This window comes from Trachypithecus francoisi, unplaced genomic scaffold (assembly GCF_009764315.1).
Source record: "Trachypithecus francoisi isolate TF-2019V2 unplaced genomic scaffold, Tfra_2.0 Lachesis_group10, whole genome shotgun sequence".
Taxonomy (NCBI): domain Eukaryota; kingdom Metazoa; phylum Chordata; class Mammalia; order Primates; family Cercopithecidae; genus Trachypithecus; species Trachypithecus francoisi.
In genome coordinates this window covers 47,914,277-47,986,365 of record NW_022681455.1, presented here as the reverse complement: position 1 = coordinate 47,986,365, position 72,089 = coordinate 47,914,277, and the positions used below count along the sequence as shown (strand labels likewise).

At 39.3% G+C, this 72,089-nt stretch overlaps 1 protein-coding gene and 1 non-coding gene across 2 annotated transcripts; both read right to left on the bottom strand.

Moving 5' to 3' along the window:
* Positions 1-28,472: 28,472 nt before the first annotated feature.
* OPN5 (opsin 5) lies at positions 28,473-71,435 on the bottom strand. Its single transcript, XM_033219894.1, has 7 exons — positions 71,284-71,435; positions 66,894-67,013; positions 61,594-61,764; positions 57,959-58,293; positions 44,879-45,120; positions 41,560-41,617; positions 28,473-29,359 (listed from the first exon to the last, which is right to left on the bottom strand). The coding sequence occupies exons 1-7, from the start codon at positions 71,411-71,413 to the stop codon at positions 29,351-29,353; spliced, it is 1,065 nt and encodes a 354-aa protein (XP_033075785.1). The 5' UTR covers positions 71,414-71,435; the 3' UTR covers positions 28,473-29,350.
* Positions 29,794-29,957, bottom strand: LOC117088942. The gene has a single exon (XR_004439444.1). It is a non-coding gene; the product is annotated as a U1 spliceosomal RNA (small nuclear RNA).
* Positions 71,436-72,089: the final 654 nt, after the last annotated feature.

Here is a 72,089-nt window from a genome sequence, read left to right as displayed (position 1 = left end):
CTTTTTGTCTTGCGGGAAAGAAGGCCATTGGAGGTGGGAACAACTAGAAGAGTGGGAAGAGATGAAAAGGTGAAAAAGAGAGGACTGTGAGGAAGTCATGAGGACTGAAAGGAACACAGAAGAGGGGAGTGTGGAGATTCATACAAGACACCCTCCAAGGACCTACTTAACAAGGTCCTGTATACTTGTGTGGGGGAAAAACAAGGTATAAGATAGCTATACCAGGCACCATCCCCAGGCTTTTGATTTTGCAGTGTTTCAAAGCACTGGTTGAGCATCCCTAATCCAGAAATTCAAAATCTGAAATGCTTCAAAGTCCTAGACTTTCTGAGCACCAATGTGATGCTCAAAGAAATGTTCATTGGAACATTTTGGATTTGAGATCTTCTAATTAGGATACTCAACTGGTAAGTATAATGCAAATATTCCAAAATTTGAAAAAATCCAAAATCTTAAACACTTCTTCTCCCAAGCATTTTGTTTTGTTTTGTTTTTTTTTTTTTTTTTTTTGAGGCGGAGTCTCGCTCTGTCGCCCGGACTGGAGTGCAGTGGCCAGATCTCAGCTCACTGCAAGCTCCGCCTCCTGGGTTTCCGCCATTCTCCTGCCTCAGCCTCCCAAGTAGCTGGGACTACAGGCGCCCGCCACCTCGCCCGGCTAGTTTTTGTATTTTTAGTAGAGACGGGGTTTCACCGTATTAGCCAGGATGGTCTCGATCTCCTGACCTCGTGATCCGCCCGTCTCGGCCTCCCAAAGTGCTGGGATTACAGGCTTGAGCCACCGCGCCCGGCCCTCCCAAGCATTTTGAATAAGGGATATGCAACCTGTATTAGCTTGAACCACATGGTAAAATAATATATTAAACCTCCACTGGGTCCGGAGATAAACTGTCTTTGGTAGATGGAAGCAGCTCACTAACCCCAAACTCTGTAGTTGCCACACTGACCCTGGCCCACCCCATTACAAAGTGGAAGAAAAGGAATAGCACTAAAGAGCAAACAACTACAAGTTCAAAACCTTGAGTTCAGTTCTTTTGACAAATCCCCAGGTTGCTAACATCTTCCCCTGCAGATCAGAAAGAAAAGTCTCTGATCCAATAATTGTACTATTAAGTTACATAGTACAAAGTTATGATAGTGGAGTAGTTAAATACAAACACAGAGATTGGAATCCCTAAACATGGTTTTAATCTCCCCCGATACTACCTAGTTATTCATTTATTTACCCAGCAAATATTTAATGAGCATCTATTATGTGGCAAGCATTGTTCTAGGCACTCAGAATGCATCAGTGAAAAGATAGACAAGGTTCTTGCTCTCATCAAGCTTACATTCAAAGAGAGACAATTAATGAGGAAATATATTTTGAAGAAAAAGACAGTCCTAATTATCGTTAGAATGGAAATAGAGTAGTGTGAAAGAGAAACTTAGAAACAAGCCAGAAAAGTTCTCTTTGTGAGGATAACAATTGACCTGACCCCTGAGGAAGCCAGTCACACAAAATATCTGAGAAGAGAAGAGAATGGCAAGAAGAGACAATAGCAGGAGCAAAGGCTGTGATGCAGGAAAATCACGAGGAAGGCCAGCATTGCTAGGGTCCAGTGAGCAAAAGAAAAGTGGTATGAGAAATATTGGAGAACAAGGTAACTGAAGAACTTGAATATTGTTCTAAATAGAGTGAAAGTCCATTAAGGGTCTTATGTTCATGGTTGACATGCTCTTTAAAAAAAAAAAAATCAAATGATTTTTTAAAATATCAATTGGTTAAAGAAGGAGTTGCCAGCAAAGGAAAATAAAAAGAAATGAACAGTGAGATGCATGGAAAACTTGGAGAGTCAGGTGTCAAAAGACAAAGCCAAGAGAAGAAAGGAAAAAAAAATGACTCTCTTGGTATAATGCAAATTAAAATCTTGAATGGAATGAGAAAAGAAACATATGCATTAAATTTTGAAAGATGGGAGTCATTGGCAAATACGAAAATAGCATCTTGAGTGGAGTGGGAGAAAGCAGCCAGACTGCGGGGGCTTGAAGTGAGCTTGAAGAATGACTGGGAAATGAGGAAGTGGAGACAATGAGGGGAGACAACCCTTTCAAAATGTTTTGCCTTGGCCAAGAGCCAAGAGATGAGGTGGTAGCTCAAGGCGCTGTAGAATCCTGGAGGGAGGAAAAAGAATGTCAAGTTGTTTGCTAGTGGGAACTTCAGTTGAGAGGGAGAGGCTGATGATGCTCAAGAAGAGATGTAGACCTTAAAAATATGCAGTAAAAAATAAGAAAAAGAATGGAAGAGGGTGTATGACTGCAGCTGCACATTGTTGAGAAGAGAATGGACTCAGCGTATTTCATACATTGTAAAGGTGGGGGGAATGACTGAGAACATGTATATATGTGCATATATAAATATGTAAGTGTGAATCTGGCTCAAAATATAAGGAAGTTTTTCTCTATTCCTTTACATTTCTCAATTAAGCATGTACAAAAGGAGATGGGAGAGGGGAAAGTTTGAGGAGAGAGAAGAAACGATTAAGTAGACTTTTTTAAAAGTGGGGAAGTGCATAAGGCAGGTACCAATCTTATCTCACAACATCATTGTACAGCAAATGTAACTTTCTATAATCTTTTATAATGGAGCATAATCTGCAAAACTCCACTTCACTAGGTGATGGAAGCTTAATGTTAGCCAATTTGGGAGCTTACTCTTTTCTTAAAGATTATATTTGATTTCTAGTGTTGGCTGGGGGCTTAAATAGTGCCTGGGCATGAGGGTTGTGATGTAGTGGTTATCAAAACCACTCTGGCATCCACCAAGATGGCTTTGTTCCTATTCTGTCTTGACTCTTGAACTCACAGAGGTCATCTTAAAGTTGTCCCTGGTCTCCAGTTACAAAGCTCTTTCAAAGCCAGTTTACCCTTAGCTAACTTTGTTCCATTATGAAACATGAGATTATTCCACTGCCAGAAGTAAGGATTTTAGAAGTATTAATGTCAGGGATTGGGAAAAGGGACAGACAAAAGGTCATCTGATGTGTGGATATTAAAGAACTGATAGTTTAGGCTGTTAACTGGCTCATTTATATGGATATTATAGTTATCATAAGTGATGACAGAACTAGAGATAGAGAGGAAGACAAAATGTCAGGAGTCAAAGTCTTAAAGGAAAGAATGCAGGACAGGAGGCCAGTAGTCAGCAGCAAGGTTAAGAAAAAATGATAAAAGAGTTGAAAGCACCAAGTTTCAAAGGACCTGCATTTTTGCTTTGGGGTTTTTGTTTATTTATTTGTTCTGAGACAGGAAAGAAGAGACATGGTTTGGAAGCAACAGTTGAGAGCCAGGGATATGCCTACACCATTTTCTGGCCTTGAAGTTTATGAGATGTGAGAAAAAAACAGGGACTTTATTTGAGAGAGTCGTGAGAGAAGCCTCATCATCAAAGGAAATCCAGGTTAGAGAAAAGGCAAAGATGTAGAGGGAGCATTCAGAGAGCCATTCGAAGATACAGAGAAATCAGCAAATTGCAGTGGAGAGAGGAGGATAGAGGTTGGATAAATCTACAAGTTGCACAGAGTAGGGGAAGATGAGCATCAGGTGTTCTATGGTTTGAATGTTCATGCCCCTCCAAAAGGCATTTGTTGAAACCTAGCCCTCAAGGTGGTAGAATTAAGAGTTGGGACTTTTGAAAGGCTACTAGGTCATGAGAGCTCCTACTCAAAAGGGATTAGTGCTTTTATAAAAGAAGCTTATTGTCTCCTTGCACCATGTGAGGACACAGTGAGAAGATGCCATCTATGAGGAAGAAGGTCCTCACCACACACTGAGTCTGCCAGTGCCTTTATCTTGGACTTTCCAGCCTCCAGAACTGTGAGCAATAAATTTCTGTTGCTTATAAGCTGCAACGTCTAAGATATTCTGTGACAGTAGCCCAAATGGACAAAGACACAGTTGATAAAAGATGACAGGAAAGGCATGGATATATGACCATCCCAGAATTCTTCAACTCCCTGATCCTGAATTACTTCTGTGTAAATTACTCTACTATGGAAATTACTTCTGTACATATACTTTTCATTACACATAGAGTAATAAAATGTATATGTACGTAGAGTAGATGTAAAAATTAAAGTACTGGGGAATATTTATATGCTCAAGCCTGTGAAGAGGGGCATAGAATCAAATATGGACACCCCAATCACCAAAATCAGAACAATCTAAGAAAAATGTCAAGATGGAATAAATGTTAAATCTCAGATGTCCAAGGATGTGGACTTTCAGTGGGAAGAGTGGACAGGAAGAGCTTTGATGTATACTGCCCGAAGGCTCCTGAAAGGTGGAAACTTACCTGGGTCTAGAAGCCTAGGTGGAATTAATACAGCGAGAAGAGAGAATATTCCAGGTACACCAATGTTTAATTTTTTTTTAATTCCTTTGTCGCTCCCTTTTGAGGAATAATGCTAAGCCTGCAGGTTCTCTTACATGTGGTTCTTTCCCCTGAGTATCTTGGAATGATGCTCCCTTTTATCATCCCCACATTTTCTCAAGATCTACTCTCCAGATCTACTTAGTTCAACACTTTAAAGCCAAAGAGGCTTCTCTTCATGACCTTTCAATATCCTAACATCTACAAGAAGAGTTATCTTTCACATATCATCTTTTCAACATACCCCTCATTTTATTTTTTATTTTTTCTCTTTAGATAAGCATTTTCTATTAATGCTTTCATAGAGTTTGATACTGTATTTATTATGAAAGGCAGGTGGTACCAAGTTATAAAACAACAGGGGCTATACAGGAAGAAATAAAAATCTTTGAATATTCTTTTCAGAACTTGAGAGTCTTTTCATTTTTCTCTTTTTATAGCATGCAATTAAAAATAACTGCCTCCTGTTTAGAGCTCACTATGTGCCAACCACTTACCTAAATACTTTCTATATCTTATCTCACTTAATCTGCTCATAAACTCCAATGAGGCAAATATTACCTGTATCCCTATGTCCCTGATAAGAAATTGAGGTTAGGTTCAGAGAGGTTAACTAACTTGCCCAAGATCACAAACCTAGGGAAGGGTGGAGCTGATGCTTCAATCAAGAGCTTAACCATGATCATTTAGTGTCACTACCTGTTGTGAAATATGAACCCCTCTTTGACACCTATGAGTTAAGTGAATCTAGGCACAGGCTCTTGAATCTATAGACAATCAACATCAGTTTTCCAGATCTTCAAGGCTCTGTACTGCAGGCCACAAAAGATGACTAGAATGATTGAAGGATTCATTGAGGAAAGTTCATGGAGAAGCCACTAGTCTTATGAATACAAGGGGCAATACGTCACTCAAACAATTGCCATGAAGATAAAAAGCATTGGCCCCTCTCATAATTTTTCTAACTCTGAAGCTAGTTGGAAGGAAACACCTAAAATTAAAATTACCAACAAAATTTTAGGAGGAACATTTGGGCTCGGCATCTGAACTCACGCTTTCAAAGGCATTGCTGTTATAGCATTAGACTCATTCTTATTAGCAGAATTTTTTTAAAAATCTAGCTATAACAGGCCCCAAAACTTTTGGATCTCCTCTCTGGCAGGCAGTTTTGCTTTCTTAAGCATTTTGATAGGTCAACTTTGCTCTTCTGCCAAAAAGCCTCTGCTGAGAACACCCCGTTATTAGTACAAATCTAAGGAGCTATCACCCTGTCCTATTTTCAATTGAACTTGACCTTGGAGAAATATTAAAAATGACTTGTTTAGAAAAGAGAAGAAGAGAATTACTTCATTCTCCTGCCTCTGTCAGCTCTTCCTAATCAGAGAAATTTCACACCAAGAGGAACCTGTAACATAATGAATTACTAAAGTGTGAAATCTACCAGAGGAGGTGTGCTGCTGCTCCACCATGATGGGGCTGAAAATGTACTACTGTAAATAGATTTTTATAAGACATCCCCTGTCATTTTGCCAAGTGAGATGAAGTAATTTCCCCACCACTGAATCTTTAGATTTGGACTTAGGAGGAAAGCAAGAAAATGCTTGGTTCTATTTTTAAGAAAAATGTGTTATTATAGTTCACCTTCAATTTGATCTTCAAACTTTATAAATATTACTTATATTTTACAATAAAAGAACAAGAAGGTATCAATTTTACTAGCCAGATATCATTTTAAATTTAACAAGAACTAATATTTTGTATTTGGGATTCTTCAAAGCGTGTTCAGGTTCCCTCTGGGGAGAGCTAGATGTTTCTGTTTATCTATTGGGATCCTCCACATTTTACATGTATCAGCTTCAATTCAAACTCATTTTCTTTTGCTTTGTCACCAAGGGCAATGTCTCATAGTCACAGACTCTATTTTCTTCTTTATTTAGCACATCTAGTCAGTCCTCTGCTCCCCTCAATTATTTTAAAGATGTCTCATTCTGTTTTAGTCCATTTGTGCTGCTATAACAGAATGCCACAGACTGGGTAATTTATAAAGAATGGAGATTTATTTTTCCACTGTTCTAGAAGTTAGGAAGTCCAAGATCAAGGCACCAGCAGGTTCAGTTGTCTGGTGAGGGTTCTGCTTTCAAGATGGCACCTCGTTGTTGCTTCCTCAAGAGGGGAGGAACACTGTGTCCTCACACAGGGGAAGGCAGAGGGTAAGCTAGCCAAATGCTGTGAGAAGCCTCTTTCATAAGAGCCTTAATCCCATTTATGAGGAAGGAGCTCTCATGGTCTAATCATATCTTAAAGACCTCACTCTCATCACATTGGCCAGTAAGTTTCAACACCTGAATTTTGGAAGGGACAGTCAAATCATAGTACACACCTACCCTTTCACTGCCATTTCCAGTACTACCACCCTTCTGGAACTGGTCTTCGCAATGATCTTTATATGAGGGAAATCTGGCTCTTCCAGTCTGCAGTGGGTTCCTGTTACCACCAGAATAAAGTGTCAATGCCTCAAAATCACTTATAAAGCCCATGGTCTGGCCAAAAGTTCCATCCTCAGCTTGATCTCCTAACTTCCGCTTCTCCCGAATTCTGTCCCCATCTTCAACAGTTGTGAACTGCTTTTAGTTATTTTTCCTTGCCAAGTGGCCAATCACTATGTTCTGTCTCACTGCTGCATCCCCCCTTTCACCCCACTCCTCCATCCCTTGCCTAGTTTCCCCAGTTGCTGTCACCCCATAGGTCTGGTTCAAAGCTACTCCTGTAGCCTCTGTACTCCCCCATTATGGGACGTTTCCATGTTATCCTATTGCAGACTTGCTTATTTCTCCACACAGAGGAAAAGAAATGAATTTTTGTGATGTTTGTTTGTTTTTTCATTACATTTATTCCTAAATTCTGGCTCAGTGCCAGATTAATGGCAAGCACACAATATGTCAAATAAATAAATAGATTAAAATTCATTATCTAACATTTACCTAAAATGGTATTACTTGCCAGTTTTCTCTCCACATTGCTTGGTGTTTGTTTTAGGCAAAATAATGGTCTCAAATATCTCCATGTCTCAACCTCCAGAACCTATGAATAACTAACATTGCAGATGGAATTAAGGTTGATAATCAGCTGACCTTAAAATAATACTATTCTAGATTATCCAGGTGGGCCCAATTTAATCACAAGGGAATTGAATGGGAAAGAGGGAGACAAGAGGATCAGAATGAGAGATGTGACATCACGAAAAAGACTCCACCAGCCATTGCTGGCTTTGAAAAATGGAGGAAAGGAACGATGAGTCAAGAACTGCGATCAGCCTCTAAAGCTGGAAAGTCAAGAAAATGAATTTTCTCCTAGAGCCTCTAAAAAGGAATGCATCCCTGCTGGCACCTTGATTTTAGCCAAGTGACTATTGACCATTTCAGATTATTGACCTCCAGAACTGTAGGTTGAAAAAAAAATGTATTGTTTTAAGCTACTATGAAAGTTGCCAGCATTAAATGGAGTCACTAATATTAAGAAAATGGTGACAGGCTGAGCGCAGTGGCTCATGCCTATAATCCTAGCACTTTGGGATGCCGAAACAGACAGATTGTCTGAGCTCAGGAGTTCAAGACCAGTCTGGGCAATATGGCAAAACCCCCTCTCTACTAAAAACACACACACACACACACACACACACACACACAAAATAGCTGGGCATTGTGGCACACGCATGTAGTCCCAGCTACTCAGGAGGCTGGGGTGGGAGAATCACCTGAGCCTGGGAGGCAGAGGTTGCAGTGAGCCGGGATCATGCCACTGCACTCCAGCCTGGGTAGCAGAGTGAGATTCTGTCTCAAACAAACAAAAAAAAGAAAATAGTGACAAATAAAGCTGAGGAAGGCCATGAAGAGAGGCTTCTTATGCCTGTATATCTGATTAAAAAAAAAAAAATCAAGCACTACCAAAACTAACGACCTTGCATAAAGGCCTTCCACAGAAAAGTACTTCTGCAAAAATATCTGCCCAGTAACTCCCTGTCCAGCCTTGGAATGGCATCACCTTTGTTATTGATTTTTGTAGACAATGATAATTGCTTCAAAACAATTATGTAAGTTTTCTCATTTTTAATTTTAAAAACTATCAGGTAGGTGCATTGGCTCACACCTGTAATCCCAGCACTTTGAGAGGCCAAGATGAACAGATCACTTGAGGTGAGGAGTTCAATACCAGCCTGGCCAACATGGTGAAACCCCATTTTTACCAAAAAATAGAAAAATTAGCCAGGCATGGTGGCACATGCCTGTAATCCCAGCTACTAGAGAGGCTGAGGCAGGAGAATAGCTTGAGCCTAACAGGCAGAGGTTGCAGTGAGCGGGGATCATGCCACTGCACTCTAGCTTGGGAGATAGAGTGAGACTTCATCTCAATAAATCAATAAACAAATAAATAAAGAAAATAGATAAAGTAAAAACTTTCATCTTCCTTTACCTCCCTGAATATGCTCACAGTTTACTACAACATGTGTATTCTCGTTGCAATGCTCTATTCCCAAACAAATATATTTTATTTTAGAGATTCTCTCTCTGTTATTTAGGTTGACACTAAGTTTGTGGCGATTTGCTACAGCACCAATGAGAACCTAACACAGTCTTCCATCAAATTTTCACCTTAGCTTAAATTCTTTTTATGTAGAAATGTTTAGCAACTTCCCCAATCCGGGGTAATGCTTCTTAATGGGTGTGTGTGTGTGTGTGTGTGTGTGCGCGCGCGTGTGTAGGAGTGGGGCATAGGAGGTGAATAGACATCAGATGCACCCCAAAAGTTCTTCCAAAATCTATCATTTTAAATAAAGCAGTGATAGAATAGTGTATCAGAAAAGATTTGGAGGATATTTTTCAAAATACTCAAGTCTCCCTCTACACACAAACATACACAAAGAGGACCACTGCTCTAGAATCTGTGACTGTTGACCTTGTAGTCCTTGAACTGCTACAGTTTCCTCTATTCAGAGAAGAAAATGTCTTACAGTTCTCACAAGGATACTCAGGAATGAAGCCCAAAGCCAGGATGGGAAAGAAAGGAGTCCTATTTCCAGGTTTGGGGGTGGGGGTAAAGAGCACAGTGAACTAAAATGGCACAAACTACTTTGGAAAATGGTTGGAGAATGCAAGCGATCATGTGCTCTTTCTATTTTAATCAACTACATTTCACCAACAAGAGATTTAAAAAGACTTAAAGGCTGACGGAAATTCAAACATTCCTAGAAATGGCAACTGCTTACTCACCTCAAAAGCCGGCTGTCAGGACTGAACTGGTCGGGGCCCTCAGAGACCAGAGTTCAAAACACTCATTTTGTAGATGAGGAAATCAACATTGAGAGGGGGACTTGTCCTAGTCACACGTTTGTGGCAATGACAATTTTAACTCCAGTTTCAGTGCCTTCTGTCTCTATCCTCACTTTCTCTCGAATCACAGGTGTGGGGCAACACACGCAAGCCTCACCTTCAAATGATGTGATTTTGATCCCTAAAATAAACCCTGAACTTCCAAACCTGCACCATCAGAAAGCCAACTGAGAACCCTCTGCAGCTTTCAGGAAGTGCACTCTCTCCAGTGACTACTTCAGTAGTAGTAGACAATAAAGAGCCAAAAAGGATTTCTTAAAAGACACCACCGGAGGCCAAAGAAGCTAAATGATAAGGGATTCCTTCCATTTGGAAGAACCAGCACTACCAGATGGAGCTGATTAAGGAATTTACTTCCCTGCTTGGGTTGGGAAGTATCAAAACACCTGCTAGAGTTGGATTTGCTAGATGCCATAGCTCTCGGTGATTCAGTACGTCCCTTACTGCACTTTTCTGAGGGAAAGTCTTTATGGTAATTACCCAGTTCCTACCCTCACCATTGCCTATTGTGTGGAGTTGGGGATGAGGGGTAACAGACCATAGGATGACTCACCCAAACCTGATAGAAATGACTCACATCACCCTGACCTTCTGGGCCCTCCTAATGCAATTTACCAGATGGGACTTTGTAGTTGTCTTTCTTGATGGGAATGGAGCAGGTGACGAAGTATGTTCTATCAGTGAGAAGAAGGGTGCACATAGGTATTTGGCAGGAAGAGAGATAAGCCATGGCAGAGACTGCTATATGTCTCTCGTTCTCTCCTTCTCTCTCATAATAATTAAATTTCATGTTTTCACTATGGGGTAACATGCCCCTCAACAGAATAAAGAAAACTTTTCTTAATCTTTGTCATAATTAGACATGGCCATGTGACTAAGTTCTAGCTATAGAACTGTGAAATAAAATGATATATGAGACAATGAGACCTCCAAGTTGTGTCCTTAGAATGGACATGCTTTTTATCCTTTCCACCCTCCTGCTGTCTGGATTGTGGAAATAATGGGAGGAGCTGGAGAAAACCACCTTCATCATTGAGATGGATGCTACACATTGAGAATGGCAGAGCAACAGGTGGAAAGAGCCTGGATCCATGATGAGTGAATACATTCATCATGATCGCACTAGACCACTTACCAGGCAAATAAACTTCTGACTTATTCCAACCACTATTATTTGCAGTTCTATTTTATATATTGTGAGGAGATTGTGAAACAAGTTGATGACTGTACCTGCAGGCCTGTGATGTTGGTTTATAATTAAGAGTTAAGCAAAATAACAAAAACTATAATATGATTGAGTTCCAAAATATCATGTAAACTGGATCCATAAACCTTTTATTTAGAGTCATGCCCCCTTCTAACAGTGTTAAAACAAGTAGAAATACAGTCATTATTTAGCTATGTAGATCAAGAAAGTGGAAAAAGAACAAGCCAAACACTAAATAATGATGGACCTACAATCAGAATTTTTAGAATTTAGTGCTACTGATCGCAACCTCATTTCTTCTAATAGCAGCTTCATCCTGAGATGGTCAAGAAGACATTAGATACTTTTTACCTTTACTGTGATATTTGCAGTTGTACAGTACAATGACTAATACCAAATTCAATCATTAAATGCAATGATATTAATTTAAATGTTAGCTTTAACTTCTTATGGCATCAATTCTAAAAATTTGTCATACAAATCGTCACATATGAAAAATTGCAAAAACATTATAAACAACTTAAATGTCCATCAATGGTAAACTAGTTGATATAGTCTGGCTCTGTGTCCCCACCCAAATCTCACCTTGAATTGACCTTGAATGATTATCTGAATTGTAATCCCCATATGTGATGGGTGGGACCAGGTGGAGATAATTGAGTCATGGAGGCAGTTACCCCCATGCCACTGTTCTCGTGATAGTCAGTGAGTTCTCATAACATCTGATGGTTTTATAAGGGGCTCTACTCCCTTCACTCTGTACTTCTCTCTCCTGCCTGTTTGTGAAGAAGGATGTATTTGCTTCCCCTTCTGCCATGACTGTAAGTTTCCTGAGACCCCCCCACCAGCCAGGCAGAACTGTGAGTCAAACCTCTGAGTTCTTTACAAAGAAATAGCCAATTTCAAGAAATTTCTTTATAGCAGTGTGAAAATGGACTAATACACTGGTTGAACAAATTATAATATATTCTTATAATTAACAACTATACAATGGATAGAAAGAATGAGGATATTGTATGTATGAATATAATCACCAGGCTAAAATGTTAATTGCAAAAAAAAAAAGCGAGAGTTGTTTTAGAAATTTAATCTATTTACCAAAGGGTAAACAAATTATATAAATGAATTATACATATCAGTCTAGTAATATGGATTGCCTTTGTGCTGGGAAAATGAGTGGAGAAGGGACAGAAGTGGCTGGGAGAGTTTTCACTCTAGATCCTGATGTACCTTTGGGAAATCTCAACCATGTGAATATATTACATATTCAAAAAGTAAATCACATTTAAATCATAAGGATATTGTGCAGCCTGTATTGGATGGAATTTAATGTACTTCACAGTGATTATCCCATTTGGTTTGAAATACCAAGGGAGTAGGAGGTATTTTTGTCCCTCCTTTGTAGATTATGAAGATCAGGCATGGAAGGGCGGAGCACTTAGTTCTGAATCAAGACCAAGAGTGAACCCAAACAAATACATATGGGACTCAGTGTTTGGTAAAACAATATGGCTCAGTAAGTAAAATCCAGGCCCTGACAGCAAATGGCTGGATGGAAACACAGCTCTGTCAATTGCAAAACAAGTTCTTAATTAAATCTCATTTTTTTCATCTATAAAATGAGTGATAACAATAGTATCTACTTCATACACATAGGGTCTGTAAAGATTGGATTAAATAAGTATTGTTGCACTTCTAGCATGTACTAAGAACTTAATAAATAACATATTTATCCCCCTCATTTCATATGTGTGTATATATATATATATATATTTTTTTTTTTTTTTGAGACGGAGTCTCGCTCTGTCACCCAAGCTGGAGTGCAGTGGCCAGATCTCAGCTCACTGCAAGCTCCGCCTCCTGGGTTCACGCCATTCTCCTGCCTCAGCCTCCCGAGTAGCTGGGACTACAGGCGCCCGCCACCTCGCCCGGCTAGTTTTTTGTATTTTTTAGTAGAGACGGGGTTTCACCGTGTTAGCCAGGATGGTCTCGATCTCCTGACCTTGTGATCCGCCCGCCTCAGCCTCCCAAAGTGCTGGGATTACAGGCTTGAGCCACCGTGCCCGGCCCCCCTCATTATATTTTAACAACGACTTAAAAAGTCTTGCACTAGTATTAAGAGTTAATATTTTCACGGGTGCCAACAAATAAAATAAACAAAAGAACAATCACTGTGTCATGTGTTCAACAAAATCATCTCATTTTCCACTTGGCCACACAGGAAGACTCATTTTTCCATACCTTGTTATGGTTGGGCTGGGATATATGGCAGTTCTGTCCAATGGAGAGTGGGTGGAAGTGACAGATAAAACATTCTGGCATGACTTACAAAATCTCACCGCTTGAGTCTCCATTGTCACTTCCCCTTCATAGCAGTCTTGGAGATTGCATGCAGAAGATGAAGATGTCACAAAATGGAAGGAGCCCGACCCTGTAGGACTGTGTGCACAGAGTCCCTCTGCCCACTGGCATTGGATTGCGATGCAAGCAAGCAATAAACTTCTTTTTTTTTTTTTTTTTTTTCAGTAGAGATGAGGTCTTGCTATGTTGCCCAGGCTTGTCTTGAATTCCCAGGTTCAAGTGATCCTCTGGTCTTGGTCCTCCAAAGTGCTGGGAAGCACCTCTAGCAATAAATCTTGAAGCAACTCAGATTAAGGGTTGACTTGGAGTTTTTCATTTGATTGATTGATGGTACTGGTAGAGCAGAGCAGAGTCTTTGTTTTACATACCTTTGTGAAATAGCGCTACTTGTCAATAACAAAATGTTAAAAGGTTTCAAATCTTTTCACCTCATGAGAGTGAAGAGACACTCATACTCTCGTGAGTAACTCTCTTCCATGTTTTCTGTTTTGTTTTGTTTCTTTCTCAAATGGCCATAATATGGGATTGAGATGTTTGCTATGGTGCTGGACTTATAGGACAGTGTGTCCCTCTAAATTTCTGGGGCCTTTGTTGCAATATGCACAGATTGCCTTAAATACTTAGAGCCAGTAGGGAAAACTAGCTCTTCTAACTAGAAAATGTTACCTCCTAAGATGAAGGCATAAAGATAACAATAGAATATTTATTGGTTATTCCAGTTTTTAGAGTGTGAACTTCAGATATTTCCTCTTGCTTAGACAAGGAAATAAGTAACATGCTTCATAGAGATATCCTGAGTTTCTTGGATAGCTCCCAGTGCTGCCAAATGTTTAGAAATATTCCCAACCACTGAGCATTTTTACCTAAACCTTGTGGTTTTAGAAAAGTCCACACAAATCACAGTTGTGGGCAAATGGAGAATTATGAATTGTGTAATTTGGCTGATCCCTTTAACGTAAGGTACCCTTATTTTAGTTCTGTCAAAGCTTCTCATTTATTACCCACTGTGTTGCTGAATCTTTAAATTTAAAATAAACAATGCCAACAAAACCAGAATGACTCAGAATGTCAATGCAGTATATTTTCTTTATTGAAAAAAAAGTGCACTTGAATAACACAGCTGTGACTTAAAAAGAAAAGAGAGAAATTCTTTTAAATGTGTGGATAAAGAGAAACTGACAGAGATAAAAAGAACCTAACCCATTTTTTCCTAGTGCAGTAGTCAAATGTGTCCTTCAGTTTAACACACAACTGGGCTAGAGAGAATGAGTCAGAAACTGTAACATTTTCTGAGTGTTCTCATAGAGAGTACTTACAAATGCTGTGTACAGGTTGACTTGACAGTTTATGCTTCTAGAAGTTTCCCAGACAATATTAAAAGTTCTAACCATCTACAGGAAGAAATAATTGGTGGTTTCAAGGACATTTTTACAACAATAAATACATCAAGAAGTTCAGTTGCTATCACAATGAATGAAAAGCTTAAGCGATTCTTTGCCTTCCCATTGCTTAGAATGTCCTTTCCATCTTGGGTCACTATTTTACACAAATCTCTAAAGACTGAAGAGGGAGTAGCTGATGTATGTTACATACTCATGATTAAACTTCGATAACACTTCAGTTGGCATTGGCCATGTATTTTCTCAAGTTTAAAAGGCAAATACAAATAATACACTAAATTCTTTTCTGCATTTCAAAAAATATATTGGAGTTTGCCATTCATTTCTGAAGCCCTGATGAACAGGTAACAGGTTTCTTGGCCTCAGAATATAGGTTCATATTTCTTGCCACAGTCACCATCATTACTATGACTGTCTGCATCCAGATTATTGGAACTAGCAGATTTGTTCCTGCCCTCTTTAAAAGAACAACATTTTTGAGGTGCAACATATCCACTGATTTTTAGCATCTATTCAACAGGTTTTTATACCCATTCATAGAGAGCAGAACAATGTAGATACTCTATATACTCTATAAACTCTGAACCATACTCTCTGAGGCCAGATTCATCTGTCTATTTATTTACTAATACTGGGGTGGGGATGGGGGGTTGTTCTATGTTTTTCCAAGCAGCAAGTTGAATGCTTGCTTTAGGGAACTTCAGTTAGATCTTAGAGATGGAAGCCCAATGGGAAGGAAAGAGTTCCAGGAGTAGTATCCAAACCCTGTTGAACTTGTAACTAGAATTGCTCACTGTAACATACCCTACTAGGAAATGATAAAAGCAGTTTACTTCTGACCTTTCTGTAAATAAAACTGCTTATCACAAGAGAAAGAAATACCTAATTTTCCCATTTGAGAGAACTCCAAAAATAATGCAATAACTCACCACATGTGTTTCAAATTTGTTTGGTATTGTATCTATGCATACACATGTGCACATAAAGATATACATACATATATATGTTATATAAATGAATGAATGAAGAAAAAAGAAAGAGAAAGAAGAAGGAAGCAAGGAAGGAAGGAAGGAAAGAAAGAGAGAAAGAGAAAGAAAGAAAAAGAAAGAAGGAAAGAAAAGAAAGAAAGAAAGAAGAAGAAAGAAAGAAAGAAAGAAGAAAGAAAGAAGAAAGAAAGAAAGAAAGAAAGAAAGAAAGAAAGAAAGAAAGAAAGAAAGAAAGAAAGGAAGGAAGGAACTACACAAGATGGCTGAATAGGAACAGCTCCAGTCTCCAACTCCCAGTGCGAGTGACACAGAAGACCGGTGATTTCTGCATTTTCAACTGAGGTACTGGGGTCATCCCACTAGGGAGTGCCGGACAATCAGTGCTGGTCAGCTGCTGCAGCCCGACCAGTGAGAGCTGAAGCAGGGCGAGGCATTGCCTCACCTGGGAAGCACAAGGGGGAAGGGAATCCCTTTTCCTAGCCAGGGGAACTGAGACACACAACACCTGGAAAATCGGGTAACTCCCACCCCAATACTGTGCTTTAAGCAAACGGGCACACCAGGAGAATATATCCCACACCTGGCCGGGAGGGTCCCACGCCCACGGAGCCTCCCTCATTACTAACACAGCAGTCTGCACTCTAACTGCAAGACAGCAGCGAGGCTGGGGGAGGGGCGCCTGCCATTGCTGAGGCTTAAGTAGGTAAACAAAGGCGCTGGGAAGCTCGAACTGGGTGGAGCTCACAGCAGCTCAAGGAAACCTGCCTGTCTCTGTAGACTCCACCTCTGGGGACAGGGCACAGAAAAATAACAACAAAAAAGCAGCAGAACCTCTGCAGACGCAAACAACTCTGTCTGACAGCTTTGAAGAGAGCAGTGGACCTCCCAACACGGAGGTTGAGATCTAAGAAGGGACAGACTGCCTGCTCAAGTGGGTCCCTGACCCCTGAGTAGCCTAACTGGGAGACATCCCCCACTAGGGGCAGTCTGACACCCCATACCTCACAGGGTGGAGTACACCCCTGAGAGGAAGCTTCCAAAGTAAGAATCAGACAGGTACACTCGCTGTTCAGCAATATTCTATCTTCCGCAACCTCTACTGCTGATACCCAGGTAAACAGGGTCTGGAGTGGACCTCAAGCAATCTCCAACAGACCCTCAGCTGAGGGTCCTGACTGTCAGAAGGAAAACTATCAAACAGGAAGGACACCTATACTGAAACCCCATCAGTACATCACCATCATCAAAGACCAGAGGCAGATAAAACCACAAAGATGGGGAAAAAGCAGGGCAGAAAAGCTGGAAATTCAAAAAATAAGAGCGCATCTCCCCCTGCAAAGGAGCGCAGCCCATCGCCAGCAATGGACCAAAGCTGATCAGAGAATGACTTTGACGAGATGAGAGAAGAAGGCTTCAGTCCATCAAACTTCTCAGAGCTAAAGGAGGAATTACGTACCCAGTGCAAAGAAACTAAAAATCTTGAAAAAAGAGTGGAAGAATTGACAGCTAGACTAATTAATGCAGAGAAGGTCATAAACGAAATGACAGAGATGAAAACCATGACACGAGAAATACGTGACAAATGCACAAGCTTCAGTAACCGACTCGATCAACTGGAAGAAAGAGTATCAGAGATGAGGATCAAATGAATGAAATGAAGCGAGAAGAGAAACCAAAAGAAAAAAGAAGAAAAAGAAATGAACAAAGCCTGCAAGAAGTATGGGATTATGTAAAAAGACCAAATCTACGTCTGATTGGGGTGCCTGAAAGTGAGGGGGGAAATGGAACCAAGTTGGAAAACACTCTTCAGGTTATCATCCAGGAGAACTTCCCCAACCTAGTAGGGCAGGCCAACATTCAAATTCAGGAAATACAGAGAACACAACAAAGATACTCCTCCAGAAGAGCAACTCCAAGACACATAATTGCCAGATTCACCAAAGTTGAAATGAAGGAAAAAATCTTAAGGGCAGCCAGAGAGAAAGGTCGGGTTACTCACAGAGGGAAGCCCATCAGACTAACAGCAGATCTCTCGGCAGAAACTCTACAAGCCAGAAGAGAGTGGGGGCCAATATTCAACGTTCTTAAAGAAAAGAATTTTAAACCCAGAATTTCATATCCAGCCAAACTAAGTTTCATCAGTGAAGGAGAAATAAAATCCTTTACAGATAAGCAAATGCTTAGAGATTTTGTCACCACCAGGCCTGCCTTACAAGAGACCCTGAAGGAAGCCCTAAATATGGAAAGGAACAACCGGTACCAGCCATTGCAAAAACATGCCAAAATGTAAAGACCATCGAGGCTAGGAAGAAACTGCATCAACTAATGAGCAAAATAACCAGTTAATATCATAATGGCTGGATCAAGTTCACACATAACAATATTAACCTTAAATGTAAATGGACTAAATGGTCCAATTAAAAGACACAGACTGGCAAACTGGATAAAGAGTCAAGACCCATCAGTCTGCTGTATTCAGGAGACCCATCTCACATGCAGAGACATACATAGGCTCAAAATAAAGGAATGGAGGAAGATCTACCAAGCAAATGGAGAACAAAAAAAAGCAGGGGTTGCAATCCTAGTCTCTGATAAAACAGACTTTAAACCATCAAAGATCAAAAGAGACAAAGAAGGCCATTACATAATGGTAAAGGGATCAATTCAACAGGAAGAGCTAACTCTCCTAAATATATATGCACCCAATACAGGAGCACCCAGATTCATAAAGCAAGTCCTTAGAGACTTACAAAGAGACTTAGACTCCCATACAATAATAATGGGAGACTTCAACACTCCACTGTCAACATTACACAGATCAACGAGACAGAAAGTTAACAAGGATATCCAGGAATTGAACTCATCTCTGCACCAAGCGGACCTAATAGACATCTATAGAACTCTCCACCCCAAATCAACAGAATATACATTCTTCTCAGCACCACATCACACTTATTCCAAAATTGACCACATAATTGGAAGTAAAGCACTCCTCAGCAAATGTACAAGAACAGAAATTATAACAAACTGTCTCTCAGACCACAGTGCAATCAAACTAGAACTCAGGACTAAGAAACTCAATCCAAACTGCTCAACTACATGGAAACTGAACAACCTGCTCCTGAATGACTACTGGGTACATAACGAAATGAAGACAGAAATAAAGATGTTCTTTGAAACCAATGAGAACAAAGATACAACATACCAGAATCTCTGGGACACATTTAAAGCAGTGTGTAGAGGGAAATTTATAGCACTAAATGCCCACAAGAGAAAGCAGGAAAGATCTAAAATTGACACCCTAACATCACAATTAAAAGAACTAGAGAAGCAAGAGCAAACACATTCAAAAATAGTAGAAGGCAAGAAATAACTAAGATCAGAGCAGAACTGAAGGAGATAGAGACACAAAAAACCCTCCAAAAAATCAATGAATCCAGGAGTTGGTTTTTTGAAAAGATCAACAAAATTGACAGACCGCTAGCAAGACTAATAAAGAAGAAAAGAGAGAGGAATCAAATAGACGCAATAAAAAATGATAAAGGGGATATCACCACCGACCCCACAGAAATACAAACTACCATCAGAGCATACTATAAACACCTCTATGCAAATCAACTAGAAAATCCAGAAGAAATGGATAATTTCCTGGACACTTACACTCTTCCAAGACTAAACAGGAAGAAGTTGAATCCCTGAATAGACCAATAGCAGGCTCTGAAATTGAGGCAATAATTAATAGCCTACCCACCAAAAAAGTCCAGGACCAGATGGATTCACAGCTGAATTCTACCAGAGGTACAAGGAGGAGCTGGTACCATTCCTTTTGAAACTATTCCAATCAATAGAAAAAGAGGGAATCCTCCCTAACTCTTTTTATGAGGCCAACATCATCCTGCTACCAAAGCCTGGCAGAGACACAACAAAAAAAGAGAATTTTAGACCAATACCCCTGATGAACATCGATGCAAAAATCCTCAATAAAATACTGGCAAACCAGATTCAGCAGCACATCAAAAAGTTTATCCACCATGATCAAGTTGGCTTCATCCCTGGGATGCAAGGCTGGTTCAACATTCGCAAATCAATAAACGTAATCCAGCATATAAACAGAACCAAAGACAAGAACCACATGATTATCTCAATAGATGCAGAAAAGGCTTTTGACAAAATTCAACAGCCCTTCATGCTAAAAACGCTCAATAAATTCGGTATTGATGGAACGTACCTCAAAATAATAAGAGCTATTTATGACAAACCCACAGCTAATATCATACTGAATGGGCACAAACTGGAAAAATTCCCTTTGAAAACTGGCACAAGACAGGGATGCCCTCTCTCACCACTCCTATTCAACATAGTGTTGGAAGTTCTGGCTAGGGCAATCAGGCAAGAGAAAGAAATCAAGGGTATTCAGTTAGGAAAAGAAGAAGTCAAATTGTCCCTGTTTGCAGATGACATGATTGTATATTTAGAAAACCCCATTGTCTCAGCCCAAAATCTCCTTAAGCTGATAAGCAACTTCAGCAAAGTCTCAGGATACAAAATTAATGTGCAAAAATCACAAGCATTCTTATACACCAGTAACAGACAAGCAGAGAGCCAAATCATGAATGAACTTCCATTCACAATTGCTTCAAAGAGAATAAAATACCTAGGAATCCAACTTACAAGGGATGCCAAGGACCTCTTCAAGGAGAACTACAAACCACTGCTCAGTGAAATCAAAGAGGACACAAACAAATGGAAGAACATACCATGCTCATGGATAGGAAGAATCAATATCGTGAAAATGGCCATACTGCCCAAGGTTAATTATAGATTCAATGCCATCCCCATCAAGCTACCAATGACTTTCTTCACAGAATTGGAAAAAACGGCTTTAAAGTTCATATGAAACCAAAAAAGAGCCCGCATTGCCAAGAAAATCCTAAGTCAAAAGGACAAAGCTGGAGGCGTCACGCTACCTGACTTCAAACTATACTACAAGGCTACAGTAACCAAAACAGCATGGGGCTGGTACCAAAACAGAGATATAGACCAATGGAACAGAACAGAGTCCTCAGAAATAATACTACACATCTACAGCCATCTGATCTTTGACAAACCTGAGAAAAACAAGAAATGGGGAAAGGATTCCCTATTTAATAAATGGTGCTGGGAAAATTGGCTAGCCATAAGTAGAAAGCTAAAACTGGATCCTTTCCTTACTCCTTATACGAAGATTAATTCAAGACGGATTAGAGACTTAAATGTTAGACCTAATACCATAAAAACCCTAGAAGAAAACCTAGGTAGTACCATTCAGGACATAGGCACGGGCAAGGACTTCATGTCTAAAACACCAAAAGCAACGGCAGCAAAAGCCAAAATTGACAAATGGGATCTAATTAAACTAAAGAGCTTCTGCACAGCAAAAGAAACTACCATCAGAGTGAACAGGCAACCTACAGAATGGGAGAAAATTTTTGCAATGTACTCATCTGACAAAGGGCTAATAGCCAGAATCTACAAAGAACTCAAACAAATATACAAGAAAAAAACAACCCCATCAAAAAGTGGGCAAAGGATATGAACAGACATTTCTCAAAAGAAGACATTCATACAGCCAACAGACACATGAAAAAATGCTCATCATCACTCGCCATCAGAGAAATGCAAATCAAAACCACAATGAGACACCATCTCACACCAGTTAGAATGGCAATCATTAAAAAGTCAGGAAACAACAGGTGTTGGAGAGGATGTGGAGAAATAGGAACACTTTTACACTGTTGGTGGGATTGTAAACTAGTTCAACCATTATGGAAAACAGTATGGCAATTCCTCAAGGATCTAGAACTAGATGTACCATATGACCCAGCCATCCCACTACTGGGTATATACCCAAAGGATTATAAATTATTCTACTACAAAGACACATGCACACGTATGTTTATTGCGGCACTATTCACAATAGCAAAGACTTGGAATCAACCCAAATGTCCATCTGTGACAGACTGGATTAAGAAAATGTGGCACATATACACCATGGAATACTATGCAGCCATCAAAAAGGATGAGTTTGCATCCTTTGTAGGGACATGGATGCAGCTGGAAACCATCATTCTTAGCAAACTGTCACAAGAACAGAAAACCAAACACCGCATGTTCTCACTCATAGGTGGGAACTGAAAAATGAGATCACTTGGACTCGGGAAGGGGAACATCACACACTGGGGCCTATCATGGGGAAGGGGGAGGGGGAGGGATTGCATTGGGAGTTATACCTGATATAAATGATGAATTGATGGGTGCTGACGAGTTGATGGGTGCAGCACACCAACATGGCACAAGTGTACATATGTAACAAACCTGCACGTTATGCACATGTACCCTAGAACTTAAAGTATAATAAAAAAATAAATAAACAAAACAAAACAAAAAATAAATAAATAAATAAATTTTAAAAATTTAAAAAAAGAAAGAAAGAAAGAAAAGGAAAGAGGAGAGAGTGAGAGGGAGGGAGGGAGGGAGGGTCGGAGGGAGGGAGGGAAGAAGGAAAGAAGGAAGGAGAATGAGAAAAGTTTTTGACCCAAATTCTTCCGTGGAGTAGTCAAATATACAATGCAGCTATAATGGTGTTTGTTATTTTATAATTTGGATAGCATACTACCTGTCAAAACCCCCCAAAATATTTTTTGAATAAGTAACTCTGGGCATAGTGGGATTATATCTCGGTGGATTTAGACTGCAGTTTCATCTCTGTATGTGAAAATTATCTTTCATTTCAGCCCTTCCCTGTGTTATATTTACTAGACAGAGGTAGCAGCATGTCTGGAAGTGAGACAGCTATTCCTGCCTAGGCTCATCTTGTCCAAACGTGCACCTGTTCCAGAGATTCCTTCTTCATCATTCCACAGAACACAAAGCAGACACATTGCAAATATATTAAGTCCCTGGTTCATTCTGCTACTTATTTTGCTTGTTCATCTGCCTCTGGATCCTTGATTTTCTCTTTCTATGCCCTGGAAGTTAGGGCCATATCTCTTTAGCTTGATTTCCTAACCTTTGCACCATACAACCACATGCTCACCAAGATGTATATTGAATATACCTTGATGATTACAGCTTCCCTAAGGATACATGAGTCGCTGTTTGACATGTCACCATGTACCTCTCTCTATAAGCAAAATGAAGGAGGAAGGTTGAGAGAAGTCCCATGGCCTAGCATTTAGTATTCTGCAGAGAACTAATTTTCTAGAAATAAATGCTTCTAGGTATACTTCTCTTGGTGCTCTTTTTTGACTTCCACCTCACTCTAGCCCCAACGCTTTAGCCTAGATTTTTCTATATTAAGATTGAAGCCAAAGAGAATAGTTATGGTTTTCTCTGATTCTGCTGAAAAATCTCAAGCACTTTGAGATTCTCTGGTTTTGTCTTAAGCATTTTTTTCATATGTGTGAATAAGGAGTTATGTGGAAAGACTCATGTCATGCTGTGAACACTAATATTATATTGGAGGGAAAGTTACAGATTATGTTTGCCTTTGTATGTCTTTGTGCAATATTGTTCTAATTGTTTCCATGAGACTATATCACTATTTTAATTTGCAAAAATCAAATAAGAACTCTTAGAAGTCTTCTTTGCATTTTTGTAGTACCTCTAGTCTCTTTAGGGTGAACTAAAATATGTCTACATTTTCTCTCATTTTTACATTATAACATAAAAGGCAAACTTAATTATGTGGGGAAATTTTTCCCACCAATAAATCAACTTGCCACTCAAAATATTTGCAATCTATATGAGGCTTGCTCTGAAAAATAACTGAAGCTGTTACTTTTGGGGATTTAGCAACGGAGATTGTCAAATTTTCCCTGAATAGTATGGTGACAGTTACTGACAACAGAACTGCCAGAGCCTATTCTAAAGCCAGAAAGAATTCCCACCCCTTCCTTTCCACCCTAACTTAACTCACCTTTCACTGATTTATCCTCTCCACCTCTCCAACAAATTACATGCTGCATTCTTTCACTGCTAACTTCATGTGGCCCTGAGACTTGCAGTCAGGCATCTTTTTTACTTTGGAAATAATATATACCATACCTTCCTATTGAGCAAGTAATTACTAACTTTTACCAGATCTCCACAAATCCCTTGGAGAGTTACCCTCAAATAAGCAAATTTCAGACACTTTTTCCTACCCATGCTATACTCTAAAGCCTCCTTTTTCCTTAATAATATTATTTGTGAGGAGTAACAACCATGCTTGGGATATTTTGCAAAACATCCAATTAACCTCCAGTAGATAAAGCAGGTGGAAAAGCCCTGAACCATGAAGTCTACTGCAGCTCTATTACTTACTTTTTGTGCTACCTGGGATGTCTTTGGATGGCAGGGGCTCTTTGAGTCTCAACACCTCCAGGAATGAAGCATGGATAGGCTGACTGACCTTCCTGTGGCACATGAGTGCTTTGGACATTAACTGATTTCAAATTTTGGTGTTAGCAGGAGTTCCCTGGGAGCACAGAATGCACATTTTTCACTCTGGATTATCTCAACCCAATTAAACCACCCAGAAAAAAAAAATTAACTCTTATATCACAATGACCACTGCCTACTAATATGCATACTTGGAACAAGGAACCGGGTGGCCAGATGAAGAAAAAAAAATTTACCTTTCCTTCTTCCTAGAGTCATGGATTCCAAAGCCAATATTAGTACATCTCTTAGGTTGATACTTAAGTTGTGATTGACTCTTGTGTTTTGCCCTGGCTCACTGCTCTAGGACTGGTTGACCTTCCTCTCATCAGTAAGATTGTTTCAGAAGAGCAGGTCTTGTGCTTGCACATCTAGATATGTCAACTCCTGCAGAGGCTGTGTTGTCATTTGGTGCTGCCTTTCTGCTCTGACTTTATTGCTCATATTTTTTAACCATATTATTAATAGTCATTTGCCTAGAACTTTGCAGATTCATCTATTATTTGACCACCAGAAAATATTTTAAGAATTTATTGTTAATTTCCATTTTCAAATAAGCAAACCAAGGCTCAAAGAGATCAAATTGTTTTCCTGAGGCCATGTTGTCAAAGGTATAAAAAGTGATTCCTTAACCCTGGTGGTCTGATTCCAGGACCAGCTCTCTTTTTGCTATATCATGGTGCCTCCACATATTTAATAATACATTTTAAATGTTTACCTCCCTTAATTATGAGAGTAGATATAATAAACAGTGGGATCATGATGCTTTACTCTGTGTCTCTCCTCTTTTAATCTGTCTGGAGCCATTTATTTTTAATTATCTATAATGAATTACTGCTTATTATATAATTTTATGGTCCAGGTCTAAAACCTACTACTGAATTGCCTTTGGTAATTATAGCATGTGGAAAAAACCTATCACATTTGCTTACCTTGACCTACTTTAATGAAGTGATAACACTCATTATTTGCAGCCATACATCCAAATGTTCCCTATCTCCATGCAATTTTGTCTCAGCCGGAATAAATGCCCAGTTAATCAGAGGTGTTTAGTTTGCCTTGCTAATAATGCTGGTGCTTAATTCTCTGTAGTTATTACACAACTATCCTTCTTCCCATAATATCTTTTAAAATAATTGCATCTATATTTTAATTTTTGCATTTTTTGACTCAGGGAATAATATACCAAACATGTCATCTAGAAAATAAGACATTGACCTTGACAAGGAACGTGAGATAGATGGTAAATAACCACTCTTCCACCTCACCATTTGGTCCTCTTCCCAGCTATATCATGGATACCTCCACTGAGGAATCCCTGAGTGGTTCCACAGAGCCTCTCCCATCACTGTTGAGCCATGAACCAGAGCTTCCAAAACAGCCTGGGGATAAGTGCATATCAAAATGAGCACTGGCAGGGTTTTCCATGGTGTAAAGAAGCAATGGACTATGATGGTAGTTCAGTTTTGTCCTAAGAAAACTGAACCTTTAGATTTTCCTTTCCTACCTGAAAATATGCAAAACATGATATAAATGCTAAGAGAAGCACTAGATCTTGCCTCTGAAAAATCCTGAAAACAGTATTAACACTAATGGACTCTCCACTATCAAGTAACTCCGGATTAACGCAGTCTCCCTTCCCTCCCAGTTCTTTGGTTCCCCAGTTTACACCAACCAGAACAAGCCAGGAGTTGGGGGCATATCCTATTTGTCAATGTAATATTCATGGTGCAGCCAAAAAAATTGTCCTGGACATAAATATCTATTCTGGTTCCAGTTCTGTAATGAACTTCAGACCTCTGGCAAGATATATATCTTTTCTGTGTCTTATTTGCTGAATAAAAAAAAATGCTTACGCCAATTTTTTTGAAAGGCATTGGGAAGTTTAAGCCAATAGAGATGAAAATAATCTACAAAGCACAAAACAATTTTTCTATGGAAATAGAAAATATTACTAAACAAAGTTCTTAGCCTAATGACTCTGATAATGTATACTCTGTTGTATTATTGTTTCCCTTGCTAGCATAAGAAAATAGGAGTACAACATTATTGATTCATAATATTTTCTACTTCCATAGAAAAAAATTGTTTTGTACCTTTTAGATGATAGAATGTACAAAAGTTGTTTTGTACCTTTTAGATTATTCTCACCTCTATTGTCTTAGATAAACTTCTCAGTGCCTTTCAAATCAGAAAGTGGAATACATTAAAGCCACAGAGGATGCTCATGTCATCAGATATTGTTAATATCCCTTCTCCAACTGCATAGCATGAGGGTTGGGAACTCAGGTTCAAGGGTCATTCAGACCTTGGAGAAAATCTTGCCCCTGATGTGACCTTTGCCAAGTTATTTTCTATTTCTGAGCTTCAATTTATTCATCTGAAAATGGGGTAATATATTCATCTGTCAATCTCACCTCACAGGATTGTTATAAGGATTAAATGAAGTAATGCCCATAAAAAGCATTTAACAGCAAACCTGACACATAGTGAGTTCCTGGCCAATGTGGTAAATACTGTCTCTTAACATTTCTTTCTCACAATGTAAATAGACTCTCCTGGAAATAAAGAATTCCAGACTCAATTAAGTTTGGAAGATACTGCTTTAAATGCATTCTTAGGTGAAGAACCATTAATGTATTCACACATGGGACAACTCTTCAAAAAAGAGAGATGATATCTAACATTTGCCTAAAATGTTTGGAGATTAGAATATTTTATTTTTGTAGGAGCTTTGCAGGACTAGGTTTCTGTGGCTCATGCTTTGGGAAATCTTGTTCTCATAAATCAGATATTCATAATATTTTCATGAAATCCCAGGATCTCATTTGTCTCAAAATAATGGGGAGAGATGGGAAGAGAAAGAAGTGGATGAGTGTCAACATGAACCACAATAGGATCACTGTTGTAGCTGGATGATGGGTACATGGGAGTTCATCATAGGATTCTTCCTCTTTTGTACATGTTCAAAAAATTCCATTAAAATTTTTAAAAAGATATTAAACAAACCAGAAATATATATATATATATATATATATATATATATATATGTGTATACACATATATATGTAATATATATACCTGCATACATGCTGTGTCTTAATACATACACCAAACTCTAAGAGAAATGGCTTATCTCCCGAGGTCTACAGACCCACTCAAGCAAAAGTAAATTATCTGTTTCTTTCACTAACTTGGCAATGAAGCTCTTCTCACACTTCGGAACCTAATGAGGTCACCTGTGGTGATGGCAGTCAAAGGAGAACCCAGCCGGGTCATCAAAAGACGAGTATCATCTCTACTCATAATCTCAACTTTCTTCCCTTCTTCCCCATAAAGGCTTTTACAGAAAAAATAATAATAATAATGCAATAGAAATTATATTTTTAACTTAAATTTTTTATCTCATATTCCTGCCAGATGTGCTACTACAGTCAAAATCAACCAAAGGTTTTGACAGGAGGAAAAACAGAATCAGTTCCTGAAATCAGAGACTTGAATCACCAAACATTCAATGGACGTGGTACAACAGTAGTTTTGACTTGAAGAATCAGGTTCATCTGTCATTTTAACTGAAGCGGTCTTTTGGGAATGCCAAGGTTTTAGCTGCCAGGGAACCCAAAGGGACTTGGAATTGGCCTAGAACCCATTTCACTTGCCAAAGTACCTAATTTATTATATTAAGAAAATTCTCTCTCCTGATAACAACAAAATCACCAATCAACTGTCACTTTTTGGCTTTTTAGACAAAAATTCTCCCTAACTTCTCTCTTGTTCTAAATGTTAAGTATTTTAACCATACCTCATTACTTTTTATTATGCCCAATTAAAGGTACTTGCATATTTGCATCATGTCTTTCATGGTTTAAACTCACTTTGGCACATTAACAAAATCCTATTGTTGTTTATTTAACCTTTAGAAAGTTCACAGATAGCTAACCTACCTGTCACCAAGATTTGTGTTTATGCATTAGGCATCTCCCAGCTGGACCATTTCACAGACTCCTGGCTGGCCCTTCTCATTCATTCATTATGTGTTCACAATTCACTCAAAATTTACAAGATGCTTAAGTTTGTTTCCATTCTCTAAAGTTCCCCTTTCCGCTCTCCCCCTGGCCTGACATAATGACTTTCTTTTTTACGTAAGAGTTACCTTTAAAATTAAGGTAGAGTCTTCTTACTTTGTTTCTGTTGTATAGTTTCCAACAAAGTAAAAAGAAAGAAGGAAAAAAGCTAATTTATGGAATTATGGGGATAATTTCGATCTCATTTTTACAAAAAAAAAAAAAATAGATTCAGGTTGTCCTAGCTTAACCTCTTATTCTTCAAAGACTTTTAAGAGTTTAAGAGGAAGCATCCCAAGGAGATTTAAGCAGAAAAAAAACAAAACAAACAAACAAAAAACAAGGAAATAATTCAATTTCAAGAACTGGACAGTTTCTGCCTACATGGAATTCATATCTGGGAACCTGCAGCTGGCCTGGGGCAGTAACCTACATATTAACTGTAGTAAGAACATTCGGGGCATAGAAAGCCCACACTATCCTCATTGAAACTGGAGTTGGCCTGGAAAAACTTGAGAGCGGTTCAGATGCTGTGGTTAAGGCATCAGGGACAAACTCTACTGATGATGCATCTTATCAGTAAAAGACCCCTGCACTGCTTTGCCAGTCATAAAAACAGATTTTCACCACTCCACACTCACCTCTGCCCAGTACATCATTTGCAATAGAACAAATCAAACTACAGATGTGGAGTGTAGCTGCTCCAGTTAGAGACACAGCCTGATCTCCTTGAATCAGGCTTTCCAGGCTAGCTTTCACAAGTCCCAGTTCAGAAGAAAGTGAGGTCCTTACTGACTTAGACTGAGGTGTGCACTGCAGGATGCTGAAAGCGTGGGTTTCTAGCACTCTCTAGTTGTAACTCTGCCACTATACTAGAGTGAGATAACTCAGCTAAGATACTTGGATACTCCTAGGGTGCATCATTGTTTTGATATTCCTTGTGAATTATTTTTTCCTGACAGGGTAAGTGGAGTGGAGGCGAGAAGTCAGAAAAATAACATTTGTAAGCTAATTTCTCTGCATGTGCCAGACGCTGTGTAAGCACTTCGGATGCACTCTTCACAACCAGAACATTTGTTATTCCCACTGTAGAGAAGAAAAAATTGAGTTTTAGGGTGAGGCACACAGCCAGTAAGTGGAGAAAGTCCAAAACTAAATTCAGAGCCTAAACAGACCATACACACACCAAAGGAACAGGGATTGCAATGGACATTGTCACTGAGATGGCTTCTCCCAGAACATGCAGAGTCCTTTTTCCAGGTGCATCCTGTCCTGTTCCCTTCCTGGATGTTCTAATGGCTGCAATTCTAGTTCAGGGTCCTTTCTTACCTATAGAATCTCCAAAGTCTCCCAATACATGCCCTTGTCTTCTACTCCTAAGCATTGCCTAGAATAAAATGCAACCTCCAAAGACTAACCTGTAAGGCCTTGCAGGATCTTCTCCCTACCCACCTATACTGCCTAATTTTCTCCCATATACCCTTCTTTTTCATTTTTTAAGATTTTTTTTTTTTTTTTACCAGAGGAGAGCGTGAACACAGTCCCACACTACCACAAATTCTGCAGTAGAGATTCCCATATTTGGAGGTGTCTCAGGGGTCAGTACATCTGACTTGCAATGGATAAGCCTTGCCCTGGGAAAGCAATCTTAGTAATCGTGGTGTCTCCCCGGACAGGTAGGTATCTTCTCCTTACATACCCTTCAATCCATCCAATATAAACTTTAGTCTGTCTTCCAGGTATGACTCTGCTAGGGCTTCCAGTTATGTCCCTCCACCTCCTTCTATGCCTGAAAACTTAATCTGTTCTTTAAGCTTTTGCTCAAATAGTGCTTCCTTGTTGAAGCCAAACTATCTCTCCAACCCCTGACTCTGCCTTTTCTGTTTAAGTATAAGCTTCTTGAGGGTTAAATTTGTGTCTCATTCTACATCAATATGCAGTCACACACTGGGCCAAGGCCACATAACTAACCAGAGTCAGAATTCAGTTCTGATGACTCTCTTAGTTATGTTCTTTTCAACAAGTATGTGGCTTGGGGCTTTGCTGGGATCACAGCAGGATTTTATGCTATTTTCTTGTGTTATTCAGAGCAGCCAAGGCAAACCATATCCTCCTCAAAGGTGTGTCCTTCGAAAACAGGAGAGGAAAGTCTTATCCTACTTTTGAATTATCTAGAACAGATTAGCTTGTGGAGCTGTGAAGACTGAAGATGTCGTTTGGAGGATTTGAACAACATAAGTGTGGGAGGATAAAAACAATCAACCAAATAACATTTTTTTACATTATAAAAAAATACTCTAATGATGTTCATTCATGAACAAATTTTTATTAGCTCTCATGGCCAATCTGCCTACAGAACAGACTCTGTAATAGAACTACACTGCCCTTCTTGCCAGACTCCACAGCACTCTCATTTGGCAAGACAATTTCAAACACACCCTGTTACATACCAGCCTCTTCATCTCAAGAAATACCAATTCCAACCAACCACTCTGGACGTGCCTTTGAGTTTCTATGGAACTAAACTGGGCATCCATTTCCAAAGTGGCTGGCATGTTTCATTTCAGAGTAAAAACTGGGGAATTTATTGAGCAAGAATCTAAATGAATCTAGGAGAAAAGATAGGAAGAGTACAGTTTTGGGTATGAGGAAAATATTCTCTATCTCATGTCAATAGCCTAAGTCATATTTTTTTCAATAAGGAAAGGCATTTCCTTTCTTCTTGCTAGCCACCATCCACATTCAATTAATAACAAACTCTCGTCCACGTTTATTTCCAAAGTACTTCCAAAATCTAATTACCCTCTCTCTGCAGCCCAGGTACCAGCATTCAGACACTTAACAGATCTTATATGGATGTATTTTCTCCCAATTTCTTCTTAAAACTATCCTTCAATGTTTCTCAAACTGTGGAGTATATAAGAGTCACCTGGAATAAGAATCAGCTGCTTTTTTTTTTTTTTTGAGACGGAGTCTCACTGTCACCCAGGCTGGAGGGCAGTGGCGTGATCTCGGCTTGCTGCAACCTCTGCCTTCTAGGTTCAAGCGATTCCCCTGCCTCAGCCTCCCAAGTAAGTGGGACTACAGGTGCGTGCCACCACACCCAACTAATTTTTATATTTTTAGTAGAGATGGGGTTTTGCCATATTGAACAGGCTACTCTTGAACTCCTAACCATGTGATCTGCCCACCTTGGCCTCCCAAAGTGCTGGGATTACAGGTGTGAGCCACCAAGCCCGGCCTCACCTGCTTTTCTTAAATGCAGATTTGTAGCCACTATTCCACAGACAGTCAGATGTATGAGGTGTGAGTGGGGCCCAAGGATTTACATTTTAACCAAGCATCCCATGCAACCCTAATATAGGTACTTCGAATGCTACATTTTGATGAGAACAAGGACAACATTGGCCTGAAACTATAGGATTTAAAATAAAAATCTTAAAACAATTTACTTGTACTAAAATTGCTCACATATTTTTCCCACAGTCAACTGGAAACAGTGAAAATTATTGACCGTGATGATATCAATGTTCAAAGACCTTAGTGAATTGACTCCTTTCTGTCTCTTACCTGACTTCTCAGAGCCTCCAGAATAATACTGTGCCAAGATGTTCAGTGTGCTCTTCCTCACAAAGCTCTCTCTGGTTTTGAAGACCCTCCTAAAATTTTTTTCTGACCAACTTCCATCAGGGATTGCATCTTTCAGCAATGTCCCTGGGTTCCATCCCCTCCCACACCCATGTGGCTTAGCAGAGCCCTCCCTGTGCAGCTTCTGTCATAGCATTCCCCACAAGGTAGTGAGACCATCTACAGCTGACCCTTGAACAACACAGGTTTGAATTGTACAGGTTCACTCATATATGTGGATTTTTAAAGAAACAAAAGTTAAACCAAGTGTGCCTGCCTCACCTGCCTCCCCTTTCACTTCCTCCACCACTTCTGCTTCTGCCATCCCTGATGCAGCAAGACCAACTCCTCCTCTACCTCCTCAGCCTATTCAATGTGAAGACAATATGGATAAAAGCTTTATGATGATTCACTTCCATTTAATGAACAGTAAATATATTTTCTCTTTCCTATGATTTTCTTAATATTTTCTCTAGCTTATTGTATTGTAAGAATACAGTATATAATACATATAACATAAAAAAATGTGTTAATCAACTGTTTCTGTTCTTGGTAAGGCCTCTGGTCAACAGTAGGCCATTAATAGTTAAGTTTTGGGAGAGTCCAGAGTTATAGGCAGGTTTTCAACTGCATGATTGATCAGTGCCCCAACCCCCACATTGTTCAAGGGTCAACTGTACTTTCTTATTTGTTTTTCCACCACACTGTGATCTATTTTCATATAAGGAGCATGCCTTATGTTTTGCTTTGCATCCTATATAGGAAACACTCAATAAATAATGTCTATTGGAATTTATCCTCAGATGTTATCACACCCCCATACAACTGGTTCCCTTATCCCATAAACCAAGTTAGGATTTGGTGCGCTTGGTCTAGGATCTCCTGACTCCCTTAAGAGGAATAGAAATCAGCTCTAATTTCTCATCTCAAGTGTAAATCAAGCAAGGAAATAGAATTATTGTAGGAGACCTAGAGTTGGATTTTAAATCAAGCGAGATGAAAGAAGAAATCTAAATACAGAATAAATCGGTCAACCATATAGCAAAGTATTAAGAGTCACAGGCTTCAGAGGCAGACTGAGAAATGTGGAATCCTGTGTCTTCCATTGACGGCTGTGTAATTTTAAGCAGGCTGCATAAATTCTCTGTGCCTCAGTTTCCTGATAGGGGACAAAGAATAATCCCTAGGGCTGCTAAAACAAGTAAAAAAGTAGAACAGACTTCAGCAAAGTGTTCCCATAAAGGGCCAGAAAGTTCCTATTTTAGGTTTTGCAAAACTGACAGTCTCTCTCTCTCTCTCTCTCCTCTCTCTCTCTCTCTCTCTCTCTCTCTTTCTCTACTCAAAAGGAGAAGCGGCTACAGACAATACGTAAACAAGTGGGCATGGTTGTGTTCCATTAAAACTTTATTTACAAAAACAGGCAGTGGGCCAGATTTGGCCACAGGGCTGTAGTATGCTGACTCTTACGTAAAACCAATGCTTGGCATATGTTAAACTTAATATTGTAGCTTTTATTATTTTGCTTGAAGGAATTTGCTTCCCAGAAAATAACTCAAGTTTCAAACTTTAATCATGTTCTCACTATAATGAGAACACATTTTACCTATTTGTATTAATTGGAATCAATACAGAAATAGTTGACATCTAAGACTCACTACCTCAGAATATTTCCTCCCACTCCTCACTTATGTTCGCATTAGAAATAAAACCAGCAGGGTATTTTCTGGAATAATATCGCTTCCCCTATAATTTCAACCATGCTGAAGCACAGAACTTAATTTGAAAAACCTATAAGACACTATAATGGGAAACATGCCAGCAACAGCAGCAGCCTGACTAATGCAAATAGTTTCGTTCATTTGAAAATCATTTACATTGCATGATGAACTGTTAATTAATAATTGTATTAAATTAAATTAAATTAAATTCTGCTAACACTGAATGAAACCGAGGCACTAAACTACTGAATGTGGAATAAATTACTCCCTTTCTCCTCTCCAGTATCACATTTCTACTTATACTGTAATGTGTATATATATATTTCTACTTATACTGTAATATATATATATATAATATTCCTAATTTTCAGAATTACTTAGAGATTTCTGACCAGCAAGTCATGGCATTGATGCCACTACCCAGGAAATTTAGGGTGTCCTGGGATGAGTACAACAGTCACATATTCTTGTTGTGATTCTTATTGTGCTGCTAAATTACAAGTACAGTTACTTAACCACTTCTGATATTTGCTCCAGGAGCTAAAAATATTAAAAAAAAAAAAAAAAAATTAAAGAAGCCACATCTGCCTCCTTTTTTGTACCAACTTTTGCAAGCATATTTTTTTGGCAGGGGTTTGTCTAGAAGAAGTTGTTGCTCTCCTCTGCCCACACAGTCCTCAGTCCTCAGCTTATTAGATCTTCTAAATGCCTGTCTGCATTTGCAGGGCTTGGACCAGCAGCAGCTGCTGCAACCCAGAATGAGACAGGAAATTCTCTTGCTTATTAACGGTCTCAGACACTCACATTGCCTCCACTCTCCCTCTCCTTTCCACCATATTTGCTCAGCCTCAATACACTCCAGTTGCTCTAACCCTTGTCATGAACACCTTTGAGCCAGTCATTTCTTACAGTGAAGTCTACATAATATCCCAGCTCCCAGCTGACCTGACTGCTGATTTTCCATGCCTGCCCAGGTACCTCATCTAACAATACCGAAAATAGCTCAAAGGAGGTGGATAGGGTCATCTCTCACCTTGGAATACTTTCCTATGCTTTGGAGAGACATCATCTTTGTGGAGTGTGTGGTTTCATCGCCATCCTGAGCTAAGAGCCTCATCTGTGCCCCACACACAGACTCAACTGCAGATTGAGATTATCCTCTGGATGAATGCCCTGCCAAATCCCCACTGGCAGTGAGTTTCTACAAAACACTAGCTTGGAAGTGTTTGTACAATGTTCAGGCCCAGTCCTATATTTAGAGAAGAGTGCCTGATTCTCCACTCTCTGGAAATGTCATGAGTAACTTGCTGCTTCAATGCTATTATTCTTCTTCACTTCCAATCATTTAAGTCATTTTATCAGCCTGGTCTCACACATGGCTTTGCTTCTACATGGATGGAATGTCAGAATGTGTAGATTCAGATCTATTCTGAGCAGTCTGAATAAATCCCACATGCTTGCTGACAAATTTGGCTCATTTTTCAAATGTATTAGGTGGTTTTTCCCCCTCTAACTAGATTTTATTCTTTGGATGTATATATATGTGGATCGGGTGGCTATTGGAAGTGAATGCCACTTTCAAAGTAGAAAATACTTAAATAAGTGTAACTCTTGGTAGTAAGGAAAATATCCTTCTTTCTGAACAAATTAGCTCTAAGTAGTCAATCCTAATATAGCTGTATGCGAAGAAATGCTGACTCACCCAAGAGCTTCATTTTCCCCTTCCCTGGTTTCTTGAAGAGGTTAATGGGCCTTTGTCCCTAGTGTTCCACTGGAGGCTGTCATCTCAGAATTCTCCCCGCAAGACAGCTGATGCCATAATCTCCCTTTGTCCTGAGGGTGAAACATACCTTAGAGAGTGTCCTGCTCACAAATCCCCAGTATCCAGGGATACTTTCAAGACTCCAAGTCCTTGCTCTTATACAGCTGCCCATTGATTATGGTACTATTTCTCAGGACACCTCTGATTGTGACCACATCCAGTGGAAAAAAGACTTAAAAACACATTAGTCTTAACAGAATCATTGACTTAATCAAATTCAATGGGCTGGAAAGTCACCTTGTTAAATTACAGATTCTGATTCAGTAGTGGGTCAGGCATGGGGCTGAAGTTCTTTTTTTCTAATGAGCTCTCAGGAGATACCCAAGCTCTGGGTTTGCAGACTACATTTTGGGTAACAAGGATTTAAACCACTCTATATACAACAACATCATACACAGATATTAATGAGTTTAAACCCTAGATAGGCCTTCCAAATGGAATCTTCTCTACTTTAAATACACTTTTATGTATTTAAAGTCAGAATCAGAGGTCTTGATAATTGAGAATTTCTGTAACTGGCATGAAGCTCAATGAGAATTTCTGTTTCTGCCTGCATTCCAGAAAAAAACTATGGTAAGGAGTTGTGTTCCCATCTCAGCAAACTGTCTAGAGGAAGGCTGAATATCTCGACCCTTTCGTGAAAGCTAAATAGGCAAGGTGCTCTGACCCCCTTCTCCATTGCCAGTATGTCTCCATGATGACTCCCACTGGAGTGGAGTAAATCTCTATTCTCCTTGGTCTCATGCACTACCTGGCACCTCCAATCGTGGCTCAGAAGGGCAAATATCTCTCATAGCATCAGTTCTTAACACTACAAGTTTCCTGTGGCAGAGCTACCAGTTGCTATTTCCACAGAATCTTGGTGTGTTTCTCACTTTCTCAAACAGATTTAACATCTCTCAGATCTATGGTGACCAGACATATTAAGAAATGTCCTCCTACCTCCTCAAGAACAGGATTCACTCTTATCACTACAAAACCCACTTGGAATAATTACCTATTTCCTCTAATAGTGATGATAACAATCGTTTCCTTTTATTTTATATTTTCAATGGGCCAGAACTGTCCTGAGAATCTTACAGATAATACATGAATCACAACAAATCCTAATGAGATGAGACTGTCCCTATTCCACAATGAGGACAACCAAGGACACTGAGAGATCAAGTAATTTGCCTACACAGCTGGTAAATGACAGCACCTGAGTTTGAGATCGAGTCTGCTAATTCTGAAACTGTACTCTGAACTTCTATGCTGTGCCTCCAATGCTCTAGGTACTGTTTAGAAGACAACGTTGTAATCCACACTGCCCCAAATCACCTGGCCAGCTCCATTTTGCTGTATCCTGAAGAAGAAAACTGACTCAAGAAATTTTCCTTTGCTCGAACCAAACATTCAAACACCCAGAGATAATAGGAGAACATTGGTCTGGCAATGACTGAATTCTGCTCTAGAAGACCTTGCAAAAGCCCCACATTTCTCTCCTCATCAGGGGAACAGAGACATATGCAGATCAATTCCCAGGACCTCTCCCGATATTTTGCAGTTTCTGTCATCAAAGTAAACCTATAGGTCTTCATCTAAAAACTGCCACACTTCAAGGTATTTACAATATATAGAAAGGTCAAAACTTTGCCAAAAACCCTCAAATCCCTAAGGAACTAAAAACACATTGTCCCCTTCTTTTGTATCTTCCAAACATTCAGGACAGTGTATACTGCAGGTGCTTAAAAGTGCCTGAATGCAAAGCAGAATGACTGAATGCAGTATTTGCCTATGTAGATTTGGCCAATGTTAAAACCAAACTAAAACAAAACTAACAACTACCATGTATACCTGAAAGAATTTTTTCTCTCACATATGTTTTAAGTAATAGTTGTCTGTCTATTCCAGACCTCATGGTGCATGTGAGGGTATATTTGTCAGGCTAAGGAAAGAAGGTTCAAAGGAATTGAGAAAATCAATTTAAATTATAATGGTTTGATTCAAATTTCTTAAAGTATTTTTAGAATATATCCCACGTAGTCCCATAACCTGGTGAACAAATATGTTGAAGGTTAACTCATTTAAAAATCTTTGAGGGTCACAGTGGTGACCAGGGATTTTACAATACGGCATCCACCAATAGCATGAGGCTTTGAGCAAAGTCTGTACTGACTGAGGGCATGCCCTTAAATGTGTTTTCTTAGCAAATCCCCTGTGGGGTCTTATATTTATTGCCTTTTGCCTCATTATAACAGAATGGTCAATCCTTTGACCTCCTGGACAATGAGGTCTGGCTCCCTCTCTACAAAATTAGTTATTGAATCAAAGACTGATGCTATCTCTGCTTTTTTTTCTTTAATGACATATATTTTCATTCTATATATAATGTTCTCTGACGTTTTGGCAGCCTTCAAGACATTTCATTATGCCGGCATCATTGATCCCTGCAGCAGCCTACTCATAGCTAGCTCTGACTCTTCCTCTTTCCCCCTCCTTTCCTTTGTCTTTTCTCCCTCATTTGCACTCACTTAATGGAGAAACATTTCTATTCGTAGACTTGTGGCTCATGTTGCTAAAGGTCATTAAAGGCAGTGGTTGGAAATTAAATGAGACAGATTTCGGTAGTTACCATTTCAGTTCTAAATAAGCATAATGCTTGAGTCTCGAAACAATTATATTTCTAAAAGTCAAAAACTTGGATTTTACAGTGAAATATATTCTTATTGCTTCATTCTACTCGGGGATACTTAAAATATATTTATATTTTATTATGATTCTTGAAATCCAACTTTTCAAGTTAGTAGGGCATTTCTACTCTCAATGTCCATTTTACAAATTTATTTACTCATTTATTTGTTAACAAGATAGGCCATGTTTAAATGAAAATCCAGGGATCCAGGATTTTACATTCTTGATTTAATATTCTAGCCCATGTTTCCATATCTCCCCCCAAGTCATTACTTGTTTGATTTCAATCATTAACTTTCCAAATGTCCTTTATGCATCAGGCACTGGACCAGCTATGAAAACCCAAAGGAGAACAGGCAGAGCTACAAGCTCAAGGATTTTGCAGTCTTTCTGATAATGCTCCCAGACATAAAATGCAATATATCTTTTTTAAAGCTAAAATTGAATTTGCAGATGTGTTTGAGGACTGTACAGAGCTTTCTCCAATCATTGGAAGCCACTGGGGAAGTAAAACCCACTCAGGAAATTATCCACTGATAGTCTGGTGTACATGAGCCAAACTTCAAAGACTCCTTGCTTTTTTTTCCTCCATTCTACCCCAAGAACCACATCTCTATCAATTCTGGTGCCCCCCAGCTCTCAGAGTATTACCCAAAACAATGTAGTACCAAAGCATGGAGCACTTAAATCATATTTTTCAAATTGATAGCAGAAATTAACTCTAGGATTTCCTCCAAAGCTCCTACAATTTAAACTCTTTTTTTTCCTTTTCACTATGCCAATTTTTCTTATACATGCATTTATAAAGCCATGTTTAAGACCATATTCTAGTTAAACAGTTAAAGTACCTGTCTTCAGGAACGTTGGTACAATGTTAACGTTAAACTCCACCTTCTAGACAAATCTACACCAACCTGAGTGTTCTTTTCTCCTTTTCTTACCTCGACCACCACCCATCATCCACTTCCACAATCATCCCCCCACACAAAAGAAGAAGAAGGAAAAAAATTTCCTTCACTTCACTTTCTTCAGGTCATTTAAAACCAGCAATTTCTCTTTTAGCATTCTTGTCCTACCTGCTTCACTCTGCAACTCTATAATCTATAATTATATCGTTATAATGATATAATGATATAATCTATATATCATTCAGTATGACTTTAGATTATTTTTAACTACCTATTTTGAATATCTTTACCTATGTTGCAAATGCTCCACGTTCAACATATTCTAAATATAATTCACTCTCTCCCCCATCCCACTCGCTCTCCTGTATTTTTCCCCTCTGTAAACACCATTATCTACATTATTTCCTAAATAGATGGACCCAAATTATCCTCAACTCTTATTCATCCATGTAATCAATTACCACTTTTTTGTCACTTTTTAAAATATTTTAAACCTAAATTTTCATCTTTATTTTTATTGCCATTTTTTAATTCAGGTTCTCATAAGTTGCAATTTTTTTTTATAAAGCCTCTTAACTGCTCTGCTGACCTCTACTCTTGATTCCCCACTCTCATGCAGACAATCCACCTTCCACACTGCCACCAGACTGGTCTTTCTTCCCCAGCCTAAAATCACGAATGGTCTCCCTATCACCATCATGATAAAATCCATATAACAGCATAAACAACAAGGCCTTTGGAGTCTGATTTGGCTCCTGCCAGTCTGCCACTCCCAGCTCCACTTCTGACCACCACCACTCACCTTAATAATAATAAGAGCAGTTGTTAGTACACAGGGATGCTTCTCTGTCACTGGCATAGTGCTAAGTGACTTATGTGGATACTATTTCATAAGTCTCACAATGACCCTGTGATACTATTGTTATTATCCTCATCTTTCAAACTTGCCAAAGGGCACAGAGGAGGAGTGCAAACCTGACTGTGCTTTATAGCTGTGTCCACCTCCATCTGAAGTGCCACACGCTCTCACACCTCTATAATTTACACGTTTGTCGAAAAGTTCCTTGCCTTTCTAGTCTAACAACAATTCTGCCTCTTCTTTTCTCCAGACTTTGATACGCAGTCATAAGCCCCAAGCAGAGTTGTTGCTTTTTGTTGTTGTTGTTGCTGTTGTTGTTGTTGTTGTTGTTGTTCTGATCATAGAGCATGTTTTTCCAACATCTATTTGGCATGTATCTTAAACCAATGACACCTATCAAGTCATTCCTCATCCCACACCCCTGACTGACAAAGAACAAAGACAAAGGAACTGAAGGTGCCATGTACTGAGGTTGAGCCTGGGAGGAGGGTATGATTCTCTACAAACCTTCAAGTGGAAGGAGTGGAGAGGTTATCAATGGCGTGAGAGGGGCCACCCTCTTCCCCTTTTCACTGTTCTTGCTGGCAGCTACCAGAAAGGCAGAATCACAATTGATGAGCAAGGCTTAAGTTCATAGCAGAAGGGGAGGTGGGTGGAATAGAGAAGCATAGAGAACACCTGTCTAGTCATTTAATTAAAAGAACTGCAATGTAGATGGTCCTGCTTATCAGATTAGGTGAAAAGATAATAGACAATGAGTAGAAAACCTATTTGGACATACTATCTACATGCCTTCTCCTTTCAGTAGCTTTTAAAGGGCAGGAATCTGTCTTTGAAATCACTCCATCTCATTCATATCTATATCTCTTTACCTATCTGCCTCAAAAGGTGTTTGTTTAAAAAAAGAATGAACAAAAGAAATAACAAGCTAACAAAGAACAAAGAGAAGAAATAACACTTCCAAGTAGCTGTCTTCACTAAATTCACTACTTAAGCAATTACAACTCATAATGCCCTGTTACATCCATGATTTTAGTAAGAAGAACTTAATGAGAAAATCCATGTGGCTAAAATTATCATCAGCGGAAATTACTGTTGTCTTTAAATTTGGAGATACAGGAGAGTTTTCCATTAGTGATTTAAGGTAAAACTGATTTCCCCAGAGGACTCCTTTGTGGCATGACTGCCATCAGAGTGTGAACCTCCCCAGGTATGAAAAATGGCTGTGAGAACCAAAGTACCTACCAAAGAGCCATAGCCCAACATACATGATCGTCCACCTAAATGAGCCCCAGAAACTGCCTCCCTAACCCGACATTAAGAAATAATAATGACAATGATATAATAAAATTAAATAACCCCCTAATAACTAAAATTTCTCAACATTTTTCTCACTATCTCACACACAATTCTGTTTGGCATGACAACAGGTTTTAAAGTACGTGAAAAGAAAGTTCCAGGGACGCTCATCCTGATAATATTCCTTAAATTAGTATCCTGTAATCTAGTTTCCATTTAGCCATTGGAATTTCCCAGCAACCCCTGGCTTGAGAAAAACTATACAAAATATAAAAATATAATATAAAGACAAAAGTGTGACCACAATCAAACGTTTACAGCAGTGAAGAGGCAAATAAGTGAATAGTGTGTCCATACTGATGCTGTATCCATCTTCATACCTCTTCATGAATCTCCAGCACAGCAGAAGATTTCCTGACTGTGGTTACGGTGTGCAGCCTAGATATAGGAGAAGAAAAACACAATTTAATATATACATATACACACACACAAATACATATACATATACATACCTATGTATATGTCAAACTTGACTACCATGAGGATTACATACAGAAATCTTGAATTAGCAACAGATAGAAAATAATAATTCAATTTGGAATATTCAAAGTCAAGGAATTATTTGGGCAGAGTTTTCCAAAAACAAGCCACTCATTTACAGCACATTTCCTGTGCCATCATGAGTTTCCTGTTTTCTAGAACAAAATTAATTGTACACCTACCTGCACTCAACTAGGCCTTGTGATTCACCTACTGAAGGAATATTCTTTATGAAGACAGCATTGCAAGCCAAGGTGGTCAGGGGAGGTTTGATTATGATAGCAATGCCAGAGTTTGCGGCTTTGTTCTCCCTTGTTATCTTCACTCAATACCAGGAATGCAAATGACTCCATCTTTGACTGCACACCCCCAATCAAATGTTTGAACCCCCAGTGCCTTTTGAACATTTCTTCTCCATCTGAGATAGGCCTAGCATCAGCAGCCTCTTTCCCCTGTCACTGACCATAGGTGGCCTCACTTGTCTCCATGTAGGCAAAGGCCTATGACTCTATGAGCTGTACTGCCAGTGTCTTCCTTTCTCAGCCTCTGGTTCATTAGCTTTCAACAATGTACAAGATAATCATCTGGGAGAGGTAAACAATTAAATAACGGAAGCTCAGGACCAATCCAGACAAAACCAAATCTCAGCAGATGGGGCCCAGGCAGCAGTCATTTTTCAAAGTTCCCCAGGTGTCTCCATTACACAGCCAGGGTGGAGAAGGGCTGTTTACAAAACATAGGAGACTACATCTGGATAAAAGAATAACATTCCCGAAAGAGTTCTTGGCCACATTTGTTTCCTTTGGTTCACCAACTTCTACCAAAATCTCAGGGGATTCAATTCAGGAGGAAAAAATGAGTTTAACTTGTAATAGACTGTTAAAATTACCCAAAATTTATTTCCACAATCCTATATTCAATACATTAGCTTTATTATTTGATTTCAAAATATTTCCCAAGAGGGTGTCCCCTTATAAGCAAAAACATTTCAGGGCTCAGAAAAGAAAAGAACAAGGATATTGATTAATCCAGTTTAATTCACTTGTTTTGGTTTCTGCAATAATTCTAAACTAGCTTCACATCGCTTAACCTTGCTCTGCAGACCCGCACGTTACTCACTTGCATAGCTTCTTAATAACAACAAAGAGAAACGAGGTTTCTTTTTGGCTTCTTTATAAAGATATGAAGAAACCTCTGGAGGCTACCATCCACCCTTCTGTTCTTCTCTGAAGCTGCCCCTTCTAAAATCTGCGACTCAATATCTCTTCAGCATTCCTTCCACAAAGAGGCTTCAACCTCTAGCACCTAAGGGCTCTTCACTGCTTCGACTCTACCGCCTGCTTTTTCCCCTGAAAGCTGACCCTCTAGAGAAAAGAAATAGCCCTGTCCTTCTCCAGCAGAGTAATTGATGTATTTTGTATAAACGGCTAATAGGAACCAGTGAACCGAGCTGTCTCTTGCCTGACTGATTTTCCCAAAGGTCTGTGGCCCTAAGTCGCTTTCTCCCACATAAATTTCCCTCTTCCCAATGTTGAGTATTGAATATGTGTGGGTTGCTCACGGTTGTGAGTAAATGTACAGAACACAGAGGCAGTCTGAGGCAAAATTATGAGGTACGTGAAATTTGCTTGCAGTCATGCCTGTCAAACTCCCAACTCCTTCAGATGAAGAAGTGTGCCATTACTTTCTCCCACAACTGCTCTATTAAAATTATTCTCTCTAACTGCATTGGTAACAAAATATCAATAGCTGTTGAGCACATAGTGTTATTACTTCAGAAAGAGATGGGTTTTAGCACTTGGTTTTAAGTGTTCAATTCAACAGCAAAGGCAGCAACCACCAAAAAATATGAAAGCACTACTAACAATTATCCCTTAGATCTTTTCACATATCAGTTTTGCTTAATTCTTACAACTTCAGGAGATGGGTATTATTACTGTTTATTCCAATTCTGGCTCTATGTTGTCAATTTGTTCAAAGATATAGAGCTATTGTAAACATATTGTAAACAGCCGAACATTAAACACTGGTCTTCTGTCTTCAAATTGTGTGTCTCTTCCCCTGTACCACAGCAATAATGATAATGCTACCTTTTATTTGTGTCTTTTTGTCGTCTTTTCGTTTGATCCGTTGTGAGGAACCTAAAGTCCAAAATATATGTCACTTGCTCAGGCACAATGAAAGAACAAGACAAAACCCACATCTTCTCATAGCTAGTTCTACTTTTTTTCCACTGTCCCTTACTTACTCAAGGGAAGAAGTATTGAAAAATATCTAAAAATCAAGTAAACAAGAACAAAAAGCACTGAAACTAGGGGCCCTATCAACACCCCTCACCTCAGACCATGAATTCAGGTGCCTGTTCACTTTTTACTGCTAATACTGGCCCTGAGTGGACACAGAAGACCACCAATAACCCCAAGTCTGTACTCACCCTGAGCCTTTTGGGCCTTTAGGAAAAATGGTGCTGGATTCCCAAACTCTTTTCATTGTGTAGCACAAACAGTATCAACCAAGGAGCATACATTTTGAAACCCAGTAGACTTGAATTTGAATTCCTCCTCTGCTACTTTCTGGCTGTTTAAACATGGGCAGCTTACTTAACTTTAACCTTACTTGAACCTCAATTTCTTCTTCTGACAAAGAAAGAGAATAACCCAAGGCTCTTGTGAAAATAAAATAAAAGAAACCTGGCACACAGCAGAAATGTCATCTCCCTTCTCCCCTTCCTTCCTCTGCCTGCCCAACTTTTATGCCCTTAGTTAGTGGTAGTGATGTGCCAAACAAGAGAATCATTCTATTGTGAGATCAAAGCCATGTGAAATAGTACTCTTGGAATAAAAGGGTTTTGGTCCCAGATAGGCAACTTACGAGCCATGGATAAACAGTGGCTGTTGCTCAGGTGGACACATCTCTGTATCTTAGTTGCTCCAGAATCAAAAACAGAATCACTTCTCACTATCTATTCATGTCATACAACCTCTACATAGCTGATCACTTGATTTCAGGAACTTTGATAAACAGAAAATAAAGTCCTTCCTACACTACTCCTAGGAGATGAGCTTTAACCCTGAGAAGACAGCACATCTGAGGAGCTTGAACCCTGCCGGATTTTGAAACAAAGAGAGTGTAATTCATTTCCAGCTTCTGAAGTTTTACCTGAAGCCTTCCAGAGACTTCTTCTTGGTTGCTTTCAAACCACCAGTTTGGCAACAGGCAAATTTGTAATCAATAACTTGGTAGATGATGGGATTGTACATCGCTGCAGATTTTGCAAGTAGGGTTGGCACCACAGAGAGCTGTATGGGAATGGAGTCTGGCCTTCCAAAAGCTGACCACACAGACACCACTGCATAAGGAATCCAGGCAATCAGGAATCCAGCACAAATCAACATCGCTACCTGATGAGAGAAAGCAACAGAGAAAAGAATCAAGACAGCTGGTAAAGGACATGAGTCTGAAACGATGGGTATGGAGAAGGATCAGGTCACCTCTCACACCCAAGAAAGTCTGTCATTGTTTTCATTTACTTTGTCCCTATCACTCATTTCATATGGACTTCTGCGAAGTTCAGCCAAAAGAAGTGATTACAATTTTTTATCCCATTTACCACATCCTATCTAGTTTTCCCTCTAGAATTTGAATGTACCCAAGGACCCAAAATATAACCCTCAAATAGCTGTCAGATTATGCCTCCATGTGGTAGGAAATCATATTTCTGGACTTCTCAACCCACATTCACTTAAAAACTCGATGGAAAATATATTCACCTTGATGAAATTTTAAATCATCATCCATATTCGCCTCAGGAAACAGAAACTCTGCCCTAGTTTGAAATTCTAATTTGCATTTTCAGAAATTTCTATTAAATGTTATTTCTTTTGACTCAAATTTTTCTCAGGTTTGAGGCTCAGATAGTGGAAATTCACTAGGTACATAACATAAAATAAGTCACTGAGACTCAGCCAAAGTGGCACAGTTGTATAGAACAATACTTCTCCAGAAAACACTTGTCACTCTTACAAAATTAAAATCATCTTCAGGGCCTCTTTATTTTCAGAACAAAGAATAATTAGTGATAGAGTTTAAAACACCCTCACAAGTCTCTCACCACCCGCAATTCAATCCCTTTAATAATGTAGTCCTAATTAGTGCTGTGTAACTACCTGCCTGACCCCCATACATCATCTCACTTCAACAAACTCTTTTCAACAAGTCTTTGTGTAAGACACTATGCCTAGTGCTGTGGGGCAATACCAGTAAAACCTAGAGCCTGAGTTGTATCCCTCTAGAATACAAATAACTACAGTACAAGGCTGAGTATGATTTAAGTGGCAGCTCAGAGAAAGACACATGTATATCCTATTGGGCAAATTGGGGATTTTGTTTTTTGAGACGAAGTTTCACTCTTGCTGCCCAGTTTGGAGTGCAGTGTTGTGATCTTCGCTCACTGCAACCTCTGCCTACCAGGTTCAAGAGAGTCTTCTGCCTCAGCCTCACGAGTAGCTGTGATTACAGGTGTGCACCACCATGCCTGGCTACTTTTCGTATTTTTGTAGAGACAGGGTTTCACCATATTGGCCAGGGTGGTCTCGAACTCCTGACCTTAGGTGATCCACCCACCTCAGCCTCCCAAAGTGCTGGGATTACAGGCATGAGCCATTGCACTCAGCCTATTGAGGAAAGTTTCAAACAGGATGTGCACCTTGGCAAGTAGAAATAAAGAAATAGTGGTGAAACAAAGTAAAGGCATAGACAGACATGTGGGAGGTCAGTATATGAACCAGTGAGCTATTCACTGTGGTATGAGAAAGCAACAAAGGGAAACGAGGCAGGAAAGAAAGATTCAGGGTTTTGTATGGCATTATTGAGCTTGCACTTAATTCTATATTATTTGAGACACTAGTAGGTTTTTGAGCAGGAAATATGATGAGAACTCTGCTTAGGAGGATTAGCCTGCAGAGGAAAATGGCACAGAAAAAAATAGAAGGTAGAAAGATCATTGTTTATTCATTCAATCAACAAGCTTCTACATGCTTTGTGTGAAGGATAAAGCAATAAACAAAGCAGACACATCCCTGCCCATGTAGAATTTCTACTCTTGGCAGGTTTGATTGGGCAAGAGTCTAAAGAAGAAATAAGAAATTAGAGTATTGAGACTAACAAATGCAATCAAAACTTTGGTTTTTATTTAAAACCTGTGCTATTTCGGGCCCTAATTGAAAAAGCATACCCTAACTTCAAAGTATCCTTATACACTGTTATCTACTAGGATATTCCTTCCGTAAAATAATTTGAAATCTACATTCAAATCAGTCTTCTGCACAGTAGACATCTATTTGTTTGGGGTGGGGGGTTGTTTGTTTGTTTGTTTACCTTTGTTTCCACCTTCCCAGTGTATCTCTTCTACCTTAGCATCACCAGCACCCCTCAACCTGCTAGGCTGCCTTATGAAGCTGACATCGTGGGCGTCACATGACCCAAGTCTGACCAAGCAGAGGACTACACATTCCTGGCTACCGTAATAGGAATAGAGAGCAGCACATGACTCAAAAGATCTTGATCAAACCCACCTTGGGGATTTTATAAGGTTCCAGGAAAATTGGACTTTCCTATAATCTCTGAGTAAGGATGCAGCTATGCCAGGTATCACTTCCTTTTACTCCCATCCCCCACTTTAAGAAGCAAAATAACAATTCCCAACATCAGGGTCATGACAAATTCTAGAGAATCAATGATAAGGAGTGAGACATACAATGTTTTATTAGTAATAATTAAAGCAACACTATTTGTGAATGCCTTTTTTGTTTTAGACGGTTGATTGGATGTGTTTTTCCCTTAACAAGGTCATATGTGTGCACGTGCATCTCAGTACGCTTTAGTGGTAGGCAGGAAATGCTCCACAGCCTCCCGTCTACTTGGCCTGTGGAACAGCCTGTCTATGGGGTGTGTTTGCCCTGGAAACCCACCTCTGTGGGGTGTATAAGAATGAAACATGGAAAATCTGCCCTAAAGTCTCAGGTTCTAAAGTTCTACCCAAGAATTTCAGAACTCATCTCTGAACGTTAACTGCAGCATGCACACACAAAAACCCTTAATAATATCAATTTTGCTCCATTTTGCAAATAGAGAATCTGAATCCCCAGGAAATGAATCAAGTGAGCCCAGATCTCCTGCATGACCTGCAACCTTGCTTTCGGTTCTTGGCCAAACTGTCACCTGTGCTTAACAGTTAACCTGTCAAGTTCCAGTGTACACATGCAGCTCTCCCATTGGACTTGCTTTTCTATCTTTCTACAAAGCTTACCCAGGAGAAATTTTTATTAGGTTATGTCTGTGTGACTTTTGCTTGTAAATGGAATGGATGCCTCAAGGCTCACAGTGAGGGCCTTCTTTTTCTAAATCCCCAAATAAACACTGACTATAGAAATAAAGCTTGCTTTAGCAGATGTCTAGGGACTTAACATAGCTCCATCTTTGCTTCTTTGGTGAGTCATATGATGAGTTCACAGTATCCCAAAAGCTGTTTTCTGTGTTGCTGCCAAAGTCATTGACAAAAAATAGATTAGCACTTAGTCCATAATATTTTCTACATTTTACGTGTTTTCTACTTTTAGAAGAGTGTGCAATTGGGGAACAGGAAAGACTTAAAACATTTGCATTATGTTATCCTTCTTAAAAGGACATAGAAGAATTAAATATATTGCAGTTTTACAAACACATAGCAAATGAATCACTGTAGTTTTTCTGGGATTAGAATAAATCTAAATACTTTAAATTGAAAGACTTAGAAATTGAGTTTAAAGCAGAAAGAGGGATAAAAGGCTAGATCTAAAAAGTACTACAAAATGTTATTTATGTTTCTGAAGTGAATACAAAGTTAATATAAGGGATATTCACTTTCAATAACCTTTTCATTTTAAAATATACTCCACAAAATATTAAACATTTAAATGTAAAAACTATTTTAAGATGTAGGCCACGAAAGTTTTCAAAACTTTCATGTTACACTCCATTTTTGTCAACACTTTCTACTCAGCTTGGAATACATTTAATCTTTTCATCAGTCTGTTTTTGACTTTCCTCAATTCTAAATGTGTCTTAATTTTTATTTTCTAAAATCTCTATTCCAGGTATTCTTAAGCCAGTTCTAACACAGGCTCCTGGACCCATCAACTTTTTCTAAGTTGTTTATTTTTTTTAATTACTTCACTTTTATCACTGCCTTTTTGGGTCACTGGAAAAGCAGTAAGACTTCAAATCCTAAATTAGACAATTTTTGTGGGTGGAAATTCACAGGGTACATGTTTAGCTTCTACAAAAGAATCACACATCTGCAACCCAGTTCATTTTAAGTACATCATGCTGTAGAGGACCAAGGGATATAGCCAGTTTCCAGCACCAGTTCAAGTTGGCATTGTGTCACAAAAGCAGTGTTGTCCATAATTGCTCAATTCCAATTAATTAACCAATTAAAACAATAATAGAATTATGTGGTTGAAAGTAAATTCTCCAAGGCTATGCCTCTGGGTCTAATACATCTGAAGCATTCCAGCAGGTAAGGTTTCTAAGAAGGAGTTTCCCTCCTTTCAATGTACTGAGGCAGTGTGGAATAGTGGGAAGAGTCATTGGCATGGAGATACTCTGAGTAACTCCGTGATACCAGTCGTGGTTCAGCCCCACTGACCAGTGTGAGTGGGGCAGAATCGCTGATTTTCTAGGAACAACTATTTCAGAGGGGGTGCCCAGCTCCTCTCTCCAGGCTCCTTTGCTCAGAGACAAACAAGACTTCAGCTAACATTTGAAGCTGCATACTACCTGGAATAATAAAATAGATGAGAGGAAGATATAGAATTGATGTGAAAGTAAGGTTGAAAAAGAGGGCCAAAGAGATGAAATAAGTTCCCTGTCAATAACAAGATTGAATCGCATTACAGAGCCAATTAGACTGGGGATAGCAAAGATATTTCAGTGGCTAGAGTGAGATAATGTTCCCAGGAGAGATCACCTCTACGCATTAGGGAACAGGAAGAATGTGCATCCTGTCTGCTTCAGGAGACAGCGCAATTGACAGGAGCATGCGGGTGACAAGATTTTGTTTTTCTAGCTTGGGTCTAGCTAGCAAGTATATGGATTTGATTCCAACCAGTAAGAAAATAATATTAAAAGACAGTAATTCCCGTTATGGGACTACTACCTTCCCTGTATAAGAGCCATCTGTCATTGAGTGACTCTACCAGTGACAAGCAGGAAGGGAGGGATCTTGACAACTGTGACCTACCTTCTTTGGTTCCTTCTCAAACACATACAAATAAGAGTGGTGACACTTACTTAGCTTTCACATTACCTTTTAAAAAATTAAGAATTTGACAGCTTTGAGTGTGTCTAGTTGGAATTTCTTCCTTCTTTCTATTTTATCCACAGAATGATAATGAAGGTCAACCATCCTAAACCTTCCTCCATAAACTTGTAAAGAAAAAATTTCTGACATCTTTGGTGTACCTTCCATCTGTGAATCCTGGTTGTGATCTAAGCAATAAACATGAATTCATACTTCAAAAAAAATCAAGAAAAGAAAAACAAGAATTTCACACTTCCCAGTTGCAATTTTCTCGAATCTTAAAATACCGCTACTCTATAAACAAGCAAAAACTGCAACTGAAAAGAGAGGCGGCAAATTAGGTCATGTCACTCTATGCATCTGTGTTTTGGGGTTTTGGTCCAAAACTGAACACAATATTTCCTGACTAGGCAGTGGCTGGCTTAAAGAACGGAAAATAACTTACAAGTATCTGGTTCAACAAAACAGGAGAGACTTCACTATTGGTTATAGATGGCCCAAAACCCTTGAAGTGGGGATATGCGGCTTGGAGAGGAACAAATACTCAGGTTGGAAGGCCATGTGGTTTTAGTAACAATAGCTATTGCCAAAGACCTTTAAACAATTGAACAAATCTAGTCATTTTCATAGACACATGGAGTTTAGAAGGTAACTGAGATATCATTTCATTCTCTTCCTCTACTTTCTTTCACAGATGAGAAAACTAAGGTCCAGGAAGATTAAATGATTTGCTCTAGGTTAATTCATCAAGATGCTGAGTTGCAAGCAACAGAAATTGACTATGGGTGAGTGAGGCAGAAAATACATTTATTTAAATGATACTAGTTAACATAAAGTAACACTGGGAAACTGCAGTTTATACTGAGATCAAGCAGAGAGAAATGCTACCCAAAGCTGTGACAGAACTGGTTCTGATGCAGAAACCACTGCTGCTGTGGCCATGGCCTCAGGAAAGAATTCCCTGCCCCTAGATGCCATATCATTACTTCCTGGGACACATTGAGGGCTGGTGCCCAAGTCCATAGCTGTAGGGGAATTCTGGGAAATGAGTGGCTGGTCTTTTCAGCATCTTTTAAATTAAGAGGCACAATGCTTCTCCTCCCACTCTAAGCAGGGAACAACATGTTAGAAATTCCTCAGATACAGAAGTCTTTCAGCCTCTGGCAGGCAAAATAAAAAACACACATTGACTATGTAACACCTCTCAAGGAGCTAGTGGCAAAATTGGGATTGATCCCTAGTTTAAAACTTTTTCATGATTATATTGCTCTGAACTAATCCTTCCTTCCTTCAACAAATATATATTAAGCCCTTACCATGTATGAGTCATTGTATTATGTCCTGGGGACATAAAGAGAACAAAAAAACATGGCTGTTACCCACTCAGGGCTCATCAAGTAGTGGTAACAAAGGGAAAAAAAAAGGAAATGAAGGAATAATCCCCAAAATAAGTATGAAACTGTAAATTAATTAAAAATTGTGACATGTCCCAAGAAGACAATGTAAAGGCTGCAATGAAACATTTTAATAGGAGGATCTGAATTCAGTTTTTGGAAATGCTTCTCTGGGAAGTGACATTTAAGCTAAGAACAGAGGGATATAATTAATTAATTGGTTTTCGGTTTTATTTAAAGCAATATAGTTCAACTTTCCCACGAACTGCCTTAGAGTCCACACAGGGGGTCTTCTGAATCTGATCCTTCAATGATAAATAGCATTTGATGAGCTATAAAAGGGAGGAGTCATTTAAGGGAAATGGAGCTTTAAAAGTTTTAGAAGGATTTCACAGTCAATGTAAAAGAGCACAGTGAAGAAAAATGCCCTGTCAAGTATAAAAGAAACAGAGGCACTCAAGCCAGGGTTCAAGGGACCTCTTAACATTCATCAAGGTAATTAGATTAACTTAGTTTATTCAATTATGTATTTATTCAAGCGATCCTGATTAAACAGTTAGCAGGTGCCAGGCTATAGGGTCCAGTGGCAAACAGGACCCCCAGCACTTTCCTTTGCCTCACTTACTATCTTACAAAAGAGAGCTATAAACATGTGATTCAGGAAAATATGACCAGTGTCACCAAAGATAATGTGCCAAGTGCTCTGATGGCTCATACATAGCAGGTAGACTTTAACCAGCCAGGGAGAATCAGGAGGGCTTCCTGGTATAAATAAGGGGCACTAAGAGAAATTCAGGTGCCCAGGGGATCTGTATAATAACTGTAGACCTGTAACATTGTAAATGATGGATGTGTGTTAAATGAATTACTATGAAGTACCAACACGTACGGCATAATAATATTTGGAAAAACTAATTCATGCTTCTGGGATTGTCTTCCTGTCATTGTACTGAAACTGTCTTTGCAAAAATTTTATCAGTAAGAAAAATTGTAACAGTGAACTGAGCTGTTCTAACACCCCCATCTTGACTTTCCCTTAATTATTCCTGGGATTGGGGCCAGGCTGACTTTGAGGGACATTTAGGCTCAAGTTTAAATGATAACAGACCTTTCCCCAAACTCAAGCACTTTTGAAAAGCTAACGGGAGACTGTCAAACTGGTGGAAATGAGAGGAGACTGAGTTCTGCTAAAGTGCAGACATAAATGATTGTCAGCCATTATTCTGGAGGTTATAAGATATGCAACTTCCCCAATTATTCCTGCAAATAACATCACTATTGTAGAACCTATGGCCTTTTGAGATATCTTTTCAGGTTTTTTGCATGTCTGACACTCATAGCTACACCTGGACCCCAAGTCTCCTGTGGCCCCACCTGGGCAGACTCAGCTCAAGAGGACAGCTTTGACCCCCTATAATTTCATCCCCAACCCAACCAGTCAGCACCCATTGCAGAGCAATCCCCACCCCTTCACCCAAACAGCCTTGGTGATACCCCTCACTTACAAGCTTTGGATAAGACTGATTTGGGTACTAACTCCATTTTCCATCTGGTGTGACTGGCCTAATGCCTGTTAAACTCTTTATTGCAATGCAGTGGTCTTTCTTTGTGCAGCAGGTAGGAGGAACCCCTCAGGCAGTGACTCTACCTTTCCCCTTATTTAATCAGCAGCAAGAGTGTTCACTGCATTGTGTGAAGATTTTTATAAGCAAAAGTACCCAAAGAAGTAAAACCTTCATTTCTCAGCTTCTGAGTTTTAAAACAGAAATTTGAAACTCACAGGAGAAAAAATAATTGAGAAAAAGGGTTTTGAGTGTAGGGAAAAAAAGGGACTGTAAGTATCCACAATCAGAGGCTTAAAGGACTCAGGGCATTAAGATTACTGTGTGAAAGATTTAGAGGATGTACATGGAAATAAGAGCCAGTTTTCCCACTCCCAAATAGGTACAGGGCTTATACCCCAAAGGCAAGTGGGGACATCAGAGAGGTTGGTAACCAACCCTGAGAAGGTGTCCTGAACCTACCCCACCGAGCTGAACACCAAGGGCCGGGATTGGGGCTGGAAGAACAATAGCCAAGGGTCGGGGATGGGGATGGAAGAACAACAGAATTCTCAGGGATGTGAAAGCAGAAAACATGTGTCTCACTTCCCAGGGTCCCAGCCAAGACCCAAGATGCACCTGAGGGGTTTCAGCGGAAGGGTGGGGAAGTAGCTTACAGTGCTGATGAGCCTAAAGATGCCTTATAGTTGGAACAAGGAAGATGCAAAGTGACCCATGAAAACTGTAACTAAGACCACAAGGAACCCTAAATATCACAGCAACGTCAGAGTCAATAAATGACAACACCCCGACCACGAGTCCCCTACCCATTAGCACCGACATTGTGAAAACCTTCCTGAAACTTTTAGGTAATCCTGGGAAGAGGAGAGAAATTACTGATGTGACAGAATTTATATTGACTGTCCAATAAGAAATCAGTTTTACAAGGTTAAATGCAGGCATAGAAATGAGATTATGCTGAGTCATCGAAATATAAATATAATCATATTTATATCTGTGTGTGTGTGTGTGTGTGTATATATATATATATATATCTCACATCTCTGTTTGTAGTCTGTGAAATTTCAGGCTGCTACAAAAGTCTAGCAAAACCATTGATTTTAAAATTAATTAGAAGAAAGCTACAAAGTAGAGAAAGGTTTGCAGAGAGAAAGCCAACTTTTAGCTTCACGAGATCAGACCCTCAGAATACTGGCCCCAGTAATAACCCAGCTAGAAATAATTATAGAGTACACAGAAAACTAAGTGATTTTGATCTCAGAATCCCGGAAGGTAACCTTTAAGTAATCAGCTTTCAGAACAGGCTGTTCTGAAGATCAGAAGCACCAAGTGAGCAAGCAAATTGACAATCCTGAGCAGTAGCTAAATGAACAAAAAGGTTGCTAAGGCTATGGAGGGGTCCAGTATAAGGTGGTTTCTACCTATTTTTTTTACTCAGTAGGAAAAATCAAGGTCAAAATTGAGTAGTAGTTAAAAATAGTTTAAATTTAGTACTGAAGATGTCACAGTAGTTATGTTTGTTTCTCAATATGGGTTAAATTTTGTCTTACATTTTCTGTACAAATATTAATAATTAGAAACATTTTGTGTTTATGTTATTTTAAGATAGGTTTATATAATGTGTACACAAATAAATGAAATACAGACATATTATTAATATATTACATATTATATGTCATTAAGTATATAAATTAAAAGAATATACATATATACATAACAAAATTATACATATGTATTCCTATACTTCATTTAACATTTCTTTGGTTAACCTGGTCTAGAGTGAGCCTAATTATTTGATCTACCCAGTCCAAGTCATGCAGAATAACATAATAAATCAAATTAAATGGCGTACATGCTGAGCTATACCTCATATGTATAATGAGTTCCAAAAACATTGACTCATATGTATAATGAGTTCTAGAAGCACTGACTGGTCTAAACATTGACTAGGTTCATTTTTCAATAAGGGTTGAATTTTAGCTTAAATTTTCTGCACAAATATTAATAATTAGAGATGTTTTGTATTTAGGTTATTTTAATACATGTTTATATAAACAAAATATAGATACATTCTTAATATAATATCACATATTATGTGCTATAATATCACTTAGTATATAAATTAAAAGAATATACATATATACATAACAAAATTACACATATGTATTCCTACACTTTGTTTAACATTTCATTTAACCTGGTCTAGGGTGAGCCTATTTGATCTACCCAGTCCAAGTCAAGCAGAATAATAACAAATCAAATTAAATGGTATATGCTATGCTATACCTCATATGTAGAATGAGTTCCAGAAGCATTGACTAGACAAACTGCTCACTCCTCAAGAATACACAAGAGAACAAGATGCTAGAATGTGAGAGGGTCAAGTTGAGCAGTTCACCTGATAGGAGTGATGATTTATTGAGCAAGGCCAACAAAGTGTCAAGGCCAATGACATAACAGGGGATGGCAAACAGAGAGGTGAGTGGGATGGCAAAAAGAAAGCACATTCTGAGACATTGCAGCAACTGTATGCTACGTCAAACTACAGGGCAACAAAGTAAACTTCAATGTCACATACCAGTGTGATGAATGTCCACACATCGTTTCCTGGGCACACTTCCATAAACTATTGAAAAGCAAAATTTTCATCATTGGTACAATTGCCCAGTTTCCAAAATAGTACTTGATACAAAGTAGGAGTTACATTAAATCTAATTCAACTTTAACTGGGATTGATTTATTTAAATTTCTTTTTTGAAAGTTGCAGATAAGAGCTAAAGGGAGAGCTAGAAATGAAGAACCTAACTCATAATGCTTCATTTTGTGAAAATATTTTCCTACTTTATAGCCAATTATAAGACAGAAGAAGATCATGCTTCCTGAATCTGCATTTTTGTCCAAGAACTGTTCTATTATTAAGCTATCAGTATAGATTTAAAGGGATGAAAACGTCCCTCAAAGCTTCCTCTACTCGGCATGTAGACTTTGAGCATAACAGTCAACTGGAGCCATCAGGAATCTAGCTCACAATATGTAATATGGTCTAGCTGTCCTCCCAACCAAATCTCATCTTGGATTGTAGCTCCCCTAATTCTCTTGTGTCATGGGAGGGACCTAGTGAGAAGTAATTGAATCATAGGGGCAGGACTTTCCCATACTGTTCTCATGATAGTGAATAAGTCTCACAAGATCTGATGGTTCTATAAAAGGGAGCTCCCCTGCACACGCTCTCTTGCCTGCCACCATGTAAGACATGACTTTGCTCTTCATTTGCCTTCTGCCATGTTTGCTAGGCCTCCCCAGTCATGTGGAATTGTAAGTCAATTAAACCTCTTTCCTTTATAAATTACCCCATCTTAGGTACATCTTTATTAGCAGTGTGAGAGCAGACTAATGCAATATGCAACCAAGAGATCTTTGCATAACTCCAAAAATTCTGAAATTTGGAGAGAGGCATATTAGTAGAGCCAAGGCTCTAACTTACTAAAAAGCCATCTCTTATCTGGAGGGAACTGTGTTTCTCTGGGTCCCTGAGACCAGTGGTCTCCAAAGTGAAGGTGAGAACACTTGAGGGTAGGATAGCAATCAATATGATTGGGATACAGGGAGAAGTAATTTTAACTTCAATCTACCTTTATTTTTATCTTTAAAATAGAAGACAAAAATTGGGGGGTTAAATAAGAGGGTGCTAATATTTAATACAAAGCTTGATGGTATTACCTGTATGTCATTTAATATTGAGGGCATGTGTTGGAAAATATTTTTTCAGTATGGGGCAAAAAATCATGAACATGTGAGGACCACTGCTTTAGACTTTACCAGTAATTCCTAACAGTCATAAGGAAAAAGGAGAAATCACGGTTGCTTTAACACCTTCTATGCACCAGATGACAGAATAATATGCTTTGTCTCTTTGAATTCCCACCATAACCCAATGAGACAGATATCACTATTCCTGTTACAGAAGTGAGGAAATAGAGATTCAAGAAAGCTAAATATCTAGCTCTAGATCACAAACCTGGCAGGTACTGGTGATGGGATTAAACTCTACTCTTGCTCTTTTCCTTATTCCACAATATCTAAAGAACTGCCTCCTCTGAAACTACCATTTACCAAGGTACTCAAGCCTGCAGAAACTGCTCGTGTTCTTAACACAAGCTTCCCATGGGAAAGCGCATGTGGTAAACTCTTACACTATAAATAATTCAGGTGGTAGAATGTCCCTAATAATGTCCCAAAGTCCATGTAACACAGTAAATACTGTGAGGCATTATATGACTCAGAAAAGTTATCCTTATTACTGAAATAATGACTATGAACCCATAGTACCCTATTTGGTAGAGAAGATAAGCCCTCAATGGATGGGTTATACAAATTTGGTAGATATTAAAAATGTGTGTGTGTGTATGAGAGAGAGAAGGAGAGAGAGAGAAGAGAGAAGTGGGGAAATAGAGACAGAAAGAGGAGAGAGATACCACAAAGAAAGGCTTAGCCAATCATCGACAAAGTTCAGAAGTATGTAAAGAATAGAGATTCTAAGTTCTCTCAGTCTCCAACGTTCCCCATCCTTTTTTTTTTTTTTTTTTTGAGACAGAGTCTGGCTCTGTCGCCCAGGCTGGAGTGCAGTGGCCGGATCTCAGCTCACTGCAAGCTCCACCTCTCGGGTTTATGCCATTCTCCTGCCTTAGCTTCCCGAGTCGCTGGGACTACAGGCACCCACCACCTCGCCCGGCTAGTTTTTTGTATTTTTAGTAGAGATGGGGTTTCATCATGTTAGCCAAGATGGTCTCGATCTCCTGACCTCGTGATCCGCCCACCTCGGCCTCCCAAAGTGCTGGGATTACAGGCGTGAGCCACCGTGCCCGGCCTGTTCCCTATCCTTTTTACCCTATGAAGTTGTAAGTGGTCAGAAAACACGTGTGTAAAATATTAGTGCAGTTACCTTTGTCAATTTCATTTCCAGCACATGACTGCTATGGATCCGACTGTCGAAATGAGCTACTTCTTTGGAAGAGGACTTAACCTTGGCAATGATTTTTACGTAGGAGAACACGATCACAGCCGTTGGGAGCAAGAGGCAGAAGAAGAGGATGTTCAGGATGAAAACCTGGCCCCCTACCGAGGCCTGGGCCAGCCACCAGTCCAGGGTGCACGAGGTTCCGAAGGGCTCAGGTGCGTAGTCCCCCAGACCTACCAAGGGCATGGTGGTCCAGAAGGAAGCATAGGCCCAGATGGCTGCCAGGCAGATGTAGGCGTGCTTTCTTTTCAGCCAAACCCCTGGAGGCGGAAGAAAAGCATTACCTGGATGTAATCTGCCCTACACCCAGATACCTCCCCTCGATATGTCAAATTCCACCTCCAAAGATTTATTCCATTGATTTCTGGGAGACCTGGGCAGATAACTGAAGCCTGAGGGAGAGTGGAGTAAACGGAAAAAAGTTCCAGAGCTTGGGCCTTTCTCCAGGAGAACACAATTGGAAGGTTTTCTCTAGGCATCTGGGAGCTTTGGGAGGGAGAAGTGACAACAGCTGGGAAAAGGGACAGGAAAGAGATGAGAGGATGCTGAAGAGAATGGAGGCCCTTGAGAAAACATCTCGGAAAGGGTGTGTTAGTGGATCATCCAGGGAAAATCCTTCTGGGAGGTGAGGAATCACAAAACATGGCTTGTGTCTTTAAAATGCCCTTCCTCCTAACAGCTTTTGTGTTGCTAGTCTCATCTGGCTTCCTAAGAACTTGTGGAAGGGGCTTGGTGGCCTGTGATCATTACACAAATGGTTTGAGATTAAAGTACTTGACTGTGTTTAGTAATTTGCGGAGCAGGTTTGGAATCTTCAAACATCATTCACACAACAATCGCACTCACACAGCCACAGCGGGAGAGGCAGAGAATCTAGGTAGGTTGCATCATGTTCTGCAAAGTAATTCTGTGAATATATTTTCAGGAAGACAAAAAATGAGCTCCGTTTTTCAGCACTAGTTTCTGTTAACCAAAAGAGAATTCCAAGCGGAGGAAATAGTGCAGTCATCTAAGAAAAGCTGTAAAGCACTAGTGATCATTTTCAGAGTTCAACACAACCACCAAAGACAGATCAGCCTGATTTAGTGCAGCAGCCTCCACAAGAAATTACCTTCACACCTCACTCATCACCTCAAACGAAGAGGGCCAGGAAAGTGATTCTTTACTGCCTTGCTTTTGTGTTAGCAGAGAAGAAATATCAAAATATATTCAATAAAAGCTAAATGATTACTTCAATATAGACGGAGAGCCTGCCTCTGCTTAGTGCAATGTGAGGTTTGGAAAGTCGGTAAGGCCTAATTCTTCTGTGTCTAGTCTTTGACTGACCTTGTGCATGCAAGACTATATGGGTTATAGTCTTGGTTAAATCATGGGTTAAATAAAATATTTAATAAATAAAATATTTAAATAAAATAATGTAAGGGGCCTGCTTTGCAAACTAGAAGGTGCTACATTAACGTGCAAGTTTTACTCCTGTGTAAGTGTATCTCATTTAGCGCTAACAAGAAATATAACAGATTGTTTCTATACTCTATTGTCTCCATTTTTTTTCAAATATATGGCATTTTGTGTCATGAAATGCAAATTTCATGCCCAACCAGATAGGGGTAGCAATCATGTAGCCACATTATAAATCAGCTCTTGCTTCTCCACTAAAACCAATAAAACATTGGCACAGGTAATCACATATATTCATGGGAATGTGCATAGGCATACGTATAAGCATTTATGGTTAGGGTTACTTGTGAGGTGTTTTATACTTACATTCCAGTATGGTGAAAGGCTGTCAAGTACAGGAGGGAGTAGATTAGTAGATTGGTTCTGTGTTGCTCCAGAAGTCAGAACTAGGACCAATGGGTGGAGGTTACTGGGAGGCAGTTTTGTCTTAATATAAGGAATAACATTGTAACAATGAGAGCAGACCAATCAGAGAATGGGCTGCCTTGTGCAGTAGTAAGCTCCCCGTCACTGGTCACTGGAATTATTCGAGAAGAGGCCAAGTGGTCATCTCTCAGGGATACCTTAAAACAGTTTACCACATTACATGGGAGAAAAGTCTACACGTCCCCAAGCGACCTTCTAATTCCAACATTCTGGGACGCTGTGTGGAGGGTTTAATAGTGCATCAGATTAAATGATGAAACCACACTACTGAGGTTCAACCTTAGAAGAAGCTGGAAAACATACACAGTTCCCACATATGGAGTTACGGCCTGCAATGATCCTGGGAGTGGGCGGCATCATCTCTTTAATTGACAAAGCCTAAACTCAAGAAAATATTTAAAAACAGAGGTATCAGGGTTTAGTATTCCTCAAACACTCTCAGGAAGTTTAACTTTTTTGCCTTCTTATCTATAAAATCTACAGTTAAATTTAAAATCTCTTTGGTATGAGCAAAAATAAGTCTATAGAAAGAATTAGATGTTGACGTCACACAGAATATGTATAGTTGTATATTTTATATCTTACTGGAAATTTTGATTCAAGCTCTTTCTATTGGAAGTTTTAAATGTTTAAAAAAGGAGATGTAAATTAAAAAAAAAAAAAAAGTAGTGCTGGATGATGAAGAGGATGGCTCACAAGCCCCTGCCTCCCACCCACCCAAGAAGGGATTCTTTGGAGTTTGGGGACTGTAATCTATAACAGTATAAAGGGAAATTCTACCACATTGACAGTGTTGGGTCAACTTGATTTTTCCCATCTCAGTCTCCAGGCCCTGCTCTGACACCACAGTCTGTCGCCCGTCACAACCACTCTAATCGACAGATTGACAATCAAAGCAGCTTTATCCAGAGGAAGCCTGTTCTATTCCTTGGTTTGTGCCTGGTTCTCAATATTAAACTTAAAGGCCCAAATGCAGTTCTCTCAGGTTTAATAAATTCCGAGAGCTCCAAGAAACGAAAGTACTAGAAATTATTTTTAACCTGTAGAATGGTCTAATCATTAAAAAACATATATTTAGGCCCTGGAAACTTATATTCTGCTGATTCACCAATTCTTGTAATCACTCATCTTTCTACCAACCAACGCCACACAAAAAAAAATGTTGAGTGATATTTCTACATGTGTGTCCTTGCATGCAGAAACAGCTACATGACTCTAACTTGGAGGTGAACTTTCTGGAATTCCTTATCTCTGAAATTACAGGGAGCGTGAGTCCTAAGGGAGAATCTTAAACAGCTTTTCTTACAATTACACTTTCTAGGTGGGGAATGAGCTGAACATCTTGGACTTAACACCCTTTCGATGCACTTTATTTCTTTTATTTGCATGGAAAACATGATGGAAGCTTACACACTATACAAGAAAATGATACTTTTTTAAAGCATTGTAACCAAACACCAGACATTACTATAAAATACGTATTAAAAGAAGTCTACTTTGACATAGGTTAAAATCCTTAAACATGTCAGAACAAGATGATAGGCTATAAATAGAAATATTCTTGATCTCTGAGGTTATTCATAATCTTTGTTTATTACCTGCATAAAATATGTACAGTTCTAACACTCAATCCACCTAGCTTTAACTGTCAGGGAATGAGAAACCTGCCAACTTACCATAAGATAAATAGCAGATTTTCAAATATCGATCCAGGCTGACAGCAGTCATGGTGATAAGGCTTCCACAGCCAAAGAAAAATCCAGCCCATCCATACCAGCGGCAGCCAATCCAGCCAAACACCCAGCGGTGGCAGAAGCAAGAGATGATGGTGAACGGCTTGCCTACAACTAGAGCACCAAGTGACTTGTCAACAGAGGTTCCTCTGGTTACTATTTCCCCACCTACCTCAACTCACCTGAACCTCCTCCCCTAAAGCACAGGGCACATGTGAACACACACACATACCCTTTCCTAGATTAATAAAAGTCCAGCAGTTATCTATGAATAAACTCAGTTTGGAGCCACCCAGAGAGGACTTTCAGTCATCCCGATAGCCAAAGACAGTGAAAGGATATAGAAGGAAAACTTTTAAGTAATTATTACTTTTGAAAAAACTGTCTCAAAGAGACCTGGTTTCAGGAGTTACAGACATGATACTAGTAGCCAGTGACAACGATCTTGTCACTTTTAACATTTTATTGCAGTCCTTCATTCGAAAGGTATAGAGAAAGGGGCAATATATAAAACCTCTGAGAGAAAATACCCTCTTCAAGCACAACTTTTCTATTCTACAGAAGTTCTTTCTCACACTAGTCTGTTAAGATTTTTTCTTTTTACTAGAAATAGACGTTAAGTTTTATTAATTGCTTTTTCTGCATCTACTGAGGTGATCATAACATTTTTTCTCATTGAATCGGTTAATGCTGGTTATTAATAGGTTTGTTTTTGAAACATACTTACATTCCCAGGACCAATGCAACTTTTCTTAATAATAAAACTCCCAGAAAATTGTCTCAATGAATAGAGGAAAGAAAAGATGGAGAAAGAGAAAATGAAGAAAAAGAGGAGAAAGACAAAAAAATATGCAAAATGGTGATTTCCATCCACCTCATCTTCCTCCAAGTGGGGCATTTTAGAACCCGTATAAGGCATGAGATTCCTTATAATGAAAAGGGGAATTTGGTTTCTGTTTTCTTTTGGCAGCTGCATCCTTCTAGGAGGAATATGGTTTCTAACACCCCAAGATAACCTTGTACTTTACCGTTAAGTGTCTATGAATGGGGTTTGGGAGGGGAAACAGAGATGTTCTCTATCAGAGAAACCCTTAATTAGAGAAGCAGGGAACTAACTGCTGTGAATATGGAAAAGGGGGAGGTTTAACAGCACTCTGGAGAATAAAGATTCTAAAGAGCACTGGAGAAAGAAGGTGTGAGTTCCAGACACATTTTAAAGAATGATGTGGACAACTTTCTCTGAAATGTGAATTTGTCCTTTTATTTATTTAAAAAATAGAACATATTTAGTCTTTTACTATTTCCTTGTTATTATCAATGAATAAAAACTGCTTAAGAAACCCCAGAAAGTTGAATATTCACAGGGAAGCAATAGGATGGGGGGAGGTGAAGTAGGGAGAATGATTATATAGCCCAGCAATTTTCATGTGTATTCCTGCCTAGACCCCAGAGGATTCATGGTGCTCTTCTGCAAGAGAGTGAGAGAGGGAGAAAGAGAGAGAGTTGAGAATACCCTGAAGGGGAAGTAGGTACGTCATTTAGGGAAAGAAATATTAAGCAGCCAAGGCTCCATGCTCCACCTTCTGTCAATCAGAAAAGATAATTTTTTCACCTGTTTTATATATTCAGCTTCTAAGTCTTTTTCAAAGAAAAAAATTCAGTTTTAAAACAATTGTTTAGAAATTTTATTTAAAAATCCTTTTTGTCGAGGTTAGAACCAGATTTCCACATTTCCTTCTGTTTCAGTTTTTTCTTTCTTTCTTCTTCTGTTAATTTATGTCTTATTCAAATATGGTATAGCTATTTCAGTAAATGTGAGGTCCAAGCTATTTACAACCAGATCCAGATTTCCAGGATTTAAACTATTTATTCCTGGGGTCTCCATTAGAATTTTTTTTTTTTTTTTTTTTTACTTTCTAGAAAGCATTCTTCTACTTTTACATAATACCCTGTAGCCTTCCCTATTCAGTTATTGTATTCAGTCCCCCAAATAAAAAAAATAAAATGTGCTGAGGAAGCTCTTCAAACCTCTAACTGAACTACATCACAAAAGAAGGTTCCCTAACCTCAATGCTTTAGGAAAGCTAAGCAACTGATATTCACAGCCTTCAGGTGCCAGCTCCCAGCCCTCCCAGGTGTATTACTCTATGGTATACAAAAGTATTCAGGAGTTCCTGTTCAGTCAATCAACACATATGTCCTGAGTGCCTTCTGCAAGCTGGACACACATCTCCTCTAGGTGTCTAGATGGCTAGTGCCACCTTTCAGCTTGCTAGACTGGGTGCCCTCATATGAGAGCCTCCTAATTCCAGTAAGTCCACAAGGAAATGGAGTGTAAAATAACTATTTGGGTTTGTGGTTTTTTTCCATTCAACAACTAATTTTTCAATGCCTAGTGTTTAAGAAACACAGAGCAAGGTGCTAGAGGACAAAGTGGACATCAAGACTGACAAGTTTATTTTCTAACAGGAAAAGCAGACACACTAAAAAAAAAACCCTAAATTTGTAATATAAGATGTGGTATGACAGAATGATAGGTAGTGATTAGTACAGCGAAGGAAAATAAAGCAGAGAAGGCAGGTAGACGGAAATCGTTGTTTTACGTAGAGACAGTAGGGAAGACTTCTCTGAGATGTGACATTTAGGTAGATACCTAAATCGGTGGGAAAGAAGTCAAACAAACTTCTGGAGGGAAAGGATTAGAGGCAGAGGAAACAGCAAACTAAAAGGCTTGAGGTGGGTGTCAGCCAGGTGGGTGCTAAAGGCAGCAAAAAGGCAAGTGAACGTGACAGAATGGAGTAAAATTACATCTGTTATGCCTGGGATCCTGATTAGCAAAAGCGATTTCAGGCTTCCTTCTTCAGTAGCGCTTTGGATTAATCTTTGGGGTGTCATCTAGAATGTCTCTCGCTCTTCCACTTAATAGAATGTTTCCGGAACCCGGCTGCACATTAGCATCGCTGGAGGGGTTGTTTTGCTTTGCTTTGAAATATCAACATCCAGGGTTCCATCCATCCCCACAAACCTCCCAATATTGTCACTTACCTGGAGCGAGTTCAGGCATTTTAACACCTCCCCCCACTCCAGGTGATCCTAATATAACATGACTTTATCCTAAGAGGTTAGCCTAATATAACACGTGTATATAATATGCACGACTGGGAGCCCTTGCTATTTAGTCAACAAGTATTAGTTGCATAGATGCCATACATCTGGCCTCGAGGAGGTGCTTATAATGGAATATAGCTGAGCAAGAAAAAAATAAAGCAGGCAAAGTTTTAAGGTTTATTGGAAGGGAAAATGTATTATAGACGCTCAGAAGTTGAAAAAATGATCTGGGTCAGAAAAAGCTGTTATATGAAAGAAAGTGGTTTCTGGTGAATTACTCTGAAGACATAAGCAGAGTAATGAGGTGGTTTGTGCCATTCTAGAGCCGACTTGCTTGGCTGAAAGCATGTTTCAATGCATCAGGCCAATTCAGGACATTTTTATTCAAACCTAGTCTAATTCAGCAATGAGCCTGCTATTATTCACCGATGAAGGAGGTAGCTGGAATGGCAGGTTTCATTCAGGCATGTTAAACTCAGTACCAGGTAGAGCACCTGAGGGGCCCGCGGGGCGAGCTGGCCGGGAAAGCTACCGTTCCTGTTGCGACACCGCCATCGCGTGGCAATGGGTGAAAATGGCAGCCGTTTTGTAGCCTCACAAATCCCCTGGGTTTCGTCCTGATTATTTTCACAACACCAAGCATGTCTTGTTCTTCTTAATGTGCATGTGCATTCATCATAAGGGTTCATAATGTTTATGCAGGTCCATACTCAGTAAAGCCTTCCCAGACAACCCAGACCATCAAAACTGAGTGAGCACACATCTGCTGTGTGCTAAACTGTGACTCAGAACGCAGAGGATTAGTATTGAGCCTTGTTTTTAGAGATCGGCAGAAAAATCCACTTATGAAGAGAAAAACAAATATGAGAAAACTCTTTTTTTTAATTAAGGTCTCGCTTTTTCACCCAGGCTGGAATGCAGTGGTACTATCATAGCTCACTGCAGCCTTGAACTCCTGAACTTCATCAAGTCCCAGCTATTTTTTGTTCATTTGTTTTCTGTAGTTTTACCCAATACCCAGATTTCAAGGATAAATTTGTTTTGTTGAGATGAAGTCCCACTACATTGCCCAGGCTGATCTTGAACTCCTGGCCTCAAACTTGATACCCATCTCAGCCTCCCAAAGCTTTGGGATTACAGGTGCAAGCCACTGTGCCCAGCCAGAAAACTTTTTAAAGAAGGCTGTTGATGGGAAACTACTAACAAGTTTCTAATGGTAAGAGGAGCTGCTGTATACTGTTCAAACAGATTACCCGACTCTAATGACCTAAAACCAGAAGATAAATAGCAGGTGTTGGGATTCAAGGACAGATTAGAGTCCATCTAAGCAACTCTGAAGTTGTATAGAAGAAGGTGAAGAATGATTTGCTTAAAATGGTTCGTATTTTTGAAAGTGAATTATAGTGAAGGAGAAATCTTATTCCAACTCCTCCTTGCCGTGTTATTAGAGAAGTGAAAAAGAAGCCAGTGGTTCTCATTTTAGCCACACATTAACATACCTGTAGATTCTCATTTTAAATATCCTGATGCCCAGGTAACATTCTCAACCACCTAATTCAGAACTTCCCCAGATGATATTTTGTGAGTTGCATTTGAGGACCACTGAACCAGAAGCTTCCTAGGCTTCAGATATGTCACTAAGTCATGATTACATATATCATCAGCAGGGCACTTCTTTCCTCTTCTTATATTCACCTCTCAACTGTCTTCAACTGTCATTTACCCTTCAAGATTCCTGTTGATGTTTATTTTAATCAGACTTCCATAAGGGTTGAAGAGGTGTAAAGCAGCTTAAAATATTGACCTGAGACTTGCCTCCTGATTTCGGATTTCTGAATCATTTAGCCCACCACACTTTGAGACATCTGAGGTATCATGTATTACTTCAAATTGTGCCTTCAGCATCTAACATGCCTGACACACAGAAAAGACTCAATAAATATTAAATGAATAGTCTCATCAACCGGACAGCACCCCATTGATTTACCACAAAAGTCTGAAAGATGATTTGTGAAGCAAAGAGTGGAAGGAGATGTGAAGGGAAGAGATGTCAGGGGGTGACGTCTGAGACAGTGAGTACTTTAGAATGGGGAGTAGTTTAAACCCATAAAGAAAAAACAGCATGGTTGTGTTACCTGAAATCCCCAGATCACAGACAGCTAAATTGATAGTCATTATTTCAGCGGGTCTCAGCTTCTTCTTTCGTCTAGAAGACATATAAAGGACGTATCCATTTCCAAATGTAGACAGAATCCCTACAAGGAAAAATAAAAATTCCCATCGTTAAAACTAGGATTTAGAGTTCACTCAGATATGAAACACTTCTCAACTTCAAAAATGGACACCATAGATTTAGAGGGTAGTGAGAGGACTCTAAATAAAAAAATCTAAATTAAGAAGATGAAATAAAAAGCATGAGTTGTGAGTGACAGGCCAATGGGGCAGGAGTCAGGGATTATAAGACTGAACTTACCCAGAAAAAGGCATCGCTAACTTCCCCGCGAGGCTCAGGAAAGTGTGGGAGTCCCAGTGGTCAGTTCTGGTCCTGGCCTCCAGGGTGGAGTACTTTCCTCAGCCATTTTTATAGATTATTGGCTTTATAGAACTCCCTCCCTCTGATCAGTAGGGTTAAACCCTTAGCTCTTGATAAATTCTGAAGATGAAGCCAACCAAAGAAGGTGCCTTCAGCATCACTGTGAACTCCTAAGGGAGCGCCAGTGTTCAGGAGAGGCAGAGGCCAGGTATGGCTGGCGTAACTCCCTTCGAGAAAATGGACATCTCCCAGAGAAGCCCCAGGACTTTTGCCTCTTTGGGAGACATGGACACTGAGCGTCTGGCAGATAGGACAGCCTTCAGCTGCTACTGGACTAGACATCAAGGGTAAGTGGGTGACAATCAAGAACCTGGGCACTGTCCCTCCCACCAAGGGGAGAGAAAGTGACCCTCAACCCACCGAACCTACCAACAATGCCATAAGTGTGTTCCCACTTTTTCATATCCTTTTATTAATGACTAATTGCCTTTGGCATTACAATGAAACTGTTGGATAGTTCTTACACACCCAGTTTAAATCCAAAAAGACCCAATCCCTACTGACTTTATTTAAGAAAAGAATACACCTACTTCCATAGCTTAACATGTAGAGTAGATTTTCTTCAGGAATTCTTGCTTCATAGTGTAGCTGTGTATAAATGAGAATCTGGTACAGCTGCCTTTAGTAGTAAGGAATAAGGAGAGTATTAACAGGAGAAACCCAGAGTTTTCTGTTTTAATTTCTACTTCTCCACCACAATTCATTTTGGGGGCAAAGAAAGAAATGTGTGATTCAGCTGATGGTGTGAAACCACCAGGAACTAACTGCATTGTGCTCTTAGGAAATTCTGACTCCCTGGAGTCAGCACTGCTCAATGGTCCATTAAAACCTCTTTAGCTCTCATAAAGCAGAAGAGAAAAGTAAAAGAGATTACGGAGTTCCAGAGCAAACCAACTATAATGAAACTTAGGGCTCACTCAAGGAAACCAGCTAGGAAAGCAAAATGTGAAAACATGGCTTGAAAAATTATAAACTTAATGCCACCTACTTTGTATCCAAAAAGAGTGAAAACAAGTATCCATTTTCATTTGATACCCAAGGGTCATTGAAACACCTTTTTTCTGTCTACGTCTCTTTTGAAAATATTTGTTTTCTTACTTTTCCTTCCTTAAATTTTCTTTACTGGCCCTGCTTCATAAGGTTTCACCCAGTGCCCAAAGCATTATCAAAAAATAGTCACCTCTCTATTCATCACATGTAAATTATTCTGACAAGCAGTATGTTATAGATGAGTGTCAGGAGAAAGCAAATTTATTCTTAATATTAGTGAAAAGACAACCAGATGAAGAAGACAAAGACCCAAGTAGGGACACTTTTAGATGATCAAATCCTATCTCATTTATGGATACAAAAATGTCATATATATTAACTATTAATAAACTTAGTATTTACGATAGTAGTAAAAGTGTGGACGGTAGAAAATGGGGTTGTAATTTATGTCTCCTGTATTTTAAACTTAGATTTATATTGTTATATTTCAGTTGTCTCTTAAGACTTCTAGTATTTAACAAAGCCCACCAAGAATGTTTATTCCACTCTGGCTCCTTAAAAGCAATCTGGACACACACATGTTGGCTAGGCGCGGTGGCTCACGCCTGTAATCGCAACATTTTGGGAAGCTGAGGTGGGCAGATCACTTGAAGCCAGGAGTTCGAGACCAGCCTGGCCAACATGGCAAAACCCATCCCTACTAAAAAATACAAAAATTAGCCAAACATGGTGGTGCGCACCTGTAGCCCCAGCTACTCAGGAGGCTGAGGCATGAGAATCGCTTGAACTTGGGAAGTGGAGGTTACAGTGAGCTGAGATCGTACCACTGCACTCCAGCCTAGGTGACAGAGTGAGACTCTATCTTGAAAAAAAAAAAAAAGGAATCTTCTCACATCTACACTAGCCTATTCTAGGAGAGTGAAAACCAGACACACTGCCAAGTCCAAGAAGTGGGTCTAGGGTGAGTCCAAACCCCTCCAGCTGACCCCTCTCCTCACCCTGCATAACTGTTCTCTAATGTACCATTGGCTGCACCTCCCAGTGCCCTGATCCTCCTGAAGCTCCCCATGTCCAAGGACTCTTTTTGAAACTGTTTTTCTGGCTCCATCTCAGCAAACCCACTGGAATATGATTATGGATTTTCCTTCCAACTCCATGTGCATCAGGTGGGAATTTCTGATTTTCCCCCACCCCGGTTGCCTTTTCCTGCAATCCTCCCTGCTTAAGATTGGGAATGGACTGATATGCCTCTCTATTTTGTGTTGTCTGGAGAGATTTGTCAGGTTATTGATGTTACTTTTTAATTCATTCCTTGAAAGTGATGGAGCTATGCTAAATTCAATTGATCAAGTTGCTTATTTTTCTGCCTTTTCTGGTAATTGAAAGTACTTAAGTTTAATAAAAATGCAGTGTGGATTTTACAGAGATAAGATAGTCTCTGTTCCAGCAGAATGTTTGCCCATTTTATCCGCTGCTCTATTCCCAGCAACTTAAAACAGTGGCAAAGAGTGGATGCTCAATATATATTTATGTGGAAAAGAGATGGGGACTCATTTATAAGAAACAGAATGTAAACTAGTAAAACACTAACAACAATAAAGACAAGGATCCAGGGAATCACTTTACAGCAGAATTTGGTTGAATCGCATGAGTTCCTTTTGCCTCAAGCACTGACCATAGAGGGATATCAAGTATTTTCTAATGAGTTTTGCTAATTTCAGGAGGTTAATGAAATTCTTAGCCAGTAATAAATAGATGAGAGAAGGAGAAAAAGAGAGAAAGGGAGGAAGGGAGGGAAGAAGGGTGGAAGAGAAAGATAGAAACAAAGAGAAAAGAGACAGAGAGCAAGTTTGACCCAACATCTGAAAAAAGTAAAGGCAAAGAAACCTAAAGACATAACCCACCTTCACACTGGTCACCCAAATTTAAAACAACAATTTTAAATTTAAGAGAAGTATGGTGGTTAAATCCTAATTGTCTAGATTAGTGCTGTCCAATAGAAATGTAATATAAGCCAGAAATGCGAGCCACATATGGATTCTAAACTTTTCTGGTAGCCACATTAAACAAAGTAAAAATGTACTAAGTAAAAATTTAATTTATAAATTAAAAATTTACAGTAAATTAATTTTAATAATGTATTTTACTGAGCTTAACATACCCAAAATGTTGTAGGTTCAACATGTATTTAATTTTTAAAAATTATTAATGAGATATTTTATACCACTTTTTCTTGTACTGAGCCTTCAGTATCTGGTGAGTATTTACACTACAGCCCCTTTCAATTTGGAAAAGCCACATGTGGCTACTGAATGAATGAGATTGTGCGGTCTAGAAGCAGGTGCACCCCTTCGTCAATTATGCCCAAAAATCTTTTGACCCTGGACTTTCTTCCATTTAACACCAATACATTTTTCAACTCTCACCAAAATGGCTTAGCTATGCTGTCATGATGCAGCTTTACTTTTAGGTGAAGTATACTCAGTGTTTCCACCATTACTATAGCACAATCGAGTTTGCTCAGTTGTGAGAACAGGAGACTGACCTAGATTATTTCTAAGGCCCATTCTCAACCTAAAATCTTATGATTATATCAAAAACATAAAAGAAAAGAATAAAATATAATTATCATTAATTGTGGTATTCAGAAAGTAAATCTACTCCCAAAGTAACCAAAATGAAATACAATCTCAAGATAAATAATTTTGCTATGAGTTCTTGGATTATCAATGGAATTTTATTCCCAATAATAATGATAATAAAGAGTCATTTCTAGGAAACATTTATTGAATGCCATAATGCCATTCCATCTTCTACCCTTCCCCACTCTTCGTCTCCACTAAACTATCCACTTAGGTACCAGAATCCTTTTACAAAATTAACATATCAGCCCATGAATTTTCTAAATGCAGCCTTTGCACAGAAGAATTAAGGAAGCTTACCAATTATTGTCAGGTAAAAGCCAGCCACTATATCCGCTTCCCAAGAAAGTTTGGAAGCAAAGGGATCCCCATCTCGAAGGTAATGTGGCAGGCGCTCGTCCTGAGGCAGGGCAGTGTGATTTAACGCCATTCTGTTCTCGAACCAGGAGGAGTCTGAAAAGCAAACCAGTAGAGATCTCAACAGACGTGAATAAGCCAGCTTGAACCATTTCATAATCGTGGCTCCTGTTTAAAACAAAAAGCGAGTTCCCAGGGTCATGTATGATTCTCTAATTAATAACTGGTAAAAATGTTAACATTTTTTTCAATGATCCAATTATGTCATTACTCAATTATTCAGTTGGCGGATTATCCAAGCCTTCATTTTCTCCTTTGGAAGGGTCATCCCTTTGGCATGATTGTTACTATTTGTTTTGAAAGGGGAAGAAATACTAATGTGGCTGTTTCTCTTTTGAACTTGCATATTTCAAATCGAACCAATAGATGTCACTGTTCAGCTCTCTAGGCAACAATTTCAGGCGTTATATCAGGCTGCAAGTGGAACAGAGTTGTGTGCCTCACAGGTGGTGACAGGGTGATCGGCAGATATCTAACCACGTAATTCACCTTTGCAAAAGACATGAATTTAACCCCTTTCTAACTGCCAATTTACAGCTTACAGAGGAAGGCTAGTGACCCTATCAGTGGCCAGATAGCTAAAACTACTGTCTCCTACACACAATTTGAGGACAGTCATGTGCTAATGTTCATTCCAAATCCTTCTCCCTGAGATGGTTAGAAAGCTATAGGAGAAATCTTTGGCTGCC

Coding starts and splice junctions, on each gene's coding strand:
- OPN5 (XM_033219894.1), bottom strand. CDS start 71,413: ATGGCGTTAAATCACACTGCCCTGCCTCAGGACGAGCGCCTGCCACAT. Junction 61,765..66,893: donor CTGTGATCTGGGGATTTCAG/GTAACACAACCA, acceptor TTGGTGCTCTAG/TTGTAGGCAAGCCGTTCACC. Junction 58,294..61,593: donor AATCTGCTATTTATCTTATG/GTAAGTTGGCAG, acceptor TTCCGCCTCCAG/GGGTTTGGCTGAAAAGAAAG.